Here is a 72,089-nt window from a genome sequence, read left to right as displayed (position 1 = left end):
ATTATGAAATTTAAAACTTATATGAAATTTTTTTAGAACAGTAAAGAAAGAAATGAAAACTTTGTTTCTTAAAAAACTGGAAGACAATAACTCTCCTGCGAGTTTAAACAATAACTTGGACCTTTCTGCGTAACGTTAAAACAACTATGTAAATTCAAAAGCAATAGTACTCCAATAATGTGCAACGATAGTTATCTTCCTTATTGAATAACTTTAATTTTTTAAAATTCAAAAAAAAAAAAAACTCAAAAATATTATCTCTTAACATTCATATTTACTTAACTTCATAGAAAATAACTGAAAAAGCAAAAAAAAATTGATACCTCTATATTCAGTTCATTTTATTTTTTCATATTTAAAGTCAAATACATAAGTAAAAGGGCTATAAATACGAGGAACCGGGAAGAAGAGAAAAAGTAAAATCAATTTGTTGTTAATGCCTTCAATTAGCCCTTAAATAAAGGAAAAGTTTTTCTTAAAACATTTTCAGACTTAAAATATTTTTTATTTTCCAATCACAATTTTCTCTCTCTCTTTCTCTCTCTTTCTTTGTATTTACGAACCAAAGCGGAACCGTTTGTTTTATAATTTTCATCATCATTCATTTTATCATTTTATAATCATTATACTTATAGACATTATTATATCATCATCAATATATAATTTCAATCATTATCAATAACACTATATCTAAGTATATTTTGTAGCGCCATCGTCCATTAAGATCTAAAGTACATATAGAAAAAAAAACTAAATCAAATGAGAAACAAGGAAAATAAAAATTTTCACTTAAAAAAAAGCATATTTCTGTTTGGTTTTTTTACTCCTTTTATCGCTATTTTATGCATTTTCAAATTGTATTCCAAATATTTAGGTTTTTTTGTATGTGTATCTTGTGGATAAGGAATTAGATTTTGTGTCCCAATATAATTCCTTACATTTTTTCTTTACTTTGTTGTATAATGTTTTTATAGTCCTTATTTTTGTGAGACCATTCCGATTTAATATTTATTTTTTATTTTTTATATAGCTTTGCAGTCTTAAGAAAATAAAAAATAAAAAAAGTTAGGATACATTTAAGAAATTTTTTATTCGCAAATTCAATCGTCATGTTTTGAGAGGGGGCAGAAATTCTGTGATTTTGTAATTGGAAAAATATTAAATTTCATCATTTACAAAACAAACTTGTAGCATTAGCCAGTAATTGATTTCATCTTCAGAAAACTTTTTAAAGCAATTGCGCTTAAATGAATTTAGATTAAGTGAACTTTTAAATTTTACATGAATACTTGTTGCAATTTTAAAATTAAAGGTCTCAACAATTGGATTTGTTTAAATGTTCGCCTTTGAAATCTGTTGGAGCTCAGATTCATCAAACAAAAAAATAGGTTCCCTAAAAAATACAAAAGTTTTAGAAAATAAGAGGAACTTTCTTCAAGTGAGTGATCCTGCATAAGACATTTACATTATCTTATACATTTAGTTTCCGAATAAAAAAAAAACATAAATGCTTTAAGACATTCAAAATTTTTTGATATAAATAACTCACGGCTAGAATGTTTTAAACGACATTGAATTAACTTCTGCTATTATAACACTAAAATTTAATAACAAAAACCAGCTTAAATAAATTTAACTTTAAATTTAGTAATAATTTTCGATAAGACTCCCTCCCGATGATACGCCATTTGTATAAACATTTACGATTATTTACAATGCTCTTCCACATTCATATATGAAGAAAATCTCTGTTTTTTTTCTGGATGATAAACTTTTCATTTTCACCTCTTTATTTCTGTTCAATGTTTGTTTATTTCCACTTTTGTTTTCTTATTTTGTTTTTCTAATTTTTATTTCTTGCTTTTAAGAAATTTTAAACAGTGCGAATTATAAAAAAAAATAGAATATCGTAACAAGAATAAAACAAGAATTTCAAGAATGGGATATAGAATGAACTTTCTTTTGGAAATCCTTTACGATTATATAGAGGAATTAAAATTGTTACACAGACAAACGAAAGAGAAATGGTCGTCAAAATAAAGTGCGATTTAAAAGGCGAGACTAATGAAAAAAAAAACAACAAACTGAATTTTTGCTTTATTGTTTTTATGCTTAGATTTCCTAAATTCAAAAAAACAAGAATAAGAAAAGGATAAAAATACATTTTCACTTATTTTACGGATTTGAGATTTTGAACTTATAATTTTTTTCTAACGTTTTGTTGCGCTATTTTTTTTAGTCTTCATGTATAATTGTATTGGAAAAACTAATCGACTATAGAATTTTATATTTAATTCGAAATATATTGGTGTATACAATTTCATTTTGTAAGTAAAAAAAGATTTTCCTTTTGCAGGTTGCTTGGGAATATGATCTGTTGATATTGATTTACATTAAATTTTGTTGACGAAATAGACTAGATAATCTAACCATATTGATTTACGTTGTAGTTTGTTCATTGAAGTAGGACTAAGAGGTATATATTTACAAGCTATAATTTTTTAATTAGTTCGAGTTTGTATAAGAGTTTTCTTAATATACTATTACTTGTTAGACAATTATTTCAAAGTCAGGGTTATTCATTACATCGTTAGTTGATTGGAAGCTTTCTCAAATATATGAGTATTTAAAAATTGGTTTATTTCAAAATAGTAGCTAAGTTCTTTCAAAATAGTAGTCTAAGTTTAGGCTCAGAATAATAGAAAATCATGGGATCATGATGACTGCAGTAAACTAATAGAAAAATAATTGCTATGTTAAGTGTATGCAACTGTAAATTACCCGCTCGAAAAATAAAGTAGAAGACAACCAAATAGAAACTAAATGATATTTAAGATACAAGATTTTTTTTTCTATCACTTAAAACAAAAAAATGCGAGTAAATCCCTTTAGAAAGAATTTGAAAGGATCAGGAGTTAAAAATGTGTAAAACTTTTAAAAAAATAGAATAAACACTACAAGAAAAAGAAAAGAAAACACTTTCCATTTTCATTTATTTTCGCCTAAGAGTTGAGTAGAGAGAAAAAGGATTTAAGGCTTATTATAACAAAAAAGTATAAGAAAATTAATCATCGCTTTCAAAATAATGCTTGTGTGAAATCTTCATAAAGATTTGAATTTTTAAAAAAATTCTTTTTTTTTTCTCTTTAAATATATTGTCATTTTTGCATTATTCTATCTTTTCCAGAAAAATAATGTTTTATAGGAATACAAATTTAAAAAAAATATACAAAGGATTTTAATTTTAAAAACAGAAAATAAGTGATCTAACAAGTCTGTGATTTAAATATTTATTTTTTTTTTGTTAAAAGTGGTCTAATTAAGACTACATTCCATGCCTTTTAATGTTCCGCGTCACGTAACATACTACTTTCTCTTTAATCAAAAGAAATTTGTAAACGGGGCACAGATTTTTTTTATATTTGAGTACAAAATAATCTGTGAATTAATATCAAAGATCTCACATTCGTATTCCATAAAAATATAATAAGGCTATTTTACTAGATTTTTTTATTAACCGTTACTACCCCAAGACCATTTTAATTATAACCGCATTTTACTATAATAATCGATTTCGTTAAAATTTTGCCGTAACATCCTGACTTTAATGATTCTAAATTCTTTTCTTCAAATTTTAGCTAGCAATATTTTTTATTCCAAAACGCATTGTTAGGAAATAAATATGTAGAAGTACATTTGAAGTAACAAATTACAATATTGTTGTCAACACGCACTTTTCATATTCCTAAAAAATAAAAACAAATATATTTTTTAAATATATTATTAATTTGGCATAATAGAATAGTGAACAATGAAACTAATTTAACAATAATACTAAAAATTTGAACCAGAATTTTATAAAATGAGGATTTTATTCCTTTTGAATTTTATGAACAAAGATTTTTATAAAGAAGTATAACATTTGATTAAAGCTGTTGTGAACTTTTCAAAACCATAAAATTGTTTTCCTCTACTAGATAAAAATAGATTTATATAAATTAAACTTTTACCTTAAAAGTTAATAAATTAATTAGTAAAAACTTAATAAATTTATGAATAATAAAATTCATATACATACATATGTACATATAAATATTTTTCTTTTAAATACAAAATGTATTTGAAAATATTGTTTCATATAGAATAATAAAAAAATTTTTTCTTGGTAAATATTCAAAAATTTGTAAAATACGATAGAATAAATGTTTTAGTATTTCTTTTTAAAAAAACATTACTTCAATTAAACAATTATTACAAATATTTAAATAAAAACTAAAATTTTAAAATAGAAAGTATAAGAAACTTTACAATCATGTTAATGGTTGGTTCTGAGGAACTCTGGGATATTTTAATTAAAATTTATAAGAATTCTGATGAGCTTTACAAAGTCTAGTAACATAATGTAATTTCATTAGTTTTTAATGAGGTCACATTATTTACTAATGAAATCATATTTTGTGAATAAATAATTTTTTTAAGACGAGAATATTTCTATCAACAAATTAATAAATAATTTCCTGCCTAATTTTCAATACACTTTAAATGGAAATGAAAAACTTCTAAAATTTGGCAATTCAGAGAATCTCAGAAAATAATAAATTTAATTTTATACCTATAATATACAAAAATTTCTGAAGGCTCATTGAAAAGCATTTTATAATACCAATATTTATAATACCAATTTCTATTTTTATTTACTTTTAGATATGTTTTTATAATAAATTAAAATTATTTGAAAAAATCCATATAGAAATAATATTTAATAAATGAATTGAATTTTGTAAATTGAAGATTACATTTTCTTAATTATTTTCTTTTTAATTATTCTAAATATGAAATAATTGATAATTTTAATTTTAAAAGTAATATTCAATATTTAAATAAACTATTTAAATAAGAGTGAACGTAATTGAAGAATATACAATGGAAATGTAATATTTATACTTATGTAAATGTAATAAAAAAAAGATTAAACTATTTTGAAACATAATGTTTTATATTAAATCTTATAATTAAATAAGAGTGAAGCAGCACGTTTGAAAATTTTAAAATAAAGTTGATAAAATATAAACAATCAGGTAAATTATTTTAAAATAATATCACACTACTATAAGAGAACAAACTGTTTAATTAATCCAAAATTTTCAAAAGCTATTTCATGTATAACAATCTATTGTTACACGAAATTATTTATTATTTACTTTTGAAAATTTAGACAAAATAAATAATTGCATAAGCGATTCCCAAACATTTTCAGAACAAAATAATTTCAACAAACTCATGGCAAGACAAACTCATTTTTTTCAACTACCTACATAGTTTATCTACAAATGAACGATAATATCGTTTTTACATTTTATTTAATTATGTCTTATTTTTTAAACAGAACGAAAAACTTTTATTTGTTTTTAAATTGCTTGTAATATATTTCAACCATCTGAAACACCAAATATTTCATATTATTCCAGGACAATAATAAAAAAGATACAAATATGTATAGATTAAGAACTTTGTTAACAGGAAATGTAAAATATTAAATCCTTAGATATTACATTTTAGCTATGTAATTTAACACAATATATAAAAAGAGTGTATTACAAAACATTTAACACATCCTATTTTATTTACAAATGTCTTGTTATTGTTTTATATAATAATGTGTTGAATAAACTATTGTTTAATTCTATTATGTATTTTAATGTATGGTTTAAAAACAACAACAGTTATACTTGAACTTCAACGTATTGTTAACACCTCACTAAAATATGAGTTGAACAGAATACTTTATAATTTAGCTTTGTATTCATATATTCAATATCCACATTTTAAAAAAATTATGGGGCAAGTTATGGGAATGGAATTCATGGAAAATTGCAATTAATTATTTAAATTTCAAATCGTTGTTAATTTAGGCATATTCGTAAATTTATCAATAAAAATTTAAGTGTATTCTTTTACATTTTTATATTCCTCGTAATAAGTTTTAATACTCGATTGTTTTCAATTTATGGAATCATTTGATGAATCCAAAAACGTATAATTTTTTAAGTAGACTAAAAACACTTATACAACTTTAATTTAATAATAGGCCAGTCTCCCATATATTTACATACAAAAATAACAAAACTAATTACTTACTTGAAATTAAGTTATTTTAATTTTTGTACAATAAATTTCTAAAAAATATATAATGTAATCAAATTTAAATCATCCTGTATAATTTATATATAACAATAAAGATAACCAAATGAATTTGCAATAAAATTCAATAATTTTGATATATAATGATAATAATATCTACGGTACGTATGTATTACGTATTTTATTAGTTATATAAATATTAATTTAATGTAGAAATTATAAAATGTCTATATACAATATTCTTATATACTTGAACAGAATCTAGGATGATTAATATTCTTTTAGACATTGAAATATTTTCAATATTTATGGTCATTTAAACCCTTACTCAATTATTTTTGTTATCCTTTTTTAAATAGTACATAATAACAATAATAGAAATAGATAATATGAAATTCATTGACAGGAAGTCTGCTGTCGGAAATTCCGTACACAAAATTAATATTAAAATATTTAGAATTTTTTAAAGAAAAAAAAAATAATAAAAATTTTTTTTTCTCTTAAATTTTATCTTATTTCTAAATAATTTGCTAAATATATAGGGGTAAAAAAATTAATAAAAATTAATAAAAAAAGGATATGGGTTTTTAAGATCAAGGATATTTAGAAAAGTTTTTTTTTGTTTAAACTTTTTGTGTTGTTAACAATTAAGTTATTTTTTTTTTACTTTTGATTATTGTATTTTATTTATCCGGGACTTAAGTTATAGATATTGTGATACTGTTATTGATTCTTTTTAATTTTTAAGAATTTAATGCCACGTGTCCAAAATGGAATAAATATTATTCATTATATAATTGTTAAAAGTTGATTCGCATTTCTTTAAAGTGTTTTCGGTTAACATATGAACTTGAATGTATAGAACAATTTACAATTCAAATTGTAACAATTGCATTCAACAAAATAAATTCATATAAATTCATAAATTTATAAAATGTTCGCTCACTCAAAGTTAAATCAATTACTCTTCTGAGAATACTAACAATCTCTATGAAAAACTGGGATTATTAAGTTTCCTGAAAAGTTGGTTTCATAAAAATTGATGCTATAAAGATGATTTAATTTTTATTTTTCTGACAGAGTCATTAGACAAAAGATAACACTAAAAATAAAATATAAAAATATTATTTTAATTTGGAGTGTGGTAATTTAAGATAATTACAAAAATTATTATTTTAAAAGATGCAGATACATTGATGTCAATTAAATTTTTGAATTCGCCCATCAATTAATTTAAAAAAGTAAAGAATTATTTAAATAAAAGTTTTTAATAACATGTCAAAAATGAATCATTTTTTATGCCTATACACACATAAAATATTATACGTGATTAAATTTTGTCATGTAAGGATTTTTGTCCTTGCCAAAATTAAACAATAACAAAAACAACAACAACAAGAGTAAAGTTAGAAAAGAACAAAACTATAAGAAAAATCATCATAAATTTTTCTTTCATAATACTAAATTGATGTAATATTCTTGTTTTTAAGTAGCAATATCCTTTTTTTTTTTTTTTTATATTCGGACATTATTATTATCCTTTTAAAACAATCTTGTTAAGATTCACCTTACAACAAATTTTCTTTTATTTACAACTTGAGTATTTTCTTCTTTTTTTATTTTTTCATTGGTTTTTTGCTTATGTTTGTAATTTTGTTTTTTGTTTTTGTCCTTTTTGTTATACTTAATCAATATCAAAACATGTTATTTAACAAAAAACAAAAAGAATAATCAAAATCAAAAAGGATTTTCTAAAAAAAAATTTTTTTTTTCTTAAATGAAAATCCTAAACACACATTCATATTAATATAGATTTTCTATATTGAATAAAGGATAAAATTCTTTTTATATCTATAAGTAATAAACGAAGAATGGAATTATATTATATCCTTATTCTAACATTAAATCCTTAAAATATAACAAAAATCAATTTATGTTCTTGATGTACTTTCTCCTTTAAATTTTTCCTCAAGTTTTCTATATCTTCGATGTACTTACGTAGGTATTTTAGTACAGATTTATATATTTTTACTAGTAAAACAATCAAAAATAGCTAACCTAAATCTATATTTTAGAAGGGGTGATAAAAAGAAATGAAGTTTTTATTTTTAAAAATTTCGTACTCGATAACAAGAGGATGTTAAATTTTAATTTCCATTTATAATACTATTGAACCCGAATAAAAAATATCAATAAGATCAAACAGGAGGAAAACATTAAAATATCTAAGTGTTCCAGAAAAGGCGGCAATAGAGATAGTATAAAAAAAACTCAGAAGAATTAAAAAAAAGACAAATTTCATAATAAAATGGAGCAGTACACCATTTTCGGACCTGAAGTAAAAGAAACAGCGTTATTAGATGGGATTTACAGTAGGACAAAAAACCTAACAGGGAAACACATAATACTGAGCTAGATTCTAAACCTAATATCCATTCTTATTTTCTAAAAAATATATTTTCTGGCAATATCTTATTATTAATTAGATAAACTGATACATTTCTTTTTGTTTTTCTTTGATTCATTTTACATTTTTCGTCCTTTTCAATAGATTTCAAGTAGCTAAATATAAGAATAAAATGGGATTTCCTCATAAAATCTAAAAACAAAAGTAGAAAAAAGAAAAAAATATTTAGTTAAATTACAGAAAATCAACTCAAAGTATTACCTTAATTCTATTTTTATAAGAAATTACATTTTCATGTGTACGTATCGGTAAAGGTACACGTTTTCCTTACATATTTACTTATGTTATGGATTGCTATAGTATTTTAAGAGAATTTATCAACTATCCTTTTTTTTGTTATCTGTTTTTTTACCTTAAAAATACAAAAATATTCAGAGAAAAATGAAAACTTTAGGTATTAGACATTAAAATAAAAATTTGTCCAAGCTTGATTGGATAGTTGATTTTTTTTATACCAAGTTCTATTTGATTTTATGATTACAATTTGATTTTATTCCAAAAATTTTTGTTTTTTGTTTTTTTTTGTGTAATGTAAAACTCAATAAATGTGATGTATTTGGGAGTAAATTACAAGAAAAATCATAAAAAAAAGTTTTGAACATAACAAATAATTGAAATAATTTTTTTGTAAATGAAAGCTTTTATATAACCTTAGTTTATTATAGAGAGGTAAGACTTCAGAAATAAAATTACTCGATTTGTTGCGGCAATTACCAAGTTTTTATAAAATTGAGGTTCAGTTGAATTTCTATACATTTATGTTCATCGATTCATCTAAGAAAAGTGTTACATTTAGTATAGTGTAAGTGTTTTGAAAGAGTTCTGTGTTAGCAATTAAATTACTTGGAAAACATATCGCTTACTACAAACTGACGAATGTAGGATACAAAAATGTGGCGGAAACGATCACTATCTTTTTATAATCATATCTCTTTAACTTTTGGTTATTTTGTAACACGGGTATTCTTAAATTACACATGTAAAATAAGCGAACACTTTAAACATTCGCATTTTGTTTGTCAACGCTATCACTCTAGTAACATCTTTTGTTCGTCCAGCATCCAGTTTCATTAAATTCATTTATTCGTTCACAATATTATTAGCCAAATAAAAAATTTAATTATTAAACTTTCCTTCAAGGAGACTTCAATATTTTCTTTAAAATTATAAGCTCTTTCCTTTAACTTAGTTGTTTTATATTATGTATACAAAACAGAAAATGAAATTTATTAATAAAAACAGAGAAAGTACTTTGACAATGTACTCTTGGCTCATTGTTATTCTTTTTACTTCTTTTTTTTATATTTTAATGACAAGTACTTTCTTCAAGTACCAATAAAAATAATTTCATATAATGAAATTCTTAATGTTACGCTATCTACCAGTTGCCCATACTCTCCAGCCACTTACTTAGTTTTTTATTTAAAAAAGTTAAAATAAAATTACGTTATGGATTTTTGACGCAATTTTCAAGAGTTGTGTTTTAAGGATTTCAACACAAAAAGATGATTTATGGTACAGGATAAAAAGAAATAAAAGTATATACGTTATTATATAAGTTAAAGAAATTCGTCGATATTAAAAACGAATCCAAAGAGTCGTTGTAAAAGAATTTCATCTTCTTTTAATGGAAGTAACTGATTATTTTTAGATATGCATTATAGGCTCATATTCTGTGATAAAACATATATGAACCTTAAAAGAAAAGCTGCACTGTTGAATTACTTCGGGAAGGTTCACATCCGTCATTCAAAGGAGTCTTTAAATCGCGACAGTACTCCCACCTGTGCTGGTATCATTTAATTTAATTGTCCCATACGTAATTTCAGTTGTCCGTTTTATGATTTTATATGTTTTGTTTTTTGATAATTCTAGATTATATATTAGAATCATTGTTTTAAGTAGCCCTTAAAGAACACAGCTTTTCCTAAAATGACTATTATTATTGTTAAAATTTAAAATAAACTTATTTATAAATCCAAAATTAAAACATAAATATGTAGACAGCATTAAAAAAGATCATTCTATACAATAGTCTACTTTAAAGCAGACTTTAGGAACAAACAATTTATTTTTTGTTTCTACAAAATTAAAATTTTTGTGTAAAATTTGTAATAAGTCTATGCTTAGTTTCTTTATTTTTCATATTTTACATTATTATAATAATTATCATGTTAAATAATGTATAAAATAATATTTAAATATACGCGTGTTTATGTAAAACTAACACAAAAAAAATTTCTAATTCGCTTTCCAAAAATTTTCTATACTCATTTAGATTATTATAATATCAAAAATAATATTTTAATGACAATAAATTAATGTAATTAATACGTGATTTGAATAAATTAAAATCGATTGAATTTATATCTATTTTATTTTTGGCTCTTGTTTTTGTGTAACAGACGAAATTATCTATTAAAATCTGTAAATGAAAAATAAAATGTGTTTAGGGTATCCAGAAAGGATACAAAATACGAAAAAAAAAAACAATTGTATTATGTACCTTGGGGATGTTACATAATAATATATTCAAATAAATAAAAAAATAATCGTCCATAATTAACAATATTTAAAATATTCTTGTTATTTCAAAAATAGTAATTATGCTTTTAGCTTTAAGTAATTAATAATAGAAAGATTTTAATCGGTCATGGTATCTTATTATAAAATATTATGATGATAAAGCTGAGGGCGTGGGCAAGCATGACGGACACAGAAAAAAGCGTTTATTTCGTGACAATTAGAAGTAGCAATATTTGTAAATACCCGATCTAAGTATTTAAAGTAATGAGCGTAAACATGTTAAGACTTATTATTACAACATGCACTCAGAAGAGAGCACTTGACAACGAGAATGCTCTGAGATGAACAAATGAGCAGTGATTTCGAGGTAAAACGCTACATATCAAAAAGAAACACAGGAAGAGGTTAAAAGTATTGGGGTAACAACCAAAAATTCGTCAAGTTTTTAATACCTATGTACTATTATTTCAACCTATGTGAAATTAAAATATATATCATTTTAATTATGTTTGAATACTTGCCTAACAGTAATTTTTAAATTTAAATTTACACTGAATAATATGTAAAGTCCAAAATGTCAAAAATATATTGACATAATATTAATTCAATTTTTAAACCGAAATTTTATTTTCGATTTAGATATACTAGCTGTTATGCAGGTTGTATAAAAAATACAATAATATTGGTTGCCACCATGTGTTTTATAACATAATTACAACAGTAAAAAAACATATATCACTAGTTTTTTTTAAATACGTACAATAGTTTTTTTTTCAATTTTTATACAAAATAAAATTTTAGTGTCTCAATAATAAAAATATATTCATATAATTATGCTATTATTATATTTTACTACTCATTATTATGATTTAAATTTTTATGAATGAAATATTCATCTATTCCCATATACATAACGTATGTTCGTTGCAAGCTTAGAGAATAATCACGTACCTAGGTGCGTTTATTAATAAAATTGTATTACCTTTTTTTTTTGTTTCTCTATGGGTGTTTATTTTGTTCAAAATATAAATATATGTATATTCGACAAAACCAATTATGTAATGGCATAGAAATAATTAAATTAAATTAATACATATGTTAAAATGTAATTAATTCAACAATAAATTTTAATTTATTAATGTAAATAATTTGAATTTAAGAAATGATTTATATTAATTATAAAAAAATCAAATAGAACAGAAAAAAATTAATTTACATTTTATTAAATTTTAAAATTTAATTAAAATTCTTGTAAAATTTAATATAAACATTAGTAATTGTTACTTCAGAATGAAAAAATTAAAGAATTCAGAATGAAAAATAATAGACAAACAATTTTAAAAATTGAATTACTCTGCATTAATCAACTGCTAATATTCATAATTTCAAGAAAAATAGAATGTACTCTATTTCAATAGGAATTACATATGTAATAAAAATATTTTTCATCCTTAAAATAGGATATATACATGCTTATGTAAAGCTTATTCATAATAAGAAGTAATTTAAGAGCATATTTTAAATTTATAATTTAGAAATCCATTAAATATACTTTAATGAAATAAAATAGAAATTAAGCCATAACATAATCATAGTAAGAAGAATGGAAAAGCATAAAGGAAACAGTAGTTGACAATAATTTTCGCTCGATAAAATTCATGATAAGAGCATTCACTGTTATTGTCATATTTGAATAAAGATAACTGAGAAAAATTAAAAATTTATCTACATATACACATTGATTTACTTCACAGAGTGTTGTCTTGTTAGCAATTCAAAGTTTTTTATCTTTATGTAGGGAGCAAACCCTAAAATTAAAATTTTGAAAAAAATTTAATTTCAAAATTTTTTAATAAAATTGTTTCGATTTCAAATCAATTATTGAGTAGTATTAAAGTAATAAGTCATTGCGTTATTTTGCTATTTAAATTTTACACGATCGTCTATCTGTAGCGTTAAAAATATACGGAAAACTGATTAAATTTGAAGTTATTTTGGACGGAACACTATTTTGTGAAAATTAGTCTGAAATGCAAAGAATATGAACAACTGTAAGAAAGCATTTTTTTTTCATTGCTTAGTTTGAAACTGTGTCCAACTTTAAAGATTTTGAATATGGTCTGATATTTCATCTGATATTTCATCTGATATTTCATCTGGTCTGATATATAGATTCAATTACATAGAACATTACGTAGCGTTGATTGACTAAAACTAACAACTTATGAGTGTAGCAATTGAAAACCGAAAGAATTTTTGAATTGTAAGAAATTGTGATTAAATTGAAAAAGGAGCAAATTATGTGAAGGTGTAAAATTTATCTATTGCACAATGAGACAACCAGTAAGTCATTATTTCATATATCAAAATTCTAAAATCACTTTAAAATCAAAAGAAAATTATTCTCTTAATTTCTTATTCTTTCCTTGTTTTATTTATTGTAAAATCACCATAACCGACCCTTTAAGTATGTATAAAAGGATTTTTAAATATATGTATATGTAAAAACGGAACTGAAAACAAACCAACGTACATGGGCATAAGTTATAAATAAAACATTATTGTGAAGATAAAAACCCGCACATGATGCGCATCCTTTCAATTGCTTGTTTAAACTTGAATAGAATTTCAAAAAATATAGAAGAATTTTAGCTTCATTAACCCTTTTGTTCTTTAACAAAATCACTATACCATTTGAATTTATAAATAACATTATATTAAGTATGTATTGTGTAATATGCTAATTAATTCCCATCTTTTCTTTTCATTTTTCTATTTAAATCGTCTTTAAAATATGGTATGAGGCTGAAAATTTCCAAAATAAAAGGAAAATCCTTTTTAATAACAATTTCTGTTTGACATTATGACTCTCTAAAAATTACTCATCCACGGAATTCTTGTTGCCTTTCGTTTTTTTATTGCCTCATAATACAAAATTGGTTAGCATATACTATACAAAGTTATTAGAAAATAAATATTTGCATATGAAATATGGAATTATTTATAGATATACAGTTTTATATGGTTGTATTTATAGCCATAATTGCCAGAAAATTCAATTCATTTTTGTTCTAAAGCCCTATTTTTTAATTGTTCTACAAAAAAAACATACTAAAATCAAGACGGGTACTTAAACAAAGAGACATTATATTGTATAAAGAAGGCAATATTCAGAAAAGTTTTACAATGAAAACGTTCACTCTTCAAAATGAAGCATGGGCCAATTCTGCGATTTCGTAGATAGAGTTAGATAATTCAATGACAGCACGGAAGAAGTTTTTCTTGCTAAAAAGTCTTGCCCCGAAACTTTTAGAGATAACAATTTCTAATTTCTGGTATACTAAAAAATAGAATTAGAACGGACAATTAAGTAAAGCTTAATGAAAGGAAAACAAAAATCTTCTCTCATTTAAAAATTTTAAATAAGATTTTTCTGGCAAAAATCCTTAAATGTTCGTATAGTCATAAATTTTTCAATGTCACAGTTTAATTTTTCTTTTGATTTTTAAATAGTATTAGTTAAAGTAATAAGTCATCATAAATTATTATAAATTTCAATTATATTTCAAGAATTAATCCTGTTTTTGTTTGAAAAGGAACATATTTTTGAGTTTTGAATTTTCTGAAAACAAATGCGGCCCATTATTTATTGAAACAATTGAACGGTTATTTATTCCAGAAAAACTAGTTTATGTTGAAAATATTATCAGCCTATTCTACAAAAAATTACGTATGTATATACATTTTATTTATGTACATTCTAAAAATAGTGTATTCAATTTTAACACACAATGGTCTTGTAATTGAGTGATACCAAATTCAAATAATAAAAGAAATGTTTAGTTTCAATAATGGTGTAGAATTTTGAAATATGTTTAACATTACATTTAATCCAGATAACTAACATATTGTGTACTTATGTCGATTAAAATTTAGTTTTGTGATAGCACATTACACTAAGTTCCTTACTTGACCATTGAAAACGGGATGCAATATATTGGATGTAAAATATGAAAACCACAAATTTAAGGTCCTGATTCCATAAATTCTCTTAACTTTTTTTCTATTGAGTAAATTTTATTAAAGTTAGACACTGTTTTTTACAATTCCATACGATGTAATAAAATTATTTACATTAGAAATTATATAATGAATTGCTTAATCGTTATTGTTTCATTGTTCATTTTATTAATTAACTTATCAATTCCATTACAAAGCATTATACCTAAAAAAAAAAAAAACTTTCAAATACAAAACTTTAAAAATAAAATTGCAATTAGGTGTGATATTTTACAATAAAGATTCAAATTTATATATGTATATACACGTGTATTTTACAACTTACACTATATGCTAATCAATACCATTTATATACACCATAAAAAAATTATCAACAAAAATAACTAACTACAAGAGCAACAATAATGCTACGGTACATTGCAGAAGCTATGAATGAGAGTGAGAGGATTGGCATTGGACTCAATAATTTTATAGTAAAAATGAAAAACGAACGAAAATGATGTGAAACAAATTTTTACGATGTGCTTTAAAAGTAATGGCTTTGGGTATAACCAAAATCATTAATGTACATACCTAAACAAAATAAGAAAACCAAAAAAAATGGCAATAGATCCATCAAATTTGTAACCATTTTTTTTTATCTTTTCATAAAGGGATCGTTTTACAATGTATCCTTTTTATATGAATCCATTTCATACATTATATTTTAATAGACTATAAAAAAAATAAAAACAAAAAGAAATACCACAAAATCAAAAGAAAATGAGAAAAATGGAGACAAAAAATCTGAAAGAAAGCGCGAAAAGGATTTTCATTTCAAACATAAATTTGAAAAGAATATCAACTTTGCAATATTTTAATATAGAAGTACAAAAAATATAGAAATAAATATAGAAATGTGTCCTTGATATTGATTATGGGTATAACTTTTAAATTCGAATAAAGTGTAATAAATATATTTATTTTAAATATGTAATATGTATGAATAAAATTTTACAGATAGTTGTGGTTTACAATCGAACATACGTAGTTTACTATAAATTTATAGTTCAATATAATTTTATTGTATTTACAGTTAAATACCCTTATTCGAAACTCTTACCCAATTTTTCATTTAGATCCCATAAATCTCTTTAAAATTCACGCGCATATTCTTGTACATATTTTAGTTGCAACAAAAACTCCAGCTGTTTCACAGTATTTTTCATTAGAAATTGTTTACCACATATAATATAACTTAAGTTTAACATTTCGTTATTAGTTTCATAAAAAAATGTTGTTAAATTTTTCTTTTAAGAATTTATATGTAATTTTTACGAATAATTACCCACACATAAGTAAAATTTTATACAATCATTATATTATGTCGTAAAAGGATAGTACATTAAACTCAAGCCCAAGTCGTTGTACAGACATAATACAAGAATATGAAACGGATATCCGGAAATAAATGGTTTTCATGCTTCAAGAAATTTCAATATTTTTTTCCACTTATAATTCAGATTTTTTGCATCTTGTTTGAACTTTCTTTACGTTACATAATTTCATACATTGCAAAATTTAAGTAGGTTTATATGATATTTAGTATCGAATACGCTTCGTTGCTATATTAGTATCTTTTCTGAATTATTTTTAAGAGTAAAATCAAAATACAACCGGAAAGACAAAATAAGGATATTGTATGTATAGTCTGATGAAAAATTTTTAATTTTTACAGAAAATTTAAAACAAAATTTAACTTAAAAATAACTTGAGTTATTACATTAACCAAGTTTGTAATCAAAAATAGAGACGGACAGAAACTAAGGGGGCTGTGTTAATAGCCATATGTCTTTGATAAACCAAACCATAATAATTATTTAATACAATTTTCAATTTTCCACCAAGTCTCTAACTATAAAATAAGTAATACAAAATTGTGCCCTGTTCCCATTTTTTTTTCAAATTCTTATTAAGAGTCTTATCCACATTTTTCCGCTTGATGAGAAATCTATTAAGAAGTTATATTAAAAAATTTATTCATTCGAAATTCCAGTTTAAACAATCTTCATTTTATTCGTTTTTTCCTTTGCTTAAATTTTAAGTAAAATATTTTGTTTATTAAATAGTAGGTTTGTTAAGTAGCACATTTTCTTTAAACATATGGAAACAACTAATTTATTATTTCCATTGATTACATTAGACTTATACTAATTTCATACTTTTAGAATGAGAACAAAACTGAAAGAAATATTAACGTAATAGTCAAAATCAACGGCTAATTGTGTTAAGTTAAGTTAAGATTATTAATTTTATTATCTAATGGCAAGGTGACAACTATTGCAAAAACTATGAACTATTTAGAACAAAATCAAAGCAATTAATCATGTTCCAAGGCAATTTATATCAATTAATTTTAAATTAAGTTCAAGTTAAGTCATAAGAATGAACCAGCTTCCTTTCCATATGGACACATTTTTTGGTTCCATTTACATAAAATAAATAGTTTTAATCTATACAATCATTGATTCCAAATTACAGAGATTTTTAAATCATTTTATATTTTCTGCTTCTTTTATAAAAATATATGAAAACGAAAATTACGAAAACTTATTAAAATATTCAAGACCGCATAAAGCAGGTAAAAATTTATGAGACGTAAATACAAGTCCTTTATAAAAATAACCCTTAACTTTTTGAATTTTCATTTCTCTTTTTTACTCCCATAAAGCTAAGTATACATCCAATTTATTTCTTTACTTTTTCTTGGCTGTTAATGGCTGTTTTTAACTAGGTCAACGCATGTGGGCTTATATACTTTGATCTTTAATTTCAAGGGTAAATTCATTCTTTTATGATAATTCCCTCTAACACACCTTTATAATAATAACTTTTTTGATTTTTAATTTTCCTTTTTTCATTTTTTAGTATTTGAGAAAAAGATTTATCGACATCATTTCTTAAAATAATCTAACCAAAAGGAGAAAACAATTTTCTTATAATAAGAATAAAATGGTTTTCTTCTAATAATCAAAATTTGAATTTTACGGGTCCTTTTAAATTAAGACATGTTTATACATTTAGGAATCCTTCACCCTACTGATTCCCTTTTATAATCTTTGGATTCGTTTAAACTTTTAAATTAAATTTGGTCTATGTTGAAGTTTATTTTAAGTCAAAAAAAAATTTCTAAGAAATTCAATTTAAATTAAACAGAATATTTAAATGGACAAACATTTAATTTTGTAAGAGGAATGACCATGAATATTGTTGTTATTGAGTAATATATAGAGCTTTTCCAAAGCAATCATATTGGATTGGCGTTAAATAATTTTATGTAAATTAAATTTTGTCTGAAATAATATTAAAATTGAATTTATTTATGCATACTTTTTTATTGGTTTTGAATATTATAAAATTTGATAAATATATTAATACAAATAATATGAAAAATCAAAATAAAATATGTGCTAAAGGACACGATTGTTATTTAAAAATGAAGAAAGTTCTAGAATAAAAAAATTAAATTTTTCGAAAAAATTATTTAAAATTGATAAATTTGTATAGAATACAAAATATTATTTTAACTTTTGGTACGCAAATAACATAAGAGATTCGAATATTTGAAAATGATTTTGAAAATTTCTATTATTTGGTATACAAAAAAGGATAATGGTTGAGTCTTATTAAAGTGCTTAATTGCACCATTATGAGTAAAATTAAATTAAATATGTTAAAATATTATTGTTGTTATTGTCGTCAAAAATAAATCATTTATATGGTTAAGTATTTAAGACATCTTATTTTATCATTACGGCTCCATTTTAAAATTATTTTTTAGTTATAAATTTTATTATTTTAATCATAAAATGTTCCAGATTTTCTATATTACTTCCAGACTTTAATATTTTAGTTTTACTCCTATAATAAATTTTTTATTTTATTCTATTTAAAAAGAAAAATTTTTAGTGTTAACCACCTTAATAATCATTATTAAATAATTTAAAAAGAAAAACAAGAAAAAAACAATAAATTAGAAAAAAAACTTTCATAGTTTAATTACATTATTTTTTGAAAGTTTAAAATAATTTTTACGTAATTTTCCCGTTTTGTATCTTAATTTTAAGACTCTATCTCCATTAATTGCGCTTGAAATGTTATAGAAAATGGAATTGTATTAGTAATTCTTGGAACGGACGTTAATGGCTACGAATACAGGTAGAAAACGAAATAATGGAAAACAATATTGGCTGACGGGCACCGAAGAAGTGCAAAAATTAAGAATTATATTTCAATATCAGTTTTGAAATTAACTTATTATAGCTCTTTAAAAGCTTTTAAGATAATTTATATGTGAACTATAAAAAGAAATTTTCTTACTTTTAAAAACATTTTTATTTAATTAAATAATATTAATTAATAAATTAACATTAATTAATAAATCAAATTAACTCATCAATTTTCACAAACAAACAGGACAGTCATATATATGTTATGATTTTTTCATTCGATTAAAAACATCATTATTCCAACTAACGAGAAAAGTTCATTTCATTTCTTTCTTTATTTCCTTTTATAGTTTTGCCAAGAACTTTTATAATTTTTAGTATAAAATTTGAATCTTTTACTCATCGCAAACTTATAATACATAACATCTACTTATTCCACATATGCATTTAATTATATATTAAAGAAACTATACATGTATGTATATTTTGTACATTATAATTTCCTTACTAATATCTTTATTATATTAAAATTTCTTAATTTCATTTTAATTATGTATTCAGACAAGGTCTAATTAACCGCATCAAATAATTTTAAGAGATCAGAGGAATAGAAAAAGAAAAACAAAAAAAGCCTAAGAAATTTCCTAAAAGGAAATTTATTCTCTAGTATAACATGAATTTTTTTCGTCTTTAAAAAATGTGTAAAATAACCCGAACTCCTACAGCATATGCAATGAAATTTTATACAAAATCCTTATTATCCTTATTACACAAAGATATATTTTTTTTTTCTAAATACGGAATTTTACTATAAATTTGTTGGTGATGCACATCTTGTGTTAAAAGAAAAATTATATTCGGAATTTAAAAAGAAGAAAACGGCAAAGGATGTTGTAAAGCATTAAGGTTCAAAATGTTAATTTATTAGTGCATGCTATGTAATTTATGTGCGTATATATGTATGTCATTATGTAATATTAAAAATTTTCTTAATTTGAATTTAATGAAAAAAAATCAAATTTTGTTTTTTTTTTACTTTTCTTCTAAAAATCATTTAATTTTTAAAGAATGGTAGAAGAAGAATGGCGAAAATCAAATTTCTTAAATATTATCAACTTCTTAAAACTTTTAAAATTTAGAGCACCATTAATTAAATGACATTAAAAAGTAACGTAATCCTTTACGTTAAAACACTGATTACTGCGAGTAAATTTAAATAAAATGTGTAATGACCTTATTGAATTGATTCGGAAAACCCATTTTGCATATATTAACTAACTGCTTGAAACATGCAATCTGGACTTATACTCAGGGTTTGATAGTATGGTTAAGGGATTGATATGTTTTATGGGCGGCTACATATTCACAGTCATGTTCATGTTTTATAATTCAGATAATAAAATACAGTTTAAAATCTTACAACTATTCTGATAGATTACTAAAAACTTTGGTATTATTTCTCAATCGAAATTAAGAAAATACGAAATTTTATATTAAATTAAATTAAATTAAATATTTAGATGGGCGTATAAGTATAATAAGAGTGCAATATTCTGTTGGTTAGGTCTTAGTTAAGTGAAAATTAAATTGTAATTCTAAATATTGAAAAATTATATTACTGAATAAATTAACTATCCCTTTAACAATATAAGAATAAAATAACTATATTTACAATACAGTCGTAATATCTTTACCCTGTCATGTGCAATTAAAAGATAATCTTACTTTCATTAAGTTAATGTATTTCGTGAAAATAATCACTTTGTTGGATTTAAAAATATTCAGATAAGACATTGAATTTCAGAATGCTCTGATTCCCTTGTGAAAAAGAAAAAAATTATTTAAATTTGAAATAAAACACAGAATTGACAATTTAGATATCTGAAGAATCAAAAGAATTATAATGCAATTTTAATGTCCTTTTTTGCTTATTTACCATATTTGGAGTTACAATATTATATTTCGCATAAAAATAAAACATATACGTACAATATTTGTGAGTCCAATTAGAGTTTTTCAACAATTTTTTTCATATATGTACATAAATATATTTTAATCTGTTCATATACAGAGTTTGCGTATATAATTATTAGACTAATAATATATTTTTATTATAACTATTGAACCCAATATTGTTATAATTTTTACACCCTTAAGGTTTTTTGAATTTCTTCCCTCTATATATAATGGAAGTTTATATTAACGTTACTTGACTAAGTATATAAAATATTTTATAATATAACTTGAATCAAATATCTTATTAGTAGGAAAATTTTACTTCCATTATCATTTGTACATACTGATAATTTGTAATGGTGATAACAAAACTATAAATTGCACTCATTCATTCATTATTTTAACAAATTACATACAAATATTTCAAATATAGTAATCATGAAATCTGTCAAAATCATTTAATAGTCATAAATTTTCAATGATATATAATATTTCTCTACTTAAACTAATATGCATGCATTTATGAAGTTGAATAAGTGAATTAAGTATTAACATTTTAAACCATAAGAACACTAGTATCCTTTGAAATTTCAATAATACTGAAATGAAGAAAAGCGCAATCAAAATCATTTTAAAATAAAAGTCGAACACAAAATACACTTCCCAATTATTCTGTTAATTTTATATTTTACAAACGGTAAAATATAAAATAAATGATTGCAACATTCAAACATTTTATATAAAATGCAACGACGCTGACACGCCTCTGATTTACTAGTACACATATAATACTGCAATAGTAATGCAAAAAGAAATTTTGGGTACTAAAATTGGAACAATTCTCAGCTATTCATTAAGGGTGATGAAGGCCAATAAATATAATAGTATATAGGAAGTATATAAGTGTAGATATAAAATATGTGAGGGTGAATAAATTTGTAATAATAATAAAAAAAACCAATTTTTTTTACTTGTCATATGACAATTTTACCCCAGGATTATGTTTAATCATTTTTAATCTACTTATTTTGTGTTAAGATCAAATAGCGAAGTCAACCTGAATTTTTTGATTCGTTTTCAATGTATTTATATGCAATTGGGCTTTTTTTTCAATTTTTTGGAACAAAATCAAACATAATGATGATCACAAACATGAGTGGTATAGTAAATCATGCCGCTTTTATTGCCACATAAATATGTACATAGACATTTCAAAACCCTCACAAAAGAAAAAGTGAGAAGTGTTGAATCTAAACACTGCCCCAGAACCGATTACCTTCCATGCTTTTTTTCCATGAGGTGGATGTGGACACTAAATATTACATTGGAGAACATTGAGGGGTTATTTCACTGTGTTGTTATGGTAAATAACAACAGTGATATTGGGGGGATTGGCCTGTAAATGTTTAAATATGAAAGATTATACCGAAAATTCTGCAGTATTGTTGGACGATTCCATTTCTTAGTAATATAATTTTCCCTCAAGATTTTTTGAAGAAATCTTGCATTAAGGGTAATGAAATGTATTTTATTGTATTATTAATAGTTTCCGGAATCTTGTCTTAGCATTCAAGTAAACACAATTTTCAGGTTTCTAACTTACTGAAATCTCTGCAGGCCCACCCTCATGTGCATGGAGCTCTTTTTGTTAGAGTAATTGTTTTTCAAAACATGTGAAATAAAATATTGCATGTACTGCATAACATGGCCATGAGAAAATTCATGAATCAAATATGTGCGGCAGTAAAAGGAAAGCCAGATAAAAATATTCTTGAACACTTTTTTTTCTGGATAATTTTAGAATTATATTAACTTTATATACACATAGAGTTACGATTTACTTTCGAATATGTAAGTTTTTTATTTTATATTTAACCAGTTTTAATAATTACTTTGAATTATTTCTATGATATTCAGAAAAGAAAAATCTTAGATACCGATATCTTTTACAAAAAAAAATTATTTTTCGTGCAACCCCATATTCATAATATTATTATATTTGAAGAAGAACTGAGTTTCATTAAGATTTAATAGAGAAGATTATAACGTGTAGATTAACTATTATTAGATTCAGTTACTGAAACATTTTTGTTACCTAACACTAGATTATAATTTCTATTCAGGCAGCCATATTCTATTTTCTTTAAAATGTAGTTGAATACTTAAGGGAATTATTTCACATAAAAGATTCACATCGCAAAGTAATACAAGATAATATTTAAGGGATTGATCAAAGAAAATTATATATATTTTGCTATTAAATTCCTTTATTAGATTAAAAGTTATAAATTAGGCAATTAAATAAAATATCTAATTGAATATTTATGCGGTGATATGGAAATCATTTACAATATCTTAAAGTATGATTAGTAAAAACCTTATGTTGGAATACATATTAAGTTTTTTTAAAATTTGAGAAAAAAAAAAATGGCTATTTCGAGGTTATTTAAAAGTCTTGTACGTATTATGAAACAAAAGCGTTATGTTCAAAACATGCATTGAATGTTCAAACTTATTGATTTATTCTAAAAATGTGTGTGAGTACAGTTTTAAAGTATTCGTGAACTATAAACATGTTTTTGTTAAATTAATTGAATTGCAACTTAAAACAAATTCCCCTAAAATATTTCATATACATACCTACTTTTCTATTTTTTTTTAAATAAGAAAAATTACTTTTGCATGTTTTCTTTTAATATTGAGAATACTCCAATACTATAAAAGAAAATATTTTTGTTTATTTAATGGCTTCAAATTTTTCCTTAGAAATATATGAAATAACATCTACCTACACGGTTATCTCTTCATCATTTCTCATTTTTCCTTAACAATACAGGAAATCAACAAAATCACAAAGATCATGACATACATTGAAAATTTGTATTCCTGAAATTTGTTTTACATTGCTAATAAATTTAACAACTTTATTTCTAAAACATAAAATATACGCTCAATATAATATGTTTAAATAAAGCATCTAAAATTAGAACAAATATAAAATATCTTGAGTAGAAAGAATTTAAGTTGAAATAATAAGCGTGTATCCTTTGAACATACCTTAGTGGATAGCAGAAATTTAAATTTCCAATTTAGAGGCTATAGTTTTAACAAAAAAGAGTTATAGAAAATGAAATTATGTATATTAGTGGTCCTTTAGAAATTAATTAGCAACAAAATATCCAAGCAAATTTTCAACTACATAGTTACTTAAGATTAATGAGTACAGCCTTGATTATTGTTAGTGTTTCTTAAGCATCCTGTACACTTACAATAATCGAATTGAAATGTTTTCAAAGAACAATGCGTAAATATGTACTTGCTTACATACACAAACATATTTATTCACATATTTATTCTAAATTTCTACGTTATACATATGTAATCCTCCAAAAGGTTCAAGGATAATATCATATGCATATATTTCCTTTTATCAATTACGCTGCTTACGATTTGATTTTTTTTTTACAAGATGTTTCCCACAATTTAGACTACATTTTTTTCAATATACAGGGTAATGCATAAAGGTTTAAAACTTATAACTAGTACAATAGAAAAAATTTGAATGCTCTTACCTTACAAGGGAGAAATTGTGCCAGGTGAATGCACCTAACACAGATCAAGTGAGCACTTCCTTGATAATATGATCCACTTAGCTCGGATGCATTTGTAGTGCCTCCTCGTTTAAACAATCCATCTAGTTCAGATTTATTTGTTATATTCCCATGTTGAATGTATTTATCTAACTCGGAATCAATTTTTATGTTCCCACGTTGATGGATCCACCTAGCTCGGATCCATATGTTGTAGCATGTATCATTATATTGAATGAATCCACCTAGCTCGGATTCATTTTTAGTACCTCCTTGTTTAAAGGATCCATCTAGTTCAGACTCAATTGTTATATTCCCACTCTGTTTTTATCTAATTCAAGGTTTAGTTGTATTCCCACGTTGAATGGATCCACCTAGCTCGGATCCATTTTCTGTAAACTCAATTTGAAATGATTCATCTATCTCGAATCCAATTGTTGAACTTTCAAGTTGAATGGATCCACCTAGAACTTTCAAGTTGTATGGATCCACCTAGCTCGGATCCAATTTTTGTTCATTCATGTTGAATAATAAATTTGCGCTTCTATTCAGTAAGAACGCCGCTTGGAAAATAAAAAAAATACCGTTAGCTTTCATAGCACAACGCTTACATGGGCAAGCTGCTTAATTAATATTGACACTATTAGTTGACATTTAGTTTTTCAAAATGCCAAATTAATGCCCACAATGACATAAGCGTTTCACCAACTCATTTTTAAAACACCTGTGAGAAGCAACTTTGTCATTTAAAAATTATAAATATTTGTGCTTTTTATTTTTAAATTTGTTTTCTAAAGTGTTTTTAAGCCGACTTACCAACACAAAAAATAAGTTTTTATAAATTTTTGAATTTGTTCAATAAATCAAATCTTTCTTGCCTACACAACTCTTATTACCATTTATTTCTAAAAAAAAATGGAATATTTTAAGAATTTGGAAGCAAGATGCAAATGAAAACTAACGGAATGGAACGAGTCGAATTACTTATTAGTAGATATACTTTGGTTCTGATATCTAGAGAACCAAAGATTTTACGGAACTAATTTGAAAAACATATTCCTCAAGAAAAACATATTACTTTCTGTAGTAGAAGCTAAACAAATAACAAAAATTCAAAAAAAGTCCGAAAAGTGCTACCATTGTTTTTGAACCCATTTTTATGTAGTACTTCTGTAAACGAATAATAAAAATAAAAAAAGTTTAAAAAGTGAGAGTGGTTTTTGGACCCAAATTTTTGGTCGAGGTTGACCGGTTTTACCTTCCTATTTTTCGCAAATTGAAGTTTTTTTAATCAAAATCCAGGAATAAATTTTTGAATCATGTCTTTCCGACTTCTTCTTCCTGAGGTACAGAGCTTTATTACAAGGCTTTAAAGGTATTAGTTATTAATATCGTAATTTGAACTGAAATACTTTTTTGACGAGATTTATCAACTTTACTTTTGAAACTTTTTTCGCATATTAAATTTCTTTATCAAAATCCAGTAATACATTTTTCAAATATGACCGCTACGTTAACAATATTCCAACTAAATTTTAAATATATACTCGTACACATGAAAAATTAACAGTACTTAAATGTAAACAAAATTCATAAATTCTCTCCAGATATACAAACATAAGAATAATATATATTTATATAATAAACATCACACTCAATAATCGCACAAAAACAGCAACACATAAAGTCTAATACGAATCTATCAAATTGTGTTCTATTTACTATTTTCTATTACATTCTGTCACATTAAATATTATGACAAAAATAATATTAGTCAATCCCATGTACATACATGACATGGGATAAATTCTGTGGGAGTGTTAAGTAACAGGTATTCTTGTTCAAGGATTAACGAGTATTGAAATAACGGGTAGTAAGTATTCGCAAATCGCTATAAAGTTTAACAAAGAATTTGACATTTTGTTTTACGAGTAGCAAAATTATGTTTTTCAAAAGATTTAATAAATTCAATTAAATTGTCGCTCACTGGCAATTGAATCATTTTCTAAAACTTTAACTATGTAGAAACTTTAAAAATAGAAACTTCAGTACAAACAGCTGATCATTGCGCTCTTAACGCCTAAAATCTAATCCGCCATTTTATTTTTTATTTTTGTCAAAAAGGGTAATAAGAATTGGGCAAGACCCTATTTTTTTCCATACGATTTTGCTTGATTTGATTAGATGTTTAATCTAATCGAATTTCCATCAAATTTTCATCCAACCAAGCAAATCATCAAACTTTGCATGATGTGTAAATGCTGTCTTAAACAAATTTTCAAATTTGTTAAACATATTATATGTGCTGGTGAGCGGTATAAAAACGTTATAAAAAATAAATTTAAAAATAAAACTGAATCCAAAATGTTTGAATTTTTCATTGATAAAATAATAAATTTTGGCCTTTTTGGATGTTTTAAAAATGTGCCGGTTAAACCCTCATGTCATTATGGGCATTAATTTGGCATTTTGAAAAACTAAATGTCAACTAATAGTGTCAATATTAATTAAGCAGCTTGCCCATGTAAGCGTTGTGCTATGAAAGCTAACGGCATTTTTTTATTTTCCAAGCGGCGTTCTTACTGAATAGAAGCGCAAATTTTGAATCCGAGATAGATGAATAGTTTCAAAATAAATTTACAGCAAATGGATCCGAGCTAGGTGGGTTTATTCAACATAATTATAGATGGTGCAACATATGGGTCCGAGCTAGGTGGATCCATTAAACGTGGGAATACAACTAAATCCGAATTAGATAAAAAGATTCAGCGTGGGAATATAAGAATTAAATCTGAACTAGGTGGACTCTTTAAACGAGGAGGCATTAAAAATGAATCCGAGTTAGGTGGATTCATTCAACATAATGATACATGCTACATATGGATCCGAGCTAGGTGGATCCATTCAACGTGGGAATACAACTAAATCCGAATTAGATAAAAAGATTCAGCGTGGGAATATTAGAATTATTTCTGAACTAGATGGACTCTTTAAACGAGGAGGCATTAAAAATGAATCCGAGCTAGGTGGATTCATTCAACATAATGATACATGCTACATATGGATCCGAGCTAGGTGGATCCATTCAACGTGGGAATACAACTAAATCCGAATTAGATAAAAACATTCAGCGTGGGAATATAACAATTGAATTTGAGCTAAATGGATCCTTTAAACGAAAGGAGGCATTAAAAATGGATCCGAGCCAGGTGGATCCTTTAAAGATATAATTACAATAATTCTGCCATTCAAAACTCACGTAAGTACATTTAAATTTATTATTTAAAAATTTAGTTTTTAATGAAATTTATGTTCATACATATTTACACATTATATAAATATGTATGTTTAAATAAATCTAAGTCACTGTGTGTAGGTATAGATTATAAGTTTAAAATTTATCCGCAAAAATGATTGAATAATCTTTTTTTAATATTATGTATTGGTTTATATAGAAAACAATATAGTAAAATAACTGTAAAATGTTAGAAACACATACATAGATATACAAGAAACGAAAAAGAAAAAGGATGCGTAAATCCTTTGTAATTTAATTTAATATTCTTCTTGGTAATATTGTGTGTATATATGTATGTATAGGCTTTCGTTGCTTATGCAAAAGGTAAAATTCTTATTCAATTGGGAGAAAAAATCACAATCAAAAACTATTATATCCTTTATTATTTTTAAATTTTTGGAAATATTCAATGTTTTTATTATCATTTTCGACTCTTATTTTTTTTTCAATCGTAGGATGTTACTAAATTTCTTTTCGTATTCGGATACTATTTTAGGTACATAGTATATAAACGAAGGGGTGGAATGTGTCCTTAGTTTGTATTCTTGTTTCTTATTCTAGATTTTAAAGAAAATTAATTTAGGTGGGAAACATAGGTATAATTTTTCTAAAATTAAAATCTTGTTTTTTTTTATGAAATTTGTGTCCTTCTAGGTGTAAGTCAGGTAGATTAACAACATTTCAACATATAATATAGATAAAATCGTGCAGAATTTGAAAAAATAGTTTGTAAGACAGGTTTTTTAGGTGCCTTCAGAAATGATTCTTTTAGTCCATAAAAGCCTTTGAATATACCATTTTCTTTACCTTCAAAAATCTAGGAAACAAAAAATAATTCCAAATGTCCACCAAAGTGCCTGCCAAAAATATAAATTATTTATCTACATATTTTCAAAAGTGGGAGGGACCTAAACGAAAAATTTTGATTCCATTTTACAAATTTGTTAATTTTTTTTTTCAATTTCAATTTTTTTTATAATACAATTTTTAAAGTAATAGTGCTTATTCAAGGAAATTTTCACGCGTGCTTTTTGAAAGAGAAATTTAAATTGAAAATGTTAAAATATAAAATTCATCAATAAAATATTTTTGAATTTTGTAAAGAAAAATAACTAAGAAAATTTTGCATTTTATTTAAAAGGCAAAGTTGAATTTCTGGTTTTCACACAAAAAAGATTTTAATAAATAATAAGGATTAGAATAAAATTTTAGATACGGTTGGTATTTAATGTACATACATACGTATTTAAAATTGTTTTTCGTATTATATGTACAACTAGATTACGAAATTGAATATAATAATTTTGGAATTGTTGTACGACTAGATATAAGATTTTAGAATTACGAAATTGAATATAGAACGATTTAAAATCTAAAAAAAATTGACAAAAATCTGTAAAGAAAACTAGATATCAAAGATGATTTATAAAAATGTCTCATGAATTTTTAATTAAATTTTCATAAACTCAAAAACTTATGTAAAATATGAAAAAATATTTAAGAACATCACATTGTACTTTTTTTCAGAATTTATCCTCAATCTATATTTCCATTAAAGCAGTTCAGAGTATCATATATTTTCAATCTTTAGGTTGCTCCCATTTCAACTTTAATATCAATTTTTTTTTAAATTTATATCATTTTAACTAAACTTTTTTTAACTTTATTTCATTATAATAAATTACTAAACATTGTTTCCAAACTTATAATAGCAAAAATTAAAAAAAAAATTTACGAAAAATTAACTTTTCTATTTTCAACAATAACATAGATTCATTAGCAACTTTTTATAAATTTACATAAACACACCGACATAAAATCATAAATAGAAGTTATTGTTAAAAACTTTTTTCTATCTTTAATCTCAACAAAAGTCAAAAATTATTTAAAATAATTATTCTTAATTTTTAAACCTCATTCATCTTTTCCCATTCTGCACCTCACTATTATCGTATTACAAATAAATTATTTCCAAAAAACAAAAAAAATATAATCAAAAATGTCTCATCTATAAAAATTTTCTATTATAAAACATAATTTTTGAAATTCAGACTTTATTATCTTTATTGTATAACATTTTTAGCCTAAAAGTATTCTCTTCAAAATAGAACAAAAACAAAATCCTTGTGTTTTTATGAACTCAATTGACTTGACATAGGTACCCACTAAAATTAATACCCCTTTAATTTTACACAAAAATGAAGAAAAGTATTTTTATTTTTTTTTTTTTTTCTTGATAAATTCATAAAATTCAATGGATTCAATGGAACGAACGATCATTTCTCATGCCCCTTCAACTCCGTCTCCCTGTTTATTTCATCATGAATGAATATTTTCTTTTAACAAGAACTTTGTTTTTATTTTTGAGAATTTTTATCGTTCTCGGAAAAGTCTCATAAATTTTTCTATTTCTTTTTGTTTTGTCTTTTTCTTTTTTGACATCATAAAATATAATTAGAATAAAAAACAAGCACAGAGAAGAAAAAAAAAAATTTGTCTCGTCTTTTGTGAAAATTCAAAATTCCATAATGATTCCCCACTATCCGTTTTGGTATCCTTTTTCATTATTTTGAAAAAGGACATATTGTTATAAAGAGATTAATTTGTTTTTTTTTTTTGTAAGTATTTTTCGTCACAACTAAATTTTGACTCTGAAGTGGTTTTATATAGAATTGACTTAATGTCAATTATCTCCCAACATTATAAATGAACTCGAATCAAAATTGTAATATAAAACCTAAAATTGTATATTCTCTTCCACCATCGCTTTTCCCCCACGAACAAAAATTAAAAGATTGTTAAGGGATTTTAAAAATTTTCGATAGTTATTTGGTGATTAGTTAATGTCGCTAAAATAAAAAATGAAAACTTTACTTTTTTTTTTTATTTTTTTTTTGTATAAAATACGCCTATAAATATTTAAAATATTAAAATCAGCAGAAAATAATGATATTATAATGAAAAAATAATTTAAGTAAAATGTTAAACTATATAAAAAAGTCATTTGAATCCACATGATAATCCTTTTCTTCTTAAATAAGGGAACTTCATTAAAAAATTTTTGAATATAAATTTATTTATTAAGTGAAATATTTTACGACAATATGACTGAAGAAATTAAGAAGCATTTAATTGCAATAAGGGTATATTTAAAAAGATGAAATATTTAAATGAGGTTTATAGAAAATGTAGTGTTAAACTTAAAGTGTAAATATTAAACAAAAATATTTCTTATAATTATCTTCAATATTATAATGAATGAATGTAAGCAATGAGTATTAATGGAATTTTTTTTAATTCAATTATTATATGAAAAGAATTTTAAATTTTTAGATATGTGCAACTAGCTTTTAAAATTATTTTAGAAACTTAATAAAATAGGGTCCAGCAATTTTCAAATATAATATCTACTTCGTTTGTGAACTGCTAATGAATCAGTAAAGACTTATGTAAATATAATTTTTAAACATCTTATATCTGTAAAGATTAGTTGAATTATATGAAGAATTGCTATGTAAATTTGCTTGACTAGCTCTATTATCGTTGTAAAAGGATTGTTATTCTCTCACAAGCTATATATAACCTAAAATGGACGGTATTATTGGAGGACTAATTGGAGTATATCATACTGTTTTATGCAAGAAACTAAAATTATTGACCAAAATTAGTCTTTTAAGACAGATAAGTATGTGGAATTTCTGGAAAAGTCAAGACTCAAAACTTAATATTTCTGAAAATAAAAACTATATTATAATACTCCTACACTCACTATTTTAATCTGAGAAATTAAATGAGATCAGTGTAAGGTTAAACATATTTTTATTTAAAAATTAATAAAATATCCTAATCGGCAGTTACTACACGTTGCCCGACTATATTTGAATGTCAGTCGTAGTTACTATAATATGTATTGCGTTCGAAGCACTTAAAATAAACTCCAATTTATACCACTTCTTTTTATTACAATTAAACCTAACTTTAGCTTTATTACTATTATTACTATACTTGATAAAACAGTGAAAGAATAATAAGGAAAAAGCAATAAAACGCAAATTTGTGGTCGAAAAACATTCTTGGTGACGTAATCGAATTGTTATTTTACATTTTCATTTTATTTGTAAAATTTATTTTTATCTAATATCATTTTTCTTTCTCTCTCTGCTTATTTTATTATAATAAAATTGTAAAAATAAAATATTTTTATAAAAAGAAGAAATTTAAAAATATTCATGGAATGTAAAATTAAATAGTGCGTACTAACCCCTTAATTTAATATTCATGAATCTTGGTCGTAATTATTTAAAGCGATGCGTATATCCCATTATTGTTTAACGTTTCATTTCCTGAACAAAAAAATAAAGAAGACAAAGGAATCAACCAAGAAATAAAGAAAATGTCTCTCCATTTTGTTTCTTTAAAAAGTTTAACATTTAAAATTAATTTTCTTATTTACATACAGATGGTTTTTCGTCAAATGTTTTCATTTTTTTTCTTCTAGTTTTTTTTTGTTTTTTAAATATTTTCCATTAAAGATTTGTGATTCCTTTGAATCCGTTACTCAAACAAAAATTTATGTATGTATGTATACAGAATTATCCGAAATTAAGAAGAAAAATATAAAAACTAAACAAGATTTTCTTCAACAAAACTCAAAAAGAAATAAGGATCAAAGGATAATAATGTTGTGATGCGTGTAATAAATATTTTTAATTTAATTAAAAATTTATAGTGGTATATTGTATTTATATATATATGTATATTATACACATACATATATATAGATGTATTCATATGGGATTGAATTATTTAGTTTATATAAAATATAAAGACAAATATTTGTATGTACTTTTAAAAATAAAATATTTTCGACTTGCATTTGCATTTTTGTGTAGGAATAAAAGCAAATTTTATGCTTTGAATTAAATTTTACATTATTGAATATTTTCTTGTAGAAGTACAATATCAAATTTATTTTTTATGATGATTTTATTTATTTTTTTTATTTTGGTTAATTTTAAATTTAAAACAAATATTAATGAATTTAGTTATTTACAAAACAACAGTTTTAAATTAACAGTTATGGAAGAGTTTGAATTAAACGAGGAGTGAAGTGATTTATTTTTTTCTCTAAAAAATTTCACTAATCAGCACAACACACTTACTAGGTCTTCGATAATATTCAAATACATTTCCTTTTTGGACTAAGGTCTTTTCGGTTCAAAGTCAAATGAATTTTAAGTTATATAATTTATTGTTAGTTTTCCAAAGTGATATAGCTGATTCCTCTGCATTTCATCTATATCTATACCAATTTTTGTGAAATTAAATTCTTATATATTTGTTTATATAATTTTGGAAAAGAATATTATTACTGCACTTTTTTCATTGTATTATATAACGATATTACATTATAATATATATGTAGATCTCTCCGAGAACAAAGCACGATTATGCAACAAAAAATTTTCCATTTATGCAATGCAAAATTAAAAAAATATATATATATAATGTGGAAAAAATTTCAAGTTTTATTTACTCGCGAAATATAAACTGTTTTTACATCGCTGACATATTCTAAAGTTTTTCTTATGGGAATTGTATGCAAAAGAAATGCAAAAATATATTTTCGTTTCTGCCGTTGTATACATTAAAAGAGAAAAAATTAAAAGTTGAGTAAAAACTGTGAAATTTATCTGCAACTGAAACTCTACTGAGAGGGTCAAAAAAATTTTTTTATGTAGAACGTAAAATAAAAAGAAGAATATTAAAAGTAATTCTTGTCTACCATAGGGTGATGTATAGCTTTTTAATTTCATTATGTTTTTAAAATATAGAAACATAGAATTGTATAACACAAAACTTGAATAAATTGAACATAAGGGCTCCATTTTTTTTAAAACATCATAAAGCAACGTCCGCTGCCTCATTGTTGTTTTTATAAAATGCACTGTCTACTATAAAATTGATTGAAAATTGTGAAATAGAATAGAGAAGCGATAGAGCATATCATTTCTTGGTGAAGTTAGATTTAACATAACTGTTCGTAATGATATTTCATAATACCCCACAAAAATCTGATTTAAAAATAAGAGTAAAATCAAACGAAAAAAAGAATCTATTCAAATCCTTGTAGCAATTGCAACAAAAATGCAGAGGAAAAAAAAATCAACTTATGATTAAGAGAATTGTTTTTCTTTCAATGTCAATATTTAAGCTACTCTCGTGTTTTAAACATTATTTACAAGGTTTTTACTAATGATTAGACGACAAAAACTGAATGTGGAAATTTTGTTTTTCTGTAAAAATGAAAAAAAAAACAGCGGGTAACAAAAAATTTGTATATTTTTTACCTTAAGTTTTTGTCAAGGTGAAAAAGAAAAATACAAATTCTCTAGATTATAACGAATTTAAATTACATATACTTGTATACCTAATATTTCTAAAGCAGGATATTATGAAGATTGAGCAAAAAAAAATCAACATGTACGGTAAATATTTTATAAAGGACTACATGAAAACAACAATCATAATTTATTTTCATAAAAAAAAGGTTGGGGTTAAAAATATCATAAATTAAATTCATTTACGATAGATATGCGATATTCGTGATTATAAAATTCTTTGTTGTAATATTAGATCCCTACTATTAAGGTATTATTAAGGTAGCTTTTTGAAAATGCTGTCATTATTTTCACTTTAATATAAATTTTTAAATAGATATGTAATAGAGGCTTGAGTTTTAATTTCAAGGAATTCAAAAAACATTAATATTAAAGTGAAGTAGTGAAGTGTAAAAAAATTAAAACACATAAAAACCAAACAATAAAAAAATCACCTGCAATTTATTAGATAGAAGAAAAATTGTTATAAAATTCATTTTGATTACATTTATCAACGTGCGAAATTCGCCCAATAGGTGAATTAGATTTTAGCATTAAAATTCAATAAATCTTGCTGTGCCGAACAATTGACATTCCAAAATTTCTAATAGGTTATTATAGTTATAATGAAGTTGGCAATTTAATTTTATAATGTAGCTCTGTTAGTTTATTGATAGGTTATTATATAAATATTATTATGAATGCGATTTAATTGTATATAAAATTAAATTGTAACAAGATTTCTAAATTATAAACTCCCTTAATCTTTTTAATAATACTCCTTCCTGAAATATTCAAAGAAAATCAAGAATAAAATTAGAAGAAATTTATATAAACTCCTTAAATTACTTGAAAATTTACAGAAAATGAAAATTATTACTAGTTATCGCAATAACTACTTATTATTAATTCACTTTGTATACAAGAATTAAAATTAACATAAGATTTAATGACTGTTGTTGTGTTTACAACTTAAAGAACTAAGAGAAAAATTTATAATGATTGCTTTATTCCAGACTTTTCTCTTAAAATTATTTTAAACAAGAGAAAGGGAGAGAAATTATATAAGATCTACTATTTATAACATTAAAAAAAAATTCAAAAGTTTTCATGCATTTATATAACATAGATTGTAATATTCTGTTTGTAACATTAATACCCTTACTTAAACTATACGAGTATAACCCAGATTTTGTATAAAGTATATACATATAATATAAAAAGTACTTAGTGAATAATATGTGATGGCGAAAAATCATAACGAAAATAAAAAGAAACAAAATATAATTATGATAAAATAAGAAAAAAGGGAGTGGAGCATGCAACGCGTAAAAAATGTGAAATATGTGCTTTGCAAGAAACAAAAAATCACAATAAAAATTTCCTCATATTGGAAAATCTTATAATTTCGCCTTTTTAAACTTGTTCATTTATATATTGCTATTTTAAATAATTTCCGCTTGTTGAAATAACTAGGATACGATGAAAATTTCTTCTCTTAAGATCTTATATAAGACGAAGGATATGCAATCCTGTAATACTCGAAAGTTATATACATACATGAATATTTTTCCGTGTAGTATTCATTATATAGTATATAATTTTTATTGTGATATTGTTAAGGAATATCATAAATTCCTAAATTATCATAAGTTTAATAATATTGTTCACTTGATGAAAATTTAAAGCAACCGCATACAAAAGTTATATTTTGAATAATATTTCTTAAATATGAAATAATATATAAATTACATATGTTATAATAAATGTACACAAGTATATTTTAACAATGTTTTTTTTTATATTCAATTTGGTTCATGTACAATATAGCTATGTACATAAGAGAAATAAAACTTATTGTAAATGTTATAATAAAAATATAGTTAACAATAATTTAATATAAAGGAATAGTATTGTTGTGAAATGGAAACGTAAAATATCCTTTTTATATATAAAATTATTACTTTTAACATTATAAGTACATACATATAAGGTTGAATATATTGTACTTAAGTGCATTTTCTAACAGCGTAAAGGTATTAATTTCCTTTAATAATTCCTTGATATGAAATAAGAAGAATAACACATATAAAAAAGATGAATTTTCATAAGATTAAATAATCAATTTTTTGTGAAGGAATTAATTTTATAGAAATATTGTTTTCTTAACCCATGATGAAATTTTTTCATTTAAAGATAAAACAAAGAAAACAAAGAAATTTAATTTTTTTTTTGTTTTGGGGAAATTATGTAATTGCAACTAGAATATATATGTGGTAGAGCCAAGGATATTTAAGAAAATTTTAAAAATTAATTTTCACTATTTATTCCATTTTCCCCCGATTTTTAGTTAAAATTCATAACAAAGTATTCTGATAGACATGATCAATTCTCAGATGATAAAATGAAATGAAAATTCTGTTTGGATTTTCATGAATATGAAAAATAATTTGACCTTGCGCAAGACTTTATAATATTAATGAATACCGATTCCTGAAATGTACACGTGATTAAGCGGATTGAGCAATTTATGTGAAAGATGGATTATTGGCTTTAATCAAAGTATTATAGCTATTATATGTAATACATATCAAAAAACTTATGTCGTACCATTACTTATTAAAATTTTTTGTTTGGATCACTATGTTTTGAGACACTCACATTATACTCGTATTTATACCACATCGCATTTATTTTTTGGGAGTAATTTCATGTTAAAATTTAATTTTAGCACAAGATTTTTCCTTCTTTTTTTGTTTCAATTTACTTTTTTTATTTTTAATTACTTTGTATTTTCTGAGGAAAAATGACTCAAAGAAGTTAATAGACAGTGAAGTAAAAGTATGTATACGAAGGAAAATATAGTAAATAATGTAAAATAGAAAGTTGGAAATGTTAAATTTCAATTAAACAAAACTAATTATTTTTATACCATTTGTTTTTAGTATAGTTAAAATAGTTGTATTTCGACAATAAAAAATTTAAATAACAAAATTAACTAATATTTTGCATTTAAATTTCAGTATTTTAATTTTTTCTTATTTTTAGAAAGTCGGACTCTGAAAATGGAAGGTATATAATTTACACAAGATTTCTCAATTCTTAGAAATAATAGAAAACTTTCTTTGATACAAGAGAAAATATCCTTTTTATCTTTAGGAAATTTTATCCTATGACAAAAAACAGATTTCTTGTTAATCTTCTCCATATTTAATCCAAAAATGTTAATCCTTTTCATAATCATTTTAGTGTAATTTCATTTAACAATTTAAAGTAACTTAGATTTTTTGTAGATTTTATCAAATTCCCCAATCCCTTTTTTCATTTGATAAGAACCTACAAATGTTCACTAACATCGTGTTCGAGCAAATATTTAAATATAACAGATTTTTCCACATTAGAAAATACAAAAAGTGTAAAATAATATAACAAAACATTCAAAAAAATATGATAAAATCTCACACTGCCATCTTTGTATAAAATGAGGACCCGCAATTTTCTGACTCATATGAAACTTTCTGTTAGTTGAATAAATTGTCTAGATACTCCAAGAAAAAAACAAAAAAATTAATAAAGGCATTTTAATTGGATGCAATAAAAACACAATTTAAACCATATTATACAAAATTAGCTGGCATAAATATAATATAATTGGCATTGTATAAAGTTAGTAAGTGTATCTCTTTTAATTTTAATAAACCATCATCAACTTCCTGAAAGAATGTCATAATATTTATTAAAAATTATAAAAGTAAAAAAAAATATCATTAAAAATAACGAAATTAACATTAAAATGACAACATATTTTCTCAATAAATCCTTAGAAATCTTCACACCACTTTATATATGTATGTATGTATGTTTGGATAATACATGATTCAGTGAAAGGATTCACGGATTTTATATCCTTTTTATTTATACATACTATACACATAGCTGATATGTGTATATTTGAAACATTTTATAAAAGGAATGAGTTTCACTTGCGATTCGTTATCTCTGAACTAAAAAACAAAAACAAATATTAGGTACAAGTTCTACGTCGATTTGATTATTTCTAGCATAGGCATTTTATTTAATTGAATGGCAGAATATCCTTTTAATTCTGAATTACTGATTTTTTCTTATGGTTACTTTGTTTTTAATTCATTTTTTTTGGTATTTTCATTATTACATTCTCTTAATGACAAAATTAAAATCCACAATCATAGAACAACAAAATATAAAACGAAAAATTAAAAATATAAATGAAATTTTTTCATGCTTTCATACACACTTTTGTTTACTTCTACTGCAAATGCCGTTTAAAATGAAGGATCTGCCCATAGTTTATATAGGACCTTTTTTATAAGAGGCAACTGAACGGAAGCGAGAAATTTAAAAGTATGAGAAAAGTAAAAATATTTCGTGCTTTTAAGTAAATTTGTTTTATACTGGAGGAGTTATATGAAATACACAGTAATGAGATGAAGAAGAAATTGCTTTTAATATTGTAGGTATATTTTTTTCAGTATTTTAATATGAAATATTTCTCCAGCCTCTATTCTTCATTTTATGTCGTTTATTTTAATAATGTTTTGAGAATTTTTGTCTTTTTTTTCGCCTATTTTGAGTTCCTTCGAAACATTATGGTTCATAATTGTAAAAATATGCAAAAAAGTATATTTTTTTTTTTATATATATACAAAAATATTATTTTCATCATTTTGATTTCATTTTGGTAAGAAAATACAAAATATTTCGAATTCTTAAACCTGGAGTAGGTATGTATGCGATAGAGATTCATTCCATTATACTCAGGTGTCATACGGTGAAAATAATAATATTATATTTTAATTTTCTATTTGAAATTAGAATATTCATTTACACACTCACATTTCGCTTTATATGGGTGAGAGTTACAATATAAAAATTATTTTATTTGTAGTTGAAATGGATGAGATTGTGAACAGAATGTTTAAGTTATTCCAATAACTTCTTTCAACAGTTTTACAAATCTGAGGCTCAAAAAAGCAGAAATTTCTTATCTTTTGTTAAATTTCAACATTCCAGAAATTACTGTATTACTCCAAATCCAAAATTTGTATTTATTGAATAAATGAATATTGTAGAAGAATCTTTAGAATCTTTGGTAAATTAATTCAATCAAAAATTTGCTAGATACATTTATTCTCATAGTTATGCTTTTGAATTTTCTTTACTTGCTTACACTTTTTAAACTGTAAGCAGTTTAAAAAGTTCAATTACATTAATTTATAGCTGTTAACTTTTAAAGTTAACAGCTATAAATTAATGTAATTGAAACGCTGTTAATAAAACTTTCCGATTATTAAAACTCAATGATTTTTAAAACAGTCTGTAACTAGATTATCCACCAAAAATTTAATTATATTCTTCATTGTTTATCAAAAAAAATGTAATAATAAAATTATTTTCCAAAATTATTTTCATAAATTTAGAACGCATTCATTTAGATTTCACATTATACATATATTAAATTTTTTTAAATAAAAATAATTAAAAAATATTTTAAGGATAATTAGAGGATTTGTTAGGTAAAACTTTTATGGATATAAAAAGGAGGTTTATACACTGATTGTTAACTATGAAAAGGTTTTAAAATAAAATAAAAGGAGAAACATTATTAATAGACAAAAGGAGAAACATTATTGTGTATTACTGAACTCTGAACTTTTGTTATTTAGGTTTACCATGTATTTTTAAAGTTCTAAAAATTTAATCATAAAATTAATTTTTATATTACTTATTAATGGGAGAGTTAAAATAAATTAAATTTGACATACTTAAAGGCAACTATATGTTAACATTTATTTATAATCAATTTCGTAAATAGAAAATGAGTGCCTATTCAAATTTAATACTTTAAAAAAAGAATATAGACGTTATAGAAACACGAACAAAAGATTCAAGACGAAAATTAATTACCTAATCATTTCGATTCCTTTAATCTCTTCCTTAAATCTCTTCCTTAAATTATAATTTTTGTTTTGAATAAAAGTGATAATAATGATTTAAGAAAATGTCACCGAAACGGTCATTGTTGACACGTCAAATGCAAAATCCCTTTTTAATTTTTAAAAAAAGGAAAAAGAAATAATTTCACCCTTTTCAAGAAAATTTTCTTAAAAATCGGAACAATGAAAAAAAAATTCAGAAACCGCTTTAAATAATATTTAATATTTTAAAATATCTTTGACTTTACCGTAGTATTGGTGAAAAATAAAAATTTTAATGGGACTTGGTAGTTGTTGAAGAGATTCTTTTTACTTCTCAACCTTTGTCTTTCTTTGAATTTTTTATTATTCTTTACAAAATTTAATTTCTGCTAAGGAATTTTTTTTCATATAATATTTATCTTATCCCTTTATTGACTGTTTGTTGCTCTTTTTTTTTTGCCCAAACTTATTTAGAAATATTGCTTTATTTTACAACCATATTCAAGCACACATAATTTAAGCTAACCGCTATTGACTATTGAGAGGAGGTTGTTACTGGGTGTATTTTCAGTCTATTATCTTGTACATTCAGAATACTATTTGATTTTTTTGTTTTTAATTTATTAAGCGTTTTTAGAAATTTTTTTTTATTCTTTTTTAGGGTTGATATTCGTTAAATTTAAAGCTTCGTTGATTTAAACGTTAAATTTTAAGAAAGATGTAAAGAAAACAAACAAACCGCATTCTCTTAAGATTTTTATACCCGTACGAACGTATGTTCGAAGGGTATACTAAATTTGCCTTACCGTTTGTAACGCTAAGAAATAACGGTCTTAGATATAGACTCAAGTGTATGTTTTTGATCAGCGTCAAATTCTGAGTTGATTTAGCTTTGTCTGTCCGTCCGTCCGTCCGTCCGTCCGTCCGTCCCAACGATAACTCAAAAACTAATTGAGCTAAGTTCACCAAATTTTCACAAATGATTTATTGTAGTAAGTGCCAGACCCCTATTTAAATTGGACATGATCGGGGTACCGGTTCGGGTAGCTGCCATACAACTTCAAAATTTATTTGGCTATACTGGTATCTCAGAAACTATAAAAGTTGTGGTATTGAAATGTCACACAAACGAATATATTAATAGGGCCAATGTGTATAATAAAAGTCGTTGAAATTACTTGGCTCCTTCTGGTACCTGCCATACAACTTCAAAAGTTATTTGGCTATATCTCAGAAACTATATAAGCTATGGTATTGAAATTTCACACAAACGAATATACTAGTAGGGCCAATGTGTATGATAAAAGTCGTTGAAATTACTTGGCTCCTTCTGGTACCTGCCATACAACTTCAAAAGTTATTTGGCTATATCTCAGAAACTATAAAAGCTATGGTATTGAAATTTCACACAAGCGAATATATTACTAGGGCCAATGTGTTTGATAAAATTTGTGAAAATTTCTTAGCTCTTTCTGGTAGCTGCCATACAACTTAAATATTAGTTTGGCACACACAGTATTTTGAAAAACACACAGTACTGAAATTTTGCATAAATTAATGTGGTAATACGGCAACTTAAAGTCATAGTCTGTCCCGTAGTCAGTTATGGCATCTTTTTTTGCACATAGGATAACAAATTCGTACGGGTATCACAGAGTTGACAAGGTCAACTCTATTTTTTTTCTCGTTTTTTCTTATTTTTTATAATTGTACTTATGTGCTTAAAACTCCTTTCATTATTCTTAAGGCAAAAGGATAGAAAGAAAACTTCACTGTAAAGAAGCAATGAAAAGTCAAAATAAATAAATATGAATATTCTAACGACATTTTAGTTATAGTATATGTAAGGCTTTTATTTGAATAGCAGTATTTATTTTGGAAAGCGTTTTTATACCCTGCACTTCGTGAAGGGTATATTAACTTTGGTATGGAGTTTGTAACTACTTGAAGGAGTCATCTGCGGTATGGACATATATATATATTCTTGCTCAGCGTAAAATTCTGCGTCGATTTAGACATGTCCGTCTGTCCGTCCGTCCGTCCGTCCGTCCGTCCGTCCGTCCGTCCGTTCGCACGATAACTCAAAAACGAATAATGCAATCGACACCAAACTTTCACAAGTTTTTTCTTTTGTGCCAAGGACGAGCCCTATTATTATTGGACTAATTCGGACAACGGGTTCGGGTAGCTGCCATACAACTCAAAGAGTTTATTTTAAATATTTCAAAAACTAATAAAGCTATAAATATAAAACTTTGTATACATGTGTCCAATTATATTCTACACATGCTCTAAAAATTATAATGGGATAGCTGCACCGGTTCGGGTGGCTGCCATACAACTCCAACAGCAAATTTTTTATATTCGGCAAAATAATAAAGTCAGATTCATGAAACTTCGCAGTCATGTGTCCAATTATAGGTCAAATATACTTCTGAAGTTTTAGAGGAATTGTTTGACAGGTTCAGGTACTTGCCATACAACTCCAAAAGCTAATTTTAAATATTTGGAAAAATTATAAAGTCAGATTCATGAAACTTGGCAGTCGGATGTCCAATTATAGGTCAGACATATCCGTGAAGTTTCTACAGAATGACTTCACAGGTTCGAGTAATTGCTACACAATAACGAAAGGTGCAGGGTATTATTCAATCGGTTTATACCGACTGAAACGTTTTTACTTGTTAAATTATTTAATAGAAAACAATTTTTCTTTGTTTTAGGTAGAGCTAAGGCAGTGATTACACAATTTGCATAAGATATAATTTAAAGGATATTATTTGGTTTTTTGTTCTTTTCTTTTAAAGTTGATGTCTTTCAACACTGTTCTTTTTCTCTTTCTTTTAGTTGTTTATCTTTTTCTTTAAATTCACTAAAAAGGATATCACTTGAAGCGTAAGGATGTCAAGCCACGATTTTTTTAACATTTTTTGAACGGAAAGTAATATTATAATCAGAAAAAAATCGGGTAAATAAAGAGGGGGAGAATTAAAGTAAAAAGAAAGGAATCTAAGAACGAAAAAACAAATAACTTTTAAACAAAAAAACAAATTTAAATGGTCAAAATAGGCAGTAAAGTAAGATATACAAAATTTTACTGCATAAATTGAATAATAATTAAATTATTGAATGTAAATTATGAAAAGAATTTATAGATTTTGTTTCCAAAGTTTAATTTTTACTCTTAGCTCCATTAATTGTTGTTCATTTGGTTATGCCAATCTTACTTGTTTGGGTATTGCTACCCTTCTGCGACTACGTCAATCAAATTGAATCTGAGTTTTAAGTTTAATTTTTATTAGTAAATAAGTACCCAATAGATAAATGATTATTATTGCAAATCAATGATTATTCCTTCTGTAGCTTTAATTAGATTGAGTCATCAAATTTTATTTTTATTTCTATACAATTGAATTTAACTTATACGCACAATTCACCTTCGTTTTATATTAAATTATAGTATTGGTGTTGTTTTGTTACACCAATTTCCAATTTTCTAACATTAAATTTTAAAGTATCAAATTTTCTGTGAATTATGGCTCCAAGCAGTCTTATATTCAAATATTTATGAGTTTATATTTTAAATTTTACATTTTGGGATAATGAACGTAAATATAGTTTGATTTTAATCTTTCATATTATTGAAATAAATTAATAGAAAATTATAAATTTCATAAATACATGTACATAGTATATCTATTAATTTTTTTTATTTATTCAATAATTTTCCTCAGAGAATTTATTTTAGTTAATAATTTCATTACTATTTTCTATTTACATGCACATATTTTATGTTAAATTTATTCAAAAGCATATTATCCAAAGTTATTATATTAATTTTTGAATATTGTATGTTGTACGGATTAACATCCATTATTTTGTATTAGATGATTTTATTAAATTATCGTCTAAACTAGCGAAAAGTCGTTATTGAATAAATTTTAATAGTTACCACCACGTATAATAAATACACGTGTTATAAATGAAAGGTAACGAAATTCAATAAAAAATTTGAATTTAATTTATAATATTATGAATTTTGACTTTATGCTTGGAAAATATTGCATAGGTTTATTTAAAAATAAATTCATTAAAAAAATAATTTTAACAGAGAGAAGTTGATGCTTAGAAATTGCAATGAATCGATATTGAAATAATAAAACGTTATAAGCTGATTTTTATTCGTTTCCTTGCTCATTGCAAACAAAATGCCAGTCCTCATACTAAAGTTAATTATCACAACGGTAGTTCTGCCAGATATGTAGACAAAATTAAAACATGAAATAAATGGAACCAACACAGGGTTTTATATGATTAATATTCTTAGAAGATACAAAATTAATTATAAATAAATATAACTTATTTTCATCTACTTTATAATTAGTTTACGTTATAGATAGAAAACTTTCTTTTAAAATATAAAATTAAATAATAAAATTCAGTTTTGTTTTAATGAAATAAATTTTTTTTAATTAAATATTTCATCAAGACGATTTTATTATGAATTTTCTAATATTTGTGAAGCTCAGGATACATGTGAAATTCATAGTCTAATTTGGATGATTTTTTTATTTTTTCATTATTTTTAATTTTGTTTTCTAAAAAATTTTCTTTAAGGTATTTACACAAAAAAAATATTTTTGAAAATAATATAAATATTTGATAAATGAAATTCTTTAAAAATTATGTAATTAAATTCTCTGTAGTACGTATGCCGTTGTCACCTAAGTCATTCCTGTAACAATTACGAATATATGTACATATATAATTAAGGTTTTTAATGAATTTGCATATAAATAATGTCAATTGAAATTTTTATTAATTTAAAGGTATTTGTATATTAAAAAGATCTAATTCCCCGAAATAGGCTCATATGATTTAAAATTTTTAATTAAAATTCCTTTACTTCTTTAAGATAATGTACATTACGTATTTATATATATATTTATCTCAATTTTAAAAAATTAAATTCTTTTCTTTGATTTTAGGTATTCCTATTAGACAGTAACAATTCTTGCTGTTCAAATACTTTTTTCAGTTAGTCGGATAGCAAATTTTTGTTAATCATAGTTAACATATTGCCCGTGGTTACATGACCGAAATTCTAAAATTTCCCAGCTGTTGGATTTGATTAAGCAGCGCCTTAGGGATAGGTATTGTAGTCAGAACTCTTCCAGTTGAAGTGTAAAATATATTTTTTTATAGTAAAAATATAGTTTGTGGTCGTAGCCGGATTCCGTTCTTTATAGCATTAACAATAACTTTCACTCTGTACAATGCTCCTTATACTGACGTAAGATAACTAAACAAGCATTTTCGTTGTAGTTTTGTAGTTTATTTATAATTTTATTTCCTTTAATATTTCATAGTTTTTGAACTCATATGAAAATAGTATAAACTTCAATTTATAGTTTTCTAATACAATATTTGCATAATGAAATTTTTAATATAAAAAGAAAAAATTAAAATAGAAAATTTCAAGAGATCAAAGAAAGAGAGAAACCATTTTGATACATAAAAGTTTTTCTTAACAAATATTTTGTCAGCCTTTACCATGTTAACTTTATCCAGATTACAAAAAAAAAAAACTTAAAAATACTTTCTTTAATGATAATGAAACTTACCCCAAAAAATTATATCTAAAATTTTACGATTATGCTTCACATGTGTTAATTTATAAGTCATCAGAAGCACAGAATGCTTATAAACATAATGCGTATATTTGAGTGTACGAGTAATCATCATAGATATGCTTATAAATTTAACATTCAATTACGCATTTCTTGTAATGAATAAAATTGTTCTCTCCATGTTCGAAAAATTTATAAGGGGAAGGAATGTCTTGCACAAGGAGGAACTTTGTTGAAAAGAAAAGAAGAGAAAAACTAATTTAGACGGATTTCCTAAACTCATAATATTTTTTTTACTCAAATATGTCTTATACATGGTTTGTATTTTTTTTCTTTATTTTAAATTATGTTACAGTTTTACATACGCTCCTTCTTTTTTTCTTTCATGTCTACTACTTGTTTCTTTTTTAATTCCCTTTTAACCATTTTTTATTATATCCTTAATCTTGTATATTCTTACTTTATTCGACATATTTTTACATTGCAAGAACCTGATAAATAAATTTAAAGAATTTTAGCAAATTTTACAGTTGTCATAATAAAAAATCAAAATGAAACTTAGTCCGGACCAAATAAGAATTTCTTGTAAAATAAAAAGAGATGTGTATTATAAACAGCATTGTGGCATTCGAAGTTGTTTGTTGGTTCGCCAGTTGGTCGGTAGATCTCCAGTTAGCCGTTTGATAAAGCCCATCGGTCGACCTTAACATTGTTGTGCACTCTTGACTGATATCAGAAAGTAATGATCTGCATAGGTCTTTTTCTAAAAGTTCCTTCACTCTGCTCAAAAATTTCTGAAGATCCGAAATTATGTCTATTGACCATTTAACCTAAGAGATTTTCTTGTGGTCGATACTTTTAGAGAAACACTATCGCTAAAGTATGGCTAAGTTTTACCGTCAAATTTATTAGAGAAAATTCCGAAAGAGCTTATTTGTCATATATTCAAGATATACTTTTCAATTTATATGTATTTTATTATATATCTTATTATGTTGGATTGGCTTTGTTTACAGGAGCTTATAATAAAAAAAAGAGCACTAATTTTTTTTAACTAACTTTTCCTTTGCAGTTACTCGTTTTTATTGGCAAAATTTTAAATTTTTTTAAAAAAGAATTGTAAACTCCTTTGCATACAATAATTTCATATAATATAGAGTAGATTCCAGATCGAAATAAATTAAACTTCTTATATTATCAGTGTCGCATATAGTTGTCAGACCATAACAAAATTGTTTTTTAATTCATAATGCTAAAAAGAAATGGTTAAATGTTGTGAAATTTGGTTTCAAACAAATTTAAATCAAGAATCCAAAACAATAAGTTTCTGAAATGGCACTCACATTGGATATTTTAAAAAATTTCAATACTTAATATTCAATTTGTTGGACATTAAACGTAGTTACTGATTTTACTTTCGAAGATTTGATATGAAAATTTTAAAATATATTATAATACTGATCTTATATTTGCAAGCAACTCATTTTAGTTCCTTTTCCTTTAAGTTTTTAAGACGAACTTTTACTTTCCCTGCGATACTTTATTTGTGTTATGAGGTGGGGCGGTGAAAATTTTTAATAAATTATTAAAACAGAAAATTGAAATAAATTTCTACTTCCGCTTTACATACACACAATTTTTTATGTCAAAGTTTTCATGTAGATCGGCGCGTACTCTGATATAATATTTATAATTCGATGATTTTCTTAAATTTAATGTGGTGTTTTTAATAAGCGATGTGTTTTTTTTATGATTAGACACAGCAAAGTTATTCGAGATTTATTGCAGGTTGAAAAGAATTTAAAAATGGTTGGAGTGTACGTTTTTTGTTTTTGAGTATGTCGATAATACTTTTACCAGTTCAATTTTTAAAAAGTGTTTTCTCAATGAAAATTAAATATTTTGTTTAGAGTTTGAGAAAGTTTTCTAATTATTTTTGCTGATGGTTTTTATTTTTCTTTTTATTTGGAACATATTTGCTTTATCTATAAAATTTTAATACCAAAACAGTAAATATTATAAATTTTCATAATAAATATTATTATGTATTTTTAGAAATTTGATATCCACTTAATAAATCTTGTGATCAAAAGAATTCAGAATTAGTTTATACCTGTTAGTTTCTTCAATTTCTACTGATTTAGAAATATGGAAAATAGATAAACTCTGGCGAAGTAAGTCTCAGTATGTTTTAGGCACATCATCTCATACATAAATCAAAATGTTACAAATTTATTGTAAATTTTTCTTATAATTAGCCCATCATTTGTTATATCAACCTGGAGCGTGCTAATCTTATTCCTTCATTACTAAAGAAAACCCAGTTATTATTGTAATTTCGGGTACCCCTGCCTAAAATTGTCATTGAAATCTAGTCAAATAAAATTAAAAAAGATTAATAGTTAACCAATTTAACGTATCAATTAAAATAGATTTGGTTAAACTTTTGAAATCAAGTAAGATTAAAATCAAGTTAGTTTAATATTTTCCCTAAGCAGATAATTTTTTTTTTCAGAAAATTATTTTATCAAGAAAGAAATTTAACTATCTTTGAGATTTTAAAATGACCCGCTTCAAAATCGAATTAAAAATTAATTAAAAATTGTTATCTTTTTACGCTTTTTAATATTTCAAGGAGGCGTTAAATAACAAGGGATAAAAAATTTTCGTTATCCAAGATAAGTTGAATAATGTCAAAACTTATAATATTGGCATTCTGAATGCGTTTCTTCATTTGTAATACTTGAAAAGACGACATATCGAATAATAAGAATTTTAACACTTCCCTCGTAATTGATCCAATTTATCTAATAAGAATTTTAATAGAAAATTATTGAAAAATTTTTTCATTATAAAAGCACTATATTTGAAAAATTTAAAAGTAAAATTAGGTGTATTACTCCCACAATATTTATTTTACAAAAATTATATAAAAACCTGTAGAATAGATGCAAAACTTAAGCTGATTATTTTGAGTAAACTTGGAAACCAGCGAATTGAATGTAATTAAATGACATAAATATTACGAATGAATTCTGTTATCTAATCTCTAGTGTCGCTATTCGGTAGGGTATCTCAAAGTTTGCCATGGGAAATATAAATTTTATTATAAATTTTTATATATTTTATAGCTTTTTATTCTTAACCCATCAGAGTAATAGCATAAAATAAAAATACCATAAATCAAGATTTTTAATAGGATCTGCAGATCTTTGCGTCAAAAAAAGAAGAAAGAAAAAAAAAGTAGAACCTACCTTTCAAGGGACACTTTATTATCAGGGTTTCTTTGTCCTAAATTAAATTGTTTCGTTTAAAATTTACTTTCTGATTTTTTTAATATTTATTTTTTTTACTATGCTTTATTCCAAAATTAATTTGGACATTATTATAATAACAAAAAGAAAACAAAAAACCCTTTTTCGATAATTTGATTCATATAGACACACACACTAATATATATTATAGGCATATCTGAAATGAAAAATTGAAAAAGTTACAAATAAAACGAAAAAAAATTTTGAGTTGTGTCCTTAGACAAGGTAACATTATTTGTCGTTTTCCATTGTGCTGCTTAATCTCAATTAGCGCTAAAGAACACCAAAACATGAGGAATAAAAAATTTTTAACAAAATTTAAATAATTTGATTTAAAGGAAAACAATTTCTTGATTATCTTTAGAAAAATATTCAAAGAATTATCACGAAAAAAAATACGGTCCCCGTTTCCAGTTTGACCCTAAAATTGTACCAAAAACTATTAAAGCTTTTGCTACGGATTTCTATTAAACTTTAATTTCCTCTTGTTACTATTTTTAATTCTAAAATTTTCTTGCACTCAATTAAATTGATCTGAATTTAAAAAATTTTACAAAGCTTTACATCCAATTTTAAAATTACATCCAATTGTGCGACGGGAAGTAACGTGATTCTTTCTTTTGCACAACTATTTTTATTATGCGTGTAACAGTTGATTAAATAAAGAAAAATTACAAATCGTTTGCAATTTTCTATAGGAAAAACTTACTAATAAAAGGAATTTTGTGAGTTCCATGGAACATATCCTGTAAAATTTTAATTTCGAATTGAATTTTAGAGTTTTTTTTTTAAATAAAACGGAGTTTTTTGAAATAAACGGAAACAAAATTTTTCTTCGGTAAATTTTAAGTTTTTACAAAATAAATCTGTGTATTTTAATAATTTCTTCCAATATTTTATAGTTTAAAGTTTAATAAAGCTTTTAGAGTTTAACTCAAAACTTAACAATTTTCTGCTGCTAGTTACTTTTTCTTATCTAAAATTAAAATTCATGTAGTGATAATCTCAATTTTAATTAGCCTAAAAAACATGTTAAAGGAAAGTTTTTAGTTCTTACTTTAACAAAAAGCAAGTACTTTAATAAAAGTTAATACAATTGAATTTTAAGGAATAAAATAAAAAAAGAATTAAAATTTAATTGATATGTGAGGAAAATTATCGATTTAAATTATTGTTTCTATACAATTCAAGGAATTTCACCTTAAAGTATTTTAAACACTTTCAGTTTCTTAATTCGAACTCGCTTTATTGAATCTTTAAATTCAAAGTGAGATAACTAAGTAGACACTATGATGATAAATGAAAATGTTAATGACTATCTTTCAAAACTATACTTTTAAAAAAAGAAAATTCTTTATCAGACTTTCCCAAGAGTGTTTTGAATAAAAATATTGTTATGTACTTTACAGCTTAAAAAAATATTCTAATATAAAAATGTTTTTGGTAGAAAACAGGCATGCATAGATTACTGCCTACTTTCCTATTGTCCCACATATCTAAACATTTCATTACTTTCACAGGGCAAATTTTTCTATTAATGCGTGAGATGTCAAACTATTGTTTTGCTTAAAATTTATGATGAACCTTATATTTGCACATTATTTAATTCTGTATATTATAAATATGGATCTAGCTGTCATATTATTAGTTTATAATAAGAAACTAAAATTCAAAATTGTTTAGATGTACACCATCTCTAGGGAGTCTAGTCATACATAGTCGTGTATAGTCAAACATTAATAAAATAGAATGAAATTATGTTATACTTTAAGCATATTATATGTGATACGATGATGATGGATGGTTTTCAAAAACTTAATGAAAAAAAAAATAGGAAAATGCAGGAAGAAAAGTTTTTTATTAATTTTCTTGTTTGTTATTCTCGTCATATGTATTGCATATATTTTGTATAGTTAAGTTTTTCAAATTTAATATATTATATATATAAGTATAATATAACCATAAATGTTGCTTAACAACTCTAAATACGAGATAACCTATATTATGCGTCTGACTTTTCTCAGTCAATTTTGTTAAATAACAATCGGACGATGGGTTTTGAAGTACCTTATAGTATGTAAATAAATTTTGCTATAATTTATTTATGAAGATTTTTCGTAGATTATTGCGACGGATGGGATAGGGGCGGATTGCATGATCTACATTAGATCGTCTTGGGATATAGTAATAAAATTTGATAATTATAGTTTTTAACATTTATAATTTTGACTTAATATAGGATTATAAGTTCCAAGTGAACAATCAGTCCAGTTTTAGTGATTTGTTGCGGGAGTTGTCTCACGGGCTAATATTATTTGGAAGAACAAGATTCGGTTATTCAATTTGCAAAATGAGTAGTCTTCAAAAGCAGGAATGTAAAAACTATAAAGCTACTTAAAAATAAAAGGCTTTTCGGGTTTTACATGAATTTTGAGTTTGAAAGAAACAAAAATTCGTGACAGTGACCCTCGTTTTTTTTGTTTAAATTTTTTTTTATTACATAAGGTTCTTCTGAAAACGCAGTATGCGTACGCATTTCTAACTTAAAACTAAAAAAACTTTTTCGCATTGATTGACAACTGCAAAAAATTGTCATTTGCTTTGTCGTAGTAAAAAAGTTCTTGCAAATCTTTATCTAAGTCATATTTGAAAATGCAGTTCTACCAATAGTACAAAATTGAAGTTGTTATTTTTTAGACATAAAAAATGGATTTAAGGAAAAAATTAATTAAAAATTATAAATTCGAATATCTTACAGAAGCAAATCGAGATAAGAGTTTAAACTTAAGCTAATAAATCTTCTATATCATCATCGTCCATCTTGCTTAATATTCAATTTAAGTTAGCGCAGTTAGAAAATTAAAAATGCGATGTTGCGTGAAGTTTCTGAAATATCTTAATTGCAGTTGTAGTTTTCAAAATGGCTGCTACTGCAGTTCTGAATTTTTAAAAACACTGCTTTGTAGTTGAAGCAGTTCTTATTAAACAAATGTGCTGCAATTTAGTACTAAGTTAGAACTGCATTTTCAGAAAGACTTATAATGTGATTTCACGATTTTTATTAGACAAAGAGAAATCCTTTAAAATGAGTGAAAAGAACAACTTTCGCTTTTAATTGAATTTTCTATTTATAATTTGGCCCAATCATCACAAGCTATCACTTTATTTTAACACGTTCTGTACTACATACTTACTCTAAAAATAATTTGAAAACAAAATAAAATCATTTTTCATTTTTCCTCAGTTTTTTTTCTACATGAATATCTTAGTCTCCCGGCTTGCACTTTTCATAATCTACATTATTCCAGTTATACTTGATTTTCATTGCTAAAAATATTGCTTTTAACACAAGGTTGATTTATCCTTTTTTTTTTGATGACAAACGTAAAAAAAACATTTTTGGACATCTAGACGCAAAATAACAAGAGTAGATAATAAAAAAAAATACGGTATGAATAATTCTCTTTGCAAAGTATTTTTACTTTTTCATTATAAGTAAAAGAGAATAAAAGATTGGAAAGAACGCACGAAAACAGTGTAACTGTAGCTTTTAACTGTTATATGTGAGTATATATTCAAAAACAGTTATTGTCGTAGCAATATTTATAAGGAGTATATAGTTGTTTAACGTATTTTTAATTATTCTATAAAGTTGTCCTGAAAATATTTAATTACGGCAAATGATTGAACAGAAAAACAAGAAAAGGACAAATTTTGTTGGGATTTATAAAGTTATTATAAAGAGCGTAAATAATGATTTTGTTTGCTATTTTAACGTCAATATTCTCTAGTGACCAAAAGGAAATAAAATGTCGGGAATTTTAGTAAAAAATGAGTGTTTCCTTGTTTATAGAGCATAAAATAAGCAACGGGTATGTTAGCTATTTTTTACTACACTTGAATATTGTAGAAATTCCTTTAAAATATTGAAATATGTTAAAGTTGCAAATAGAATAATTGTAGCTAGGCGATTTTTAGCATAATAACATTAAAGAAAGCGTCTAGAAAATCTTTCTAGTTGTACATACATACAGCTACTTATATGCGGTTGTAAAATACGAGTTTTGCTTGTAAAATAATTATAATAATGGGACCAAAACTAAAATAATGTTCATTTCCAGATTCTAATCACCTCCCTTCAAAAACGCAATTGAAATTAGTGTGAATGCATTTTCTAATTTACATAACACTACATAATTATCACACAAGGATAATACAATCTATGTAAATTTACGAAATACTATGGGATTTTAGGATTAATTATTTACTATTTACTGTTGCGGTTGTTGACTTTTTAAATTTTTATGGTAGGTGCACTATGCATTTACCTTGACCCAACAAAAAATAACAATCTTTCGTATTTATGCATTAAAGTTTTAATGTGTGCATAAATATTTTCATGTTGCTTTGGTAATTTTGACTTGTGATTTTTATTTTAGTATTGTAGTTGTGGTTTAAAACTGTTTTTGAACAAAAAATAAGGAAATAGTTAAAACATCCGATCTTTATGAAAGAATTGGAGTTTTCTTGTGTTATATAAAATAAAATTTTACAAGGTGATAGGCACAATTTTATACATTGTTTGTGGAATTTTACTTTGACCTAAATTATTATTTTAATATAGTAAAAATTTGTGTTTCATATTCAACATTATTAAATAAAGTTTTTATACAAAAAATTTTAAAACAACGTACAAGGAATCATGAATCAAATTGCAACATCAAATGAAAGCAAGAACGTTCTGAATATTTTTTATGACCCCATTCGAAAATACAATCCATATTCTAATTTATGAGGAGTTTTAAATATATGGCACTCATTTTTCATAGATTTTTTTATCCCTTTATCCCTTTTATTAAATTCTTCGTACATGTTATAATCGATTGATTATGCAATTGTTATTTAGCCCTCTTCTTAATATTGATAAATACATAGTCTTATGATAATAGACCACAAAATTTACTACACATAAAAAGTAAAATTCGTCATAATTGTTATCACAATTTTGTGAATAATTTTCAAAGCATTTCCTTTAACTGTTATCGTTGCCCTCTATTATAAGGATTAGTTTTATTCATCAATCTTTGCTAATAGAATAAGAATCAAATTTTAAACCTTAGGGTTTTTAAATATGTATTTGTGTATGTGCACTGTTCCCCCCCATTTATGAATTTATATCTATTTGTCATAATAATAATTATTTCCTATCACGTGACTCTATTCAAATTTCAAAATATTTTAAAGGAGCTCAGAAGTATAGTGTAGATGAAAAACGAAAGAGAATTTTGACGATGTCGTATATAATGCACAATTTGCCATGCAAAATTGGAGTACGCATAAATCTTTAAGAATAATTTTTGCTGGATGGTCAAAAACGTTGTTTGCAAAAAATTTTTTTATGCAAATAAAATACATTTATATTCCATTGAGCATAATTTTGCCAGTGTCAATGAGTTAAAACAATAAAAATTTTAAATGCTTACTTTGCGAAGATGTATTATAAGATATTAAAGCTATACCTTGCCTACAAATATTGAACAAATTTTTATAAAAATGTTTTCGATACTTTGATCTTACATAAATACAATAAATTCAAAAAATGCGTTCAATTTTAGTTTGCAATATTTTATTCAGTATTAACTGATTCTTGGTACATGGCCTACATTTAATATCTTAAATTATAAGCCTATACTTGCAATCCATTTTCATTGAATTTTATAGGAAATTCTTTTCCATATTTTATTTGGTTCTTTTTTGTAGAAACTATGTTATACATAGAAAATTAATTTTTGTCATTACTTGCTCTAAATAATTTCTAGATTGTTACTTCTTTTATTTTATGTCTGCATGTATGCGTATGCTTTCTACATATTCCTTAAAGAACTTTTCTGTGTTACACAATAGCATAATTAAGAAATGAAAATTAAAAAGACCAGAATACAATATTATTATACATTTATAATACCGTACTATTATAAATGTAAAAAAGGAAGAATGTAAGGATGAAATGAGAAAGGATCGAGAAAATAATTGTTAAGAATAATATAACAAGCTCCATTGCAATGACAACACTATAATAAAATATCGCTTTCAATATAATAATATGAACTTCAATGAATCCATTGAAAGTCAACTAATTTTTTTTAATTCGCAATAATAATTAAAGTCCTTGACAGTATAGCATACATATTTTTTAATATCATATAAGTTATATATCTATATAAGTTATATATGGTATGAAATACAAAAATGTTCCAATTTTGTAAATAAAAAAAATTTGTGCATGTATGTATATTACAATAAATTCAAGGATGTGCATATGTACCTTTAAATACAATTATCGTATATCCTTTTTTTTCATCAGCGTTTCTAGTAATACAATTATAAATTTTATTTCAAGAAGTTCTCTGTTGATGTTGTTGAATAATACACAATAAAATAATTAATGAATGCATTAATGTTAAATTGTATATCATGTATTTGTTATAATATAAGATTTTGTACAATTTATACAAACTCCAACATGCAAAATATACAATATTAATGTATTAAAAAGAGGAAAATAAAATGATTAATGTGTTAAATATATATGAAAATGTCAGTTATGTCAAGATCTTGCTGCATTCGCAGTGCTGTTTAGTACCTATTTTATTTTTGTAAATTATGTAGTCGAATACATTTGAAGCCACTTACAATTCTTGAAAATATAACAAAAAAAATAAATATAGGAATGAGGAAAATAAAAATTTGCATTTGAATATCCTTGAATCTCAAAAATTCTGTTTTTACAAAATTAATTTTTAGCACTTCAATTATTGATTCGTTCTGGTATTTTTTTCTGGTAACAAGATTCCGTTTTAATTTGTAAATTTAAACAATTCAAAAGTTTTGTAAAATATACGTTAATTTCCTCCTTACAAAAAATTCAAAGCTACAAAAAATTACGTTAAAAAATAATAATTTCAATCTCCCATATGTATTCATAGTTAAAATCACTTTATATACAACCTTTCTTTGCAATTTACAAGTTTAGATTATTATAATTCAAATGAGTCACTTATAAGCTTGTCATCCCTTTTGTTTTACTTCCGAGATTAATTGACGCATATTCTTAACGAAATTCAATTGAATTGAAAATGAAAATGCACGTGCCTCCCAGAAAACAGGAAAAATTATGATTTTCTTCATTTTTTTCGAGTTGTAATTTATTTTATACATTTATAGATAAATTTTTTAGAGGAAAACTATTTTAATTGTTAACGTTGTGATGTATGTAATAAATATAAGGTGTAGCATTTGAGGTTAATCATTTAATTTCTAATCTATTATTAGAAATAAAACCAGTACTTAGAATCGATTTTAATATTCATTGTAAAAACAGACACAAATCAGTTCATACAAATTATCTATACCCATTGTAAAATTTTTGATTTTTTTACGATGACAACTGAGTAGAAGATATATTATTTTGGAAGTCTTAACAAATATAGTTTTAACAACTAAAACAGCCAATTCAAAGTAGATTTGAAGTAGATTAGTGAAACAAAATCGAGGAAGGTTGAATTACAATCGAGAGTACATTTGAAACTTGTTTTTCAGTAAATATTTTACTTAGGTATTTTGTACTTATTTTCGTACCAGATTTACCTATAATGGTACATCCTGTTCCTACTACACACAAAATGTAAAAATTTTCAAATGCATCCGTTTTCCAAAATACAGACAGAAAAATATTTTAGTAATTTTTTGTTGTTGCTTGTGAAACATTCAATAATTTCAATTGCTGAATTAAGACTAATTGGCTGAAATATTTTACACTTTCATATTGTATACTGTATATACATTATGCAATTAAAAGACGACATTTTCTTTATCTTATTATTTATACGATTGATTTGCTTTGTGCCAAGAATTGTGTGACTCAAGTAAAAATTGAGAGTATAGTATAAAAGAATTCAATATTCAATAAATAGAAAATTAAATTGATGTACGGGTACATATTATTTCAATAAAAGGGATGAAAATTCTTTTGAAATAAAATTTTCAATGAATTGTTGACGTGTGCAATTACTGTGCTTGTGTATTTATCTATGAAAAGGTGAAGTTCAATAAAATGAAAATTATAAAACCGGAAAGAAAATGAAATTGCACAAAATGTTTTAAAAATTATTTAATATTTTTGTGTCAATTTACAAGATTATAAGATATTTTCTTGAGATAAAACTCAAGTCATATTGTATCAGTGTACGACAGACTAAATGAATTTATAATTTAACAATTTTTATTTCTTAAATAACATCACTTTGGATGTAGTGTTGATTAAATATTCGTGATAATGATCAGTTTAGTTTTAGTTGCTACAAACGAATTATTCAGTAAATGATCTCAAAGGCCATTAAAGAGCTCCCGTTAGTGTGAAAATAGATAAGTAAAAAAGCAGAGTCGTAACGTACTCCTTAACGTTATTATTTACCAAATGCGGATATTTTTTATAAACAGAGCTCTTTATATTATTGATTAGTGTGCTAATACATTGCATTGATTAAAACAATCTAAATTAAAGAGTACTGCCAACTCTATCTAGCGTATCTTCGTTAAAATTTGCAAAAATGGCAGTATTGAAAAAAATTAACAGATGGCATTGATGGTTTAACCTGTTTTTGTAAATTGAACTTTTTTTGAGATTTTTGTTTCATTTTTGCACTGATTCGATTTATAACTGGTTAAAATTTCAGTTTCACAAAAAAAAACTTATTATATCCTTGTTTTCTCAAGTAGAATAATTAATGTTTTAGTCCTTGTTATTCTTTATATTATATTAAATTAACTTTTCTATTGTGCGTTTTGGTTTGAATATTTAATATTTGTAAATAGGAAAAAGTAGGTAGAAAAATGTTACATTATATATTTAGATGTGTATCCAAGATAAATAAAAAATTTTCGAATATGTATTCAAAATTTTAATTCTCCAAAGTTAAATAGTGGTTAAAATAAAAGCTAATAAAAATACTCCGAAAAATAAATTTTAAATGAAACTCCGAAAATGTTGGTTTGGATCTTCAATATTGTTAGAATCTCGGATAGGTTAAGATAAAAACCTGATATAGGGAAAAAGCATGTGATGGATAATTGTACTAATATTAAAAGAATAATTGTGAATTTATTTTTAGGATTCAAGGACAGTACAAATTTTATCTAAAAGGAAATTTAATAAAGAAAGTACATATTTTTTTTTTTTTTTTTACAAAAGGAAATTTCTAAATGTATTCAACTGAAATTCTCACATTTTGTGGAAGATAATGTGCGAATGAAAATTATGAATTATTTTTTCATTCACAAATACAAAAGATATATACTAAATTTAATTGTTAGTTAGGACAAATTTGTATATTGGGTTTTCTATTATTCTATTCTCTATTCTATTCTATATTCTATATTTCTATTCTATTTAGTGTTTAAAACAACAGGCTTGATAGCGCTCTGTTTAATGAAAAGGGAAATTTCATTTTTTAAAAAAAGGATATTTCTTAAAAAGTTATGATTATCATAAGTTTTCAATATTATAATGTGCAAATATTGCATTAACACCCAGAAAGTTGGGTATTATCTGAGCCATTACTTTCAGTTAGCTTATTACTATGGAATAAGCTAACCTTAATTACCTTAACATTTGAAAAATATTTTAGTGAATAGTATTGCCGCATTGTTCAATTTTATGGTATAAATTTTTTAGTCAATTTTTATTAGGTTGTGTATGAATCGCCGTGAAATAAAACAAAATTTTGGGAATATTTAATTTAGTTTAATGGTAAATTTTCTCATTTGGAGAATTTTATCTCTCGAGTTTAAATTTATTTTTATGAAATACAGCTATTTACATTTATTTTTATACAAAGTAATTATATGATGTTGGATTAAGTCAATCATCCATTAGCGATTTAATAGTGCACCTTAAATAATTTCATAGAATCTATAGCGTTCAATATCATACCAATATTGTTTATCATATCTAATTATTAGTATATTCTCTTGATCTTTTCTTACATTTTCCATGCAAAATGATTTGTTTCATGTTAACATATTAATTAAACCCTGTTGTAACATGCAGGTATAAATAACTCTAATATTTTCCTCTTCAACATTTCATTTGTTTTCCATTATGTACAACATTAACTCCTCATCCCTACGGAATATTTTCTTAAATGCATGAAAATTTTTTTATCTTGTTGATGTAACTTTTCTAATCAATACTAAAGTAGCTACATATATACATATAAGGGAAAAGATACCGCAGTTTAAATAAATAACATTAACAAGTATTAAACCTCTTGTATTATTTTACTTTTTTATTTGATTTAATCCTATACATACATACGGCATTTTTACTGTATGTAAGTAAAACGAAATGGAATTCAATATCTTTGATTATAAAAACTAAAATAAAGATTTTGATTTGTTTAATCCAATAAGAACATAAAGGAAATAGAAAATAATGCATTTCGAATGGCGTTTTATTTGTATTTTAATTATAAAATAACTTTTCCCATTCCTTCATATTATTATCACATTAAATTCGCATATATATGTATTCCGTTTTATTATATCTACTCCTTCTTTTTAAATCTGAAAATCTTTACCATATTTAACTTCATTTCAATATTGATTTTGAGAAACTACCACTTTTTATTTAATTATATATTTCAATATCTGGAAAATTCCTAATGTGAAGTAGGGAAACGCATACATAATATAGGGAAAAGTTAAAATACTAAGTTTATTAAAGGAATTATATATTGTGTTGTCGCCGAGAAGCTTTACAAAGAAACTACTAATATATTTTGATTGCGGAACTTTTTCAAACATTCTGTTTTGATCTTTTGTAAGTACGGGTAGGTAGGTGTGCCATACGAAAATATGGTTTTTTTTTTTTTTTTGTTTATTATATATACTTTTAGAGTCACTTGTGTGAAAACTAAGATTACAAAACACTGCAAAACTATTAATTTAAGTATGTTTAATATTTTAATAAATATTCAATCGAATTTTCATAGTCTGCAGAACTTTTTTGTGGTATTGACATTTATAGCGTTGATATTAATGTTTGTGTATTACTGAGTTTTAAAAATGCATTGTCCAACTTAAATTTTGAGAATATTATTGCTTTTCGATTCTCTTACTCTTTGTACTCCAAACTCTTTAACTTATTTTACAGTAAAATTGTAAAATTTGACTGTAAAATAAAGTTAATTTAATTTAACAAAATTGTAATAGCTACCACTATAGAGCTAATCCATTATGACTTTAATGTTATATTTTTTAAATAAAAATACTAATAATTAAAATTTTGCTTAATTTTTATGTACTTTTACTGTATGTAAAACAGCCCAATGCTGTGTACAAAATTTACAAATAAATTGTTTTATGGAGTTTCTCACCTTTACCAATTTCTCAACGGAATAGCGGAATGGAATTGGGGTTGTAAAAAAGTGGTAACAATACAAAAAAATAAAAGGGAAAAATCAGAAAAACAAAAAAAAAATTCTTTTACATTTCATTTCGGAAAATTTGCTTTTTTCTTGCTTTAAAAAATTTTTTTGTTAAAAGTTTCGATACCTACTATAATTTTTAACAATTGCTGCTTTGTTATAGGCGATTTTAACTTGTATAACACAAGTTAAGTTTATTGTTGTAAAAGAAGAAAAACTTTTTATGTTTTTGTATTATTCGTTTGTTTTGCTTTTCTCCTTTTTTCACTTCTTCGAACGTCAATTGTAAAAATTGTGCTAAAAAATCAGTTTATTTTATACGAGTACAATTTTTGCAATGTACAAAAGCATATATATAGGGAGAAATAGGGGAATTAAGGAAGAATGAGTTTTAGGAGAATTAACAAGGGAATTACAACTTCATAGAGGAAGAGTTTTTCAAAGTTAATTTCTTCAATATATTTTATTTTTCTCTCTTTGATTGTGTTGCTTTTATATATTGTAATTATACATAATATTGACTATGCGGTATGCAGACAGTTAACATACATATGTAGACACATAAACGTATTATATAAGAAATTTTTTTTTATAAAAATGCTATGTTGTTATTAAATAGGGGCTTCTTTCATTTATCCTATAAGTATTAATCAAGTTTAATCAAAGCTTATATAAATAAAAGCGACAACAATGGTGATAGTGAAAAACAACACCTTACAAAGTTTTATTTTTTGTTTTGTTATTCCTTTTTGGTAGGGTATGAGGTCATTATTGAAAATGGAATGTAAAAAGAATTGGTCTAAAGTTGAAAATAATACTATATATACATATAATATTTATCTATATATATATGTAGTTATTAAAGAAAAGGACAAAATAAATTAAAGTAAAGGTAAATAAGAATAAACAACTAATAAAAAAAAGTTCATTATTTGTTTTACAATAAGTGGCACGCAAAAAATATAAAATCAATTTAAATTACTACTCTGTAGACTACTATAAAATGGATGAGCAATAGAACTTATTGTTCACGGGCCGTCTGTCAGACACAGAAAAATGTTTTCAGCATTCAGAATTATAAAGTTTTAAGTGTGTTTTTCAAGTTATTTTAAGATTTTCAATTTTGATTTGTTTAAATTGAAAATTTAAAACTATGGGTAAAAATCATTTTAAAAAATCAGCTGTAATTATAACAAATTTGTTTCTGTCATAATGAACATAATATGTATGTAATTAAACATTATTGTCTATATTAGATTTATTACTGGTTATAATTTTGAAATGTTTCCTTCAAAAAAATTTCAACAATCAGAGCAAAAATGAAATTTAAGCGGCCCGCACCTTACTTTACTGTTTTACTCTTCATATTTTATCTTTCTTTTTGGTTCCCTAAAGGCAAAGAAATACTTATAAAGGCAGAGTATCTAGGTAGAGCAAACAGGAACATAAGTACAATAGGATGAATACTCGAACATAGATAATAGATTTTTCAAGAAAATATAAATATTTAAATGTTTAATTTGGTACGATTAAAAATGCTAGAAATAATTTTACACTTTAAATGATCATTGCATACTTGTAACATAGAAGAAGAGAAATTTTGGTAATTTATATTAAATACCAGAAAAGATAATAAGAGTATAGAATATTAAAGGAAGTACTACTGATGAATCGTTAATAGAGAAGGAAACAATAACAATGGTAATAACAGTAAAAATAAATTATATCGATTTGAAATATAAGAAAAATGTTATTTTAGAAAGAAAAAGTTGACTAAGAAGTAATCAAGTTTTTGTTTTCTTTGTGTTTTATTAAAAACTTTTCAAAAGAAAGTAAAAAAATGTAAAAAGCATTTGGAAAATAAGGACAATTTTTTAATTTAATTCTTCTATATATACTAGGAAACTGTATATAGAATTTTGAATTTTAAAAAAAAAATGTAATTATACATTTTCGTTTTCTATCAGTAGCCCTGTGACCCAAATATTTCTATGAATGTATATATGCACATATGTGTGTTATTAAGTGTTCATTTGGGAATTGTGTAAATATTGTGAAAAATTAAATTTAAAACAAAAATTTATTGTGTATAAATTTTAAATGTTTGTCAAATTTATCGATAAACTTTTGCTGTTTTACTTTAAACATTTTGCTGTTAATTTCATGTATTTAAGGACGAAAATTTTCGGAATGAATCTCTGTATGAATGCTGATTGTAAATTTGTAGGTTTTGATTTTTAATTTGTTTCTTATCACACTTGCATAAATGTGTTACTATAATCTGTCAATAGTTTTGAGATTAGGGGTATTAAAATATAAGTAATTTTGTTTAATAAACCTCAGATATTCTTTTGCTTTAATTAGTATTGAAAATGAGTTTTAATAGACAAAACATAAATTTGTTATGATGTTCGTTTTGGATAAAGAACTGAATTTTAAATGTTATAAGTACTTTATCAATAGAATCTGTAGAAATTGTACGATTAATGTATTTTAATAGAATAAATAATTATTTAGTGTTTGTTATATAGTGATAGCACAATTATCACGTTAGATAGAGTTATTTAAATACATAAATTTGTAAATTATTACTAAATTTAATCATTACAATTCTATTTTAGCAGTACAAATGTCAAAGTGTGGCTCATAACAGTTACAGATTATAGAGAATCTTACACAGAAGGATCTTACAGATTTTTAGAGGTTGTAAAGATAGAGAAAGGCTAGGCTTTATAGTTATATAGGCTTTATAGTTATAAAAACTATATTAGTTGGTCGATAATTTTCCAGAGGTCTTATAGTGTTATAAAGATTCAATTACTTCTTCAAGGTAACAACCTTTTGAAGACTTATTCAATGAAACTATATTAAAACTCAATTGTTTTAGTATATTTTTTTATTTAAAATTATGTTAATTTAATCTCTTTTTAGTTATTCTTCTGGAGTTACATTGAAAAAGTTGCATCAATCTTGTTTAATTGTTTATATTGCTGTAATTGTTCTGTTCTCGTACATACTGCTTTGAAATATAGATCGATAAGAAGCTTGTATTTTTACACAAATTGAAAATTATTCTAAACATATGCTTAAATTTATGAACTCCTGGCACCAAAAACTTTTTTAATTAAAAAGAGAACCTTTTCTACTTTGTATAAAACACGAGTTTGATACATAAAACAAGCTAAGAAAAAATTTTTCAAATTTTTAGGCAAATTAATTTTAAGTTCAACCATCCTAGTTTATGTATTTTAAAAATTTATGTTTTTTTTTTTTTGTTTTATTTTGTATTTATTTAAATCGCAAATTATAAAAAATTGTCACTATAAATTAAATGTGAAAGTGTGTAGGTAAAACATAATTTTCCTTTCATTATAATTGCATATTTTTGTGCGCTTTTTGCTTTCTTTTACATTGTTTTGATTTGTACAAAAAAAAAGAAAACTTTTCTTTTCATTTACTTGTAAATTTATGATAATTTTAAATTTTTTACTGTTTTTTTTTCCCTAAGCTCATTAATTTGTATTTTTTATCCTATCAAATCTACTATAGGAAAATAAAGGAAAACTGGATAAATAAATTATTTTTCTTTTATTCTTTTTTTTTAATGAATTGTGTCGGTTTTTTTTTGTTTTTGTTGAGTGTATTTAATAAACGCGTCACAAAAATCATAGCGGAAAAAAGTAATTTTCTTAGAAATTTCTTTTTGATGGACAAAGAAATTTTTTTTTCCATTTTGGTGAAAGAAAAACTTTGTTTATCTCGTAATCAGCACGGTAAACATTTAAAAATAAAAATTAAAGAAGCAAAAAAAAAATCATATTTTTTTATATTTTCTTAATGAAAAGCGTTCACAGTAATAATAATTATTATTGTGATGAAAAAGAAAATAATAATCACAGTGCTATGATAATCGAAAGCTAATCCCTTTAGGAAACAAAATTGAAAAGAAATTCGCAAGAGATTGCTTTAAGAGGTTTTTTTTCTTCTTAAAAGAAATGAAATCTGAAATTATTAAAAAAAATTTTTTCTTGCTTTAAATATTAAAAGGATTATTTAAAGGACGTATGAGGAAAAATTTTTATATTGTAATTTTTGTTCAAGAAATTTTGGTATTTCGTTGTTAATTCTGATGGCTGACCATTTTAAATTATAGAACTTTAATTCAAAAATTTATAGGACGTTCAATTAACTCAAAGCCGTGCGTTATTAAATTTGTATAATATTCATTGTAACTAAAATAAATAACATTCGTACAATAATTCGAATAATAATTACATAAAGATTTATACAATTTAATGGATGTCATCAATAACCTTAATTATAGCAAAAAAATATGACAAATAGTGGTTCTTTTTCGGTGTTGTTGAGTTTATTTCAAATTGAATTGCAAATTTGCTAAAAATTCTCTGTTTAACACAATTTACACTATACAGAATAGTTTTCTTAATAATTTTTATAGCTTATTTAGAAGAATATTTATCTAATTTTTATTTTTATTTGTTTGATTATAAGCTTAAATAATTATTTCTGCCAATGGGATAAATTTTAAGTTAATGAGAATTAATTTAAAATTTTTTGATTTTTTTCTTTATTTTCGTATGTTTCTTATTTCCCGTCAAATATTATCAAATCAACCATTATTTTTATCTTCATCATTCTTGTAATAATTCTGTACCAAATAATTCGTCTTATAGTTATCGATTATGCTTAAAAATTAATTCTTGTAATGTAAAAAATTTTTATCATAGTTCCTGGATCAAACTTCAACTTCATTGTATAACAAAAGTCTCCTAACAATAATATGACTCACATTTATTTTAAAATAACAAAAAAAGGATTATGATTTAAATAAAAATATTAATTGAATTTTTCGTTTCACGGAATTTTTTTAATAATATTTTATTTTTATACTTACCTGCAAATTATATATAGATGAAATGACAGTTTTATTTTTTTTTTCAGTTAATTTATTTCACAGCAAAATTGTATTTTAGACAAAAATGAAATCCATGTTCTTTTAGCAGAAAAATGACAAAAAAAATTCTTACCTGGAATAAAAAAAAAATTAAGTAAAGAAAATTAATTTTTTTGGAATTCAAAATGGCATAAGGATTTTTTTATTTTACAATGTAAGAATTATTGACTACATAAAGATAATCACGCATATACGAAATTATTGTGAGACGAGAAAGGGTTGTGAAAGAAGGATAATAGGATTATACACAATAAACTCTAAGAAATTTTTCAAAAATTTTTTTGTTTAATTCAATGCATTTTAAATTATCTTTAGGCCAGACTGAGAAAGGGATGAAAACATGCTGAGCAAAAAGTCATACTATATAGGATGTATGTTTATATTTCAAAACTCAATTCCTTAGTGTTTCAAACGAACTCATGTCGTACTTTGATTTCTCAGTATTTTAGTGGGTGAAGTAGTGAATATATAATACATTTGCATAACACTTTCGAACTGTTCTAAAGGTTTGGGAATGAAAACTAATATTTTGTTGAATATTCAATCACATGAATTAATATTATTGCATATTATTTAAATGTTTATTGGAGGACGTAATAAGAATATTTTGTCAGTATTGAGTATTATACTCGTAATGTTAGCTAAATGAAGCATTAAGATAATCAAAAAAATATTTCAATAACAACTTTTATTTACAATTTCGAAGTACAGAAGAAGAAGAATTTGCATTTCATTAACGTGACACTGATATCACAATAGAAGCGTTTAGATATAGATGCCTCACATAACGTAAATTTCCCATTATTATAGTGTCTATACGATAAATTAAGTAATTTTTAATTTGCTTTATTAATGAATTTATATAAATCTTTTCTAATATTAATTTAACTATACAGACAATTATTTCATTTTAACGTTAACAAACTTATTCTCGAATTAATTTTCTAGGAAGTGGAATATTTAATAAAACAATAAAAAAATAGGTGAGAGGAATAAAATTGAATGATAAAAAGTAGAATCGGAAATTGTCAGTTTCTATTCATAATTAAATTTGAATAAAGTCAATTTATTTTTGATATTTAATTAAATTCCTTTACACTATATAAATTTTGTAAAATTAATGGAAGTTGATTCTTTTGTTATAATAAACTCTTGTAGTAATGTGGATTAATGATTATGAAATCAAGAAAAGGATGTAAAATATTGAAGATAAATAATTAAGGACTGGCTGATTAAAGGAATAATGAAAAAGAATTTTAGGAAATAGATTTCATTAATTGCGATTTTTGGAAGTAAAAGTTAAAACTTACGTACTATGGGAAATCTTTGCGTACATATAATTTCACGTTTTTTAGTTAAGTTGTGGTGGTATGAATATATTTCAGAAGTTGAGGCCTTTTGGATTTTTCAATATAGAATTTTATTGTTTTAATCCCTTTAGAACCGAAGAAGATATCGTTTTCAATCAAAATTTTAAAGTTCTAATCACTCTTAAAAAAAAACCCAATTAATTTTCTAAAATTTCTGGCTTTCCATCCTTGTTTTTTCGTACCGTTTTTCCTATTCATATTTCAATGATAATTCTCTAATTTAGTCGTTAGATTTTTCCAAACAGAATTCCCTCTCTCATGTTTCTGATTTTAGATCAACACTTTTAAAAATTTTTATGATACCAAAGGTTAATGACATTAAATTCTTCAACAAAAATAAATTGTTAAAAATGTTTTTTTTTTGTATAAATTATTAATATTAAAAATAACTTATAATAAAATTGTGTAATAATTTTTAACCAGGTAAATGATTACCTGATTACAAATTATATTTTTCTTTTCCTGAATTTAATTGTTATGATCAAGTAATAAAAATTATTTGTGACATTACAGGAAATAATTTCATATCAGTACAAAAATAACGTTCATATGTTTCATATGTAATATTTTTAATAAATTATTAAAAGTATTAAAAATAATGTTGAAATCAAAAATATTTTCATTTTATGAACTTTATATTTAAGTGAGCAAAAATATACTTTGATTCATAAAATTTTAAATGTACTTAGTGCTAGTTTCTAGGTATCCGTAAAAAAAAACGAATTCTACTAGAGAAATAGCAAGTGCAATTAGTTTTAGGAAATGGAATTTTGGGAATCATACATATTGAGTATACTAACTCTTTATGTAATATGAAAAGTGCAGTCTTCATGACCAGCAATAGGTTATGATTCCTTTCGAATGAACTACTTTTATATTACTAAATTGCATTTCATTTTGATATGAATTACTCGTCTATCATCTACTCTGTTATGCCTCTATGTTCCTTCACCTTAGTGGTAATCCAAAAATCAATCCAATATGATTCACATTTCGAAAATTAATGTACTTTTTTGAATTTTTTTAAAAGTCGAATAATAACTGTCTACTCTAATAAAAGTATATAATAATTATAGCAATGTTTGATTTCTTAAAGAAAACATATTACCTTACCATAAAGTTAAAAATCACCTAGAATAGACACGGTACTATCATAATGAGTACACAGCTACAATAGTTAAAAATTCAAATAATATATAAATATAAAGCATTTTTAAAATGAATCCTATTAGCACATATTTCACATTTACACATATACATAAATATGTATATACATTATGGTTAAATTTACATTATCTTTATTACAACCGAACTCATTATATAAAAAACATTTTATGCACACATTACGCTCATATAGGTTTGCACGAATACACACATCTATGTCAATTCATTGCATATAATACTCACATATTATTATGTTTTAAGAGATAATTTTAAAAATAACGGTTCTCTATTGCAGTAAAAACAAAAAAAAAAATGGAGGAAAACTGTTGAAATTTGCATAATTTATTCTGAAGGAGCTTTTAACGTGATTGCATGCTTTGCATAATTTTTTCCAATATCCTCTATGTTGCGTTTACGAGTATTCCTATATCCTTTTTTTCGTTGTTGTCCTTCTGAATTTTATGTGAATGTATATGTGAAAATGATATGAATATCGTTGACATTTAATTTATTCTTATTTTTTTAATTTTTATGTATTGTTTCATTTTTTTTTATTAAATGATGACATTAAATAAATTTACACAAACATTTTACTAACGCGTACAACATGGATAAAAAATTAATTCGAGGAAAACAGAATAGGAGCAGAAAAATTTTGGGATTTTTTTTCGGGATATTGGAATAAGAGAACAGAATTTTTTCATTCTATAGAGAAATGAATGAATCCACCATAATAGTAATGAAATTTTAAAAATCTGTAATAATGAAAACATAAAAAATTACTTAAGAATTGACTGTTAATGCGTATACGTAAAGTTTTTTATTCAAATAATCTTTGGAATTATATTGTAAAATATAGTTTTCGGATAATGAAACTTTAAACTCAAAAGAAAAACAAATATTTTGCAACCAATCAAGAAAGAAATGAATAAATGGGATTGCTGTTGAAAGTTTTTTTGAGAAATAATATTTTTACAATAAAAAATTGTACATTCACTTAAATATTTTATAATCTAATAGTAGAAAATTTTTAAATTAAATTGTTATTAATAGTATCCAGTTTGCATTGTTATCTTTTAATAGTCAAATATTAAGTAGTGCCTAATTATAGATTGTAATAGAAAATAGCAGAGGAATATAACACAATTGAAACTGAAAAGGCCGGCTGTATATTACTGAAATTATTTGTCTTTGTTCTTATTCATTTCCTTTAATTAAGTATAACTAGCTCCGTAAATTTTATATAGAACAATAATTTTTGTGCCTAATTGTTATTTACCACCTTTCGCAGGTTAAACTACTCAAGATCTGAATTGATTTAATGAATATTTTGGTTTCTGCAGCATGAACACCGAACATGCTTGTCAACATGTTTTGCGTTCGTAAATCTTACATAACTTTTTAAAAAAGTAAAGGCAAAACGTTTTTAATAATTTTATAAAGTTGTGTTTACTTCAATACATATACATACTTTCATATAATATAAGAATTTCATATCCATAATTGCAATTTTCTTTAATTTTTCTTAAAGAGTTTTCCTTATAAAATTTAAATTAAATTGATAATTTCATTTCATTTGAATATTTAAGAACTTAAAGGGAAAAAATGATTATTACTACAGACTGCATAAAAAAATACTATACGCATATCTGATAATAATATATACATCATTATAAGTCTACATATATGGTCTTATGTGTAAGAATATTAAATGCAAATTATAAAGCATAATAATTTTAAAGAAATAGATACCCACCTTACGTACGCATTTTACAAAACACTCATATATGCTGTTGAAATATAATAATTTTAAATTTTTTCCATTTCGAGTTGGTATTTGTATAAGATTCTTTTCCTTTATGTTTTTATGCTATGAATCCTTTTAATAGAAGCTTACTTTTTTTTTTTAGATAAATACTTCAACAAACACTTCAAAATCATAATGAAAAGCTTTCAATTTTGTTCTTATATAATCGCTTTGTGCAATGTCATCGTTTATTTTATAAACCGAAAAGAAATAGAATTTAAAACACTCAACAATATAAAATGAGTCATCAGTTAAGAGTATAATCGATATTAGAGACTATACATATGTATATATTACTTTGCCAACTTAAAATTTGTTGATATTAAAATATTTACTTTCTAAATTTAAATATTTAAATTTTTGCCTTTTAAAATAATTTGAACCAGGTTGGGAATGACACTTCAGTGTACTAGTATCTAATTGATCTTTTTTTTTAATTTTCCATACTTGTAGGTGAAGCAAGCGGATAGGACTATGTATTTGTATTATACACACTTGCATCATAGTACAACGCACATATGTACATTTGCGTGACAGTAGTACCGTTATATATGTTACCGTTATATGACAGTAGTACGTTATATATCTTACATGTAAAATATGGGATATGTAGTTTAATAATTCCACTGATGAAGAAAATAATTTCGCAAAGGAAAACGGAAGTTTGACAATAATTTGTATTATAGACCCGTGTCTATATTTGTGCACAGTTGCATGACAGTAATAAAAGTATGCAACCATATTTTATAGCTAGTTATCAGTCATACCAGATATAATAAACCTCTTAGTCATACTAGATTTTATCGACCATTTTTTTCTCGCATTAGCAAAACGGTTAATAAATGTGTTGATCCAGAACTTAAGTAGAACTCAGAAACATTTGTCATATAAAAAGCATTCGACTGGTATTACGAAAATAAATAAAATAAATAAAAAATTTCTATATATTTTTAATACAAAAAATTTCATTTTCTTCTCCATTTCGATTGCATATGTTAAATGCATTTTTTTTAAACAAATCATATTTTTTATAAGGTGCTGAAATTGAAACAAAACTCACTTTTGCTTTTAATTTTAATTTATATGTTGGAAAAACCTTCAGGAGTACCAAAACCAAAAAATTTTTTATTAAAAAAAAGCAGATTATTTTGCTTCATTTATTCTCAATCATTATTACTCCATCCTCTAATGTCTAGGATACTATACTCTATATAACCTTTTTAAAATAAAAATTCACAATTCCAACATCCAATCTCTGCACCAATCTTTAACTCTGTTACTTTTTTTTTGTATTTACAGCTCAACGTATTTTCCAAATTTACTTAGTCAGTCAGTTTGTTTTTTAATTTTTCTTTTTCAACTTTTCTAGTTCTTTTGATGATGATGATTCCTTATTTGTCTTTGTTTTTTTTCCTTTCCATTTATGACTATGTACATCAAAATGTACAAGAGATAAAAATATGCAAGCCTATGTTGTATACGTGGTATTCTTCTGAAAAAATATCCTTCTACAAAATAATAAATACATTCAATTGGTATAAAAGAGATAGAAGAACATATAAGAGATCATAATATTTTTGTATTTGTTTAAAATTTAGTAAAACAAAAAAGAGAGAAGAAGAAACAGAACAGAATAACCATCATAACGTTCAAAAGGATGAATTTTTAAAATTTTTTCTTTTAATGCTATTCTTTTTTCGGGGTTAAGGAAATGAAATTCACTCATCATCATTATCATAATGATGGAACAAATTTTCAAATATTTCAAATTGCAATGAAATTTCTTTTTTTTTCGCTATT

The 72,089-nt window shown here is 24.3% G+C and overlaps 1 long non-coding RNA gene across 1 annotated transcript; it reads left to right on the top strand.

Moving 5' to 3' along the window:
- Positions 1-27,459: 27,459 nt before the first annotated feature.
- Positions 27,460-64,137, top strand: LOC129612693 (uncharacterized). Its single transcript, XR_008697269.1, has 3 exons — positions 27,460-28,167; positions 63,595-63,803; positions 63,905-64,137. It is a non-coding gene; the product is annotated as an uncharacterized LOC129612693 (long non-coding RNA).
- Positions 64,138-72,089: the final 7,952 nt, after the last annotated feature.

This window comes from Condylostylus longicornis, unplaced genomic scaffold (assembly GCF_029603195.1).
Source record: "Condylostylus longicornis isolate FDR11 unplaced genomic scaffold, ASM2960319v2 ptg000076l, whole genome shotgun sequence".
In the NCBI taxonomy this organism is placed as follows: Eukaryota; Metazoa; Arthropoda; class Insecta; order Diptera; family Dolichopodidae; genus Condylostylus; species Condylostylus longicornis.
This window is presented reverse-complemented; position numbering and strand designations above follow the sequence as displayed.